Raw genomic sequence first — 71593 nt, 5'->3', positions numbered from 1 at the left:
CGCCGCGCTATCGCTGCCTTCGCCCAGAGCAGTTTTTGATACCTACCTCTCATTCATTCGCCTTCTGAAACGCTTAGGGCTCATAGTTTTCTGAGACTAGGCTCGGTTTGCGAAGACCAATCCAAGGAACTCCTGCAGAGATGCAGTTGATTGTTCTACTCTGCCTCCTACTACTGCCAAATGACAAGAGCTCAGGAATGAAATTATTCCTTTACCCAGTTCATCTCTTGTTCAGTCTTCAGGGTTGATGTGACTAGGAATAAGGAAATTAGAAACTGCTCTGATGCATTCCTAGCTTCTGTCTAGGGGTGCTTTGCACTCAGAAAAAGCTGCAGCTTTTTGACTGCTAAAAGATGGGCTGCTGCACTTACACTACAGTAGACACTAGCAGCCACACGATTGCAAAAGATTTCCCACAATTTGCCGTGTCCAAATGCCAATGCTTCTTTGGTAACTCTGTTTGATAAAGGAAAAGTTCCCTTCTGTAACTGTCATCTCTTTAAAGGACATGGTGCACCAGGGGGAACAAGATAGATGTATCTATATGACAGGACATTGAAAAGGGAGAATAAAGGTGTATTGTATTACCTATCCATTTTTTTCTAAGGTATAAATAATCACGTGTTAATTGGTTATTACCTTTTAACTTTTTTTTCTAACTACAGATGGGATTCCCATACACGTACATCTTTAACATGTTCTGCAACCTAGGCCACAGATCTAGGAAAGAATTAGCTTTCACATTGTTACTGGACTACTAAGACAAAACTAAAAAAAAAAATTAAACAACTTGCCAAACTTCAGGGCTTATAACAATGCACAGACAGTAAATGATGTGTATAGGGGAGGACTGTTTTAAAGTTGAGGTTTAGAGCACCTTCACCTGAACCCACTGTGCTGGATACAAAGGATTCCTGATGAGGGATTTTTCAGGGAGTTTGAAAGTCATCAAGTCTCTATGTAAGAGCCAGATGAATTACAAAGTACAGTAAGTTGCTGGAAGAACAAAGAAATTTGTACAAGTGAGACAAAGGTACCTAGATAATCACAGAATCACAGAATTTCTAGGTTGGAAGGGACCTTTAAGATCATCGAGTCCAACCCATGTTCTAACAGTTCAACTAGGTCATGGCACTAAGTGCCACATCCATAATACTGAGCTGTAGGGAAAGTAGAAATTTTGAGAAGCAGGCTGGCATTCTATTGCTTGCAGCAAATAAACTGATGATGCTAGCGAAAATGAAGTAAGTGGGAGAACAAATTACAGATGGTACACTGGGCAATATGAGTTGTACCAAGATTTCCCCCTAATTTATAGTGATGGCAGACTGAAATAGTACTACTGCACCTGCTGAACAAGAGAATGATAAGTAACATGATGTACCCAAAGAACATAAAGGTAGATGTAAGGCTCAGCACAGCCATTTCCAAAAGTCAGCCAAAGAATATTGACCTGAAGGGAAGGAACATACCAGCCTATATATAAATTTTATTAGGAAACTGTCTTGTTTCAAGACTTCTTTGTAATTGTACTGTAAACATAGATTCATATACTGCAGAAATGAAGATTGCAGACTGAATTAATCTACCCATAACAACATAATCATAAAATTATAGAAAGACTTGGGCAGGAAGGGACCTTAAAGACCATCTTGGTCTACCCCCCTACCATGGAAAGGGACACCTTCCACTAGACCAGGTTGCCCCAAGTCTCATCCAACGTGGCCTTGGACACTTCCAGGGATGGGGCAGCCACAGCTGCTCTGGGCAACCTGTGCCAGGGCCTTACCACCCTTTGAGTAAATAACTTCTTCATAATATCTAATCTAAATCTTGTATTTTTTATTTTAAAACTGTTCCCCCTTATCCTATCACTATCTGCCTGTATAAAAAGTTGCTATCCCTTCTTTTTTATAGGTCCCCTTTAAGTACTGAAAGGGGATCCAGTGGAGGTCTCCCTGCAGCCTTCTTCAGGCTGAATAACACCAGCTCTCTCAATCTGTCTCATAGCAGGAGGTGCTCCAGCCCTCAGAGTAACTTTGGGCCTCCTCTGGACCCATGTTAACAAGTTAGTGTCCATCCTGTGCTGAGGGCCCCGGGCCTGGAGGCAGCACGGCAGGTGGGGTCTCATGAGGGCAGAACCTATTCTCTCGATCTACAGGCCATGCTGATTTTCATGCAGCTCAGGACATATTTGCTTTTTGGGCTGCAAGTGCACATGACCAGCTCACCCCTGAGAATCCCTAAGTCCTCCTCTGGAAGGCTGCTCTCAGTTCATCTCCCAGTCTGGACTTGGGTCTGGGTTTGCCCTCACCCAGGTGCGGGCACCTGTACTTGGACTGGTTGAACTTCATGAGGTTCTTCATCTGGATTTTTGGCAGGGATTTTAGGGACTGGGCTCTATGTACTCTAACTGACTGCATATCAGCCCTTCTGTATGAAGCTACTTGCATCCATTGTTAAAGATTCATTTTATTATGCAAAGAATACACATTCTTAAGTCTTCAGGCTCATTAAAGTAGTTGTTTTTATGCCCTATAAATGGTTTTCTTGGTACATCTCTTAATGACCAGCATATACTTTAGTAATTGCAGCAGTACTGACTCACAGTACATAGTATGGTGTTACTAGGTATTTATTGCACTGTGGTTTTCAGCGCCCAGATAGAAGAGCCTCTTCAAAGCAGGCCTCAACAATCCCAAGGTTTCACAGGGATTTACTAGTCCCCAAAATACAGAGCAATCCCGGATCCCAGCCAAGTTGAACAAAATTATTATGGAGGCTTTTATTTAACCTTTTGTTCCCTCTTTCATTTATACTCATCCTTTTTTTTTCTAAATGGGGACAACTCTTGTCCCTTAACTACTCCACATGAAAGATCCCAACCAGTTTTGTTTCTTGCAAGGAGTCCTTGTTGAAGACAGAATCCCTGCACAATGACAAGATGCTTGTGTGGCATTTGTGGCATTTGACATTTGGCCATTTTGACTACGGTCCTAACAGTCCTTTCTCTACTCGATCAGGAGACCTCATGGCTCTGCCCAGCAGCGACTGTGTCATGGCAGAGCAGCTATGTCTCTCTGACTCCACCTGCAATGCCACATACAGGACCCTGGAAAGCTGTGCCCTGGCCAAGACTCGCCTCCTTTCACTGAATCATGATAGCAGGGTCAGATGTCTGAATGCAGAGCTTGACCTTGGGAACAGCTCTTTGCTGCACTGCAAGTGTCACCGGCGCATGAAGAGACAGGAGCACTGCTTACGCATTTTCTGGACCGTTCACTCCAGCATGACAGATGGTGAGATGAAGTAATATAAATTTACAAGGTACTAGTAAGGCTTACCCCCACCCGCTAGGTGAAAACAACCGTGAAAGTCCACTTTTCAGCACTGTAGGTAATTGCTCTGGAACCATATCTCCTAGTAAAGAGAATTCATTACTACTCTGTTTGATAAGCAGAGAAAACTTATCTGGTATGGTACCAGCCCTTCAAATACACCAGCAAACCTGAGAGACAAAAATAGCTACACTGAGATAGTTAGATTTAGTGCTGTGAAAAATACCTCAAAATGGTCCTGTCTGTCCATTGCTGAAAACACATGATATTATGACACGTATTGCCATAGCATCCCTAAGTATTCTGCTGCTTTCTTTTGTGGGATGCTTCTACCTGACCTCCCACTAGAGCCTGCCTGTGCTGCTCAGCTCCTCACACTTACTGAAGCTGAAAAATACAAATGACTAGATAGACCAAATTCCAGCTGGACAAAATGTAATGAGGGTTTTATACAGTACTAGCTTTGCATTTCCAGAAGAACCATTCTTGGCATTTGGCTTTGAGTGAGACAGAGCATTTCGGACATCCAGCCTGAGGAAAGAACCAGGCATAAATAAGAAAACTATCCATTTTAAGAATAAACAAACAAACAAATAAAGCTGGTCATAAAGCATTTCTCCCATCTCCCACTGCATTAAATATCTTGTATCTTGCCTAGGTTATCTCAATTTGGAGACCTCTCCCTACGAGAATTCAGCAAATGAAGAACACTGGAAGACAGATTATAATAAACTGGCAGCTCTGGTATCAGGTAAGAATTTTAATGGTTACATGATATAATGCTGCCCTCTCTTATATTTTCATGGGTTGAAGATTATTAAGAACAATTTGGGGTAAAATGGCCTCTTTAATCGGAGGAATGCCTGCTCTAGCTACTTGCCTAAATTTGTCACTCCTATCACGCGTAAATAAAGCCACAGATCCAGGCCCATGAAACCAGCAATAACCCACAATGATCCGTATTCTGAAACAAGCACCCTACTGTGAACCAATAAAAAAATACTCTTTTGTAACTATTATAGTTGAAGTGTCATACTGCAGGCACATAGAAGGACTGGTTTGCGTTGTGGTTTTTGATTTTTTAAATCTGACCATCAAGGAAGGAGTACTCCTGCTTCCATACAGAATCTCTTCTGGAGACTTGCTTCATGGTTTTTGTGTTTCTTTTGGCTTTATAGGCTCACAGTTAGCAGGAGATGCAACAAATCCATGTCTGAGAGCAACACATGTCTGTAATCTGAGCAAGAAGTGTTTTCGTCTGCGCACAGACTATGCCTCTATCTGCACCAAGGGAGCAGGAAGTGAGGATGTGTGTGACCGGCGCAAGTGCCACAGAGGGCTAAGGAATTTCTTTGAGAAAGTTCCTGAGGATTTCACCAGAAGGATCCTGTTCTGTCCATGTCAAGATGAATTCTGTGGAGAAAGACGCCGCAAAACTATTGTTCCTGATTGTTCTTTCCAGTATAACACCAAACCAAATTGCCTCTGGCTTCTGGACTCCTGCTTAGAAGACCATATCTGCAAGTAGGTCAGGCAGCAGAGGATGTTTTCCAAGAGAACAACATTGACACTGATGGTCTCATTTTCCTTCTTACAGATCCCGACTGGCTGACTTCCAACAAAATTGTCAACCTGTAGACATGTCTCCAGATGGCTGCTCTCTGCACAACCATGCTGCATGCCTGCAGGCTTACATGGGGATGATCGGTAAGTCATATCCACAGGACAATACAGGGTAGATGCTTTCAGGCCACAAACTTGCAGGAACTCTCTGATGCTGTGAAGGACCATTCTGGTCTCCTGCAGGAGGTAGCAGTCAGTATACTGGTGAATATGCCTTACTAAAGGATGCTAGTGCTCTCCCTTGCCTCGGAGGTAAATGCAGTCCAAAGAGAGCTCTTCCATGGCATTTTTTGCTGTACTTTATCCCATCCTTGCCAGAGATGTCTGTATGCCTCTTTGCATCATCCGCTGATGCAAAGCACTCCAAATGCCTCAGCAACAGCGCTCTGTGGGCTTGCGTGAGCTAAGTCATTGTCATTCCTAATGCTGGAGTTACATCCCATCACAGCAGTGATTAAACACAGCATTCCATCACTGCCTGACTTTTAGACTTCTGATGGATTGTTAGTATTGTGCGCACTATGTTCTCAGAGCCAGCCAGAACATAGGACTACCAGCTGTTAGAAGGAAGGTCATCTTTGGTATTAGTTATTTACTATCTACCAACCTACTAAAACATTTTCAGTAGCTCAAAAGAGGATGTAAAGAGCAGCAGTACCTCAGAAGCTGTAAACCTAGACTATACCTTCAATTTTTCCAGATGGCTCTGCTAATTTTGAGCTAAATGAACACTGCCTGAGTGGCACACTACAGGTGTGGGGTGTTTGTTTGTCAAAAGACACCTGGCTACATAGTGTTTCCAGTTACATAAGAAGCAAGAGTACCTTTTGCTGCCATATGTCAGCTGAGTCCACGCAAGTCCTTCACATCCTAAAACAAAAATCCTTCACAATTTAATGCTTGCATCATTAAATTGCTTTCCCCCCATCAGTTTGCACTGAGCTCTGCAGGTACAGTTCTCACCATTGCTTCTGCTGTGTACACGTCACAATTTAATGCTTGCACCAGCTTCAGTTCTCAATACATCTCAGAGTGCCTGTGTCAGGGGTAGCAATCTCAAAACTTCCTCACAGCTCAGCAGACTTCAAGTAGGTTCATTGAGCCTGGGCCACCTAGCTGGCACTCCTGACCTCACCTGGGTACCACGCTTATCACAATGGAAGACTTCTGCCTCTAGGGCAGCATTTCCTTCAGTATAACATGATTCATAATGCTTCTTTCATCTGGGGGTTTGGGACAGGCACACCCATGACACCCAACTATGTCAGTAACTCCAGTGTGGAGGTTTCCTTGTGGTGTACATGTGAGAACAGCGGCAACCAGAAGGAGAAGTGTGACCAGATACTCGGCATGTTTGAGAGCAACAAATGCCTTGGTAAGCATCAGTCACATCACAGAGAAACAGCTCAGCAGAGAGCAATTTAAATCCTGTGGTTTCAAGATTCTGTGTTGCACTGCTCTTGTGTATAGTTCTATCTTCTGCAATGTCTCCATGATCTCCTCTGCAACCTATGGGACCAGCCTGGATCTGCTCTAAGAACTGTTTCTGTATCTTTTGGCAACATTTCTGTTCATCTCGAACACCCTTGAAGCTATTTCCAAACATTGTTCAAATGAAGGGCACTGCAAAAACATCACCAAGGGGAGGTGTGACATGCTGTATCCATAGGTTGCTGAGTAACCACATCTGTGCAGGATTATGGGGTCAGGATTCCCTCCTCATCCTCTGTTTCTGTACTCACCCCCAGCCCTCATTTACTCAGTCAAGATAAGCAGAGTCCTGATGCAGCCTGTTACTAGATTCAGCATAACAGTTGCAAAAGTCCTGTTATATGCAACTGTGTAATCCTAAGTCTGTATTTCTTTTATTTCCCTAGCATTTTAGCAACATACCTTAATGAGATTTAAATATTTTATGTTTGTAAAAGCTTTAAAAGGATATAAAAGAAAATAGCATCATTACATAAATTATTAATATTTAAACCTGCCTCCTACAGTATACAAAAGCCTTACACCCAGCACTATAGACACATCTACAATTTAATCATCTCATCCGAGATACTACAAACCTGCCCCTTACAAAATACAGAGTTAGGAAAGTCACAGAGGGGCCCAAAAGTCTTCAAGTACAGTTCAAACTGTTTTTGCAGTCTGCTTAGTCTCAGAAGTAAACCCACAAACTGGCAGGCCATTCACAAAACAGAGAATACATATTTTTTTAAATCAAGGTCACACAGCCTGTGAGTGCCTTTCCTAAAATAGCTTCTTTAGACTTCTGCTCACTAGACTCCAAGATGTGCACAAGAAAAGCACAGTAAGACTCTTACTTTACTTCTGTTTGCAGAAAATACCATTTGGTCTCAAATGCACCTGAAGCAGACAGCTCTAGAAAGACAGGAAGACTTATTTTATGCATCTTCCCTAAGCTTCCAAGGAGACAGTGCCAGCACATCTCTCTCTTCGGCAATGTCCCAGGTACGCAATGCTTTGTTGCCTTCACAAAGCAGCAAGTCAAGTAGCCTAGAGACAGTAGTTGAAAAACCTTGGATCTGTGACTTTGGACATCAAACCAAGGGATGCCATGTGCATGCAGAACACTGGACTACTCTGCTTTAAGTTAGTCCTTCCACAGACAAGCAAAAATAGGAGGCTGTATGTCTGGCCACAGGAGTTTCAATAGTCTCACATTAGTGCTCAGAACCAGAGGTTCTGCAGCCAGAAATTTGAGCATAAATGTGTCTAACTGGGATTCATCCCTCCTTTTTATTTCCTAGGTGGCTGAAGGGAAGACACAACGAGACAGCTCCAAACAGAGCAGTATGCCTATGGCCTCCTCTGTATTTTCTGGAGCTGCTACTTCCTGGCCTACTCTGGCTCTGTTCCTGCCCCTGTTGCTTAACCCACATTAATGTGGCACAAATGGAATCTTTCCTTCCCATATTATTAATATTATTCCATATCCAGGCATGTCCCAATACAGATTTATCTTTGGGAAACAGAAGGCTTTCAGACAAAAGGAATGCCCTTAACCCAGAATGGCAGGCCCTGGAAACCTCCCACATACTTGCACCCCACTTTCCCCCTGTCAGTTTGCAGTGAGCTCTGCAGGTACAGTTCTCACCATTGCTTCTGCTGTGTACACATTCTGAGTAACAGGCTAATGTTCCAGCTTAATAGGTTAAATCAAAGGTCTGATTTCTTTCAGAATTTGGTTTCTGACTCTAGGGATGATCTGACAGTGTCTTCAACCACCCCACTATCTGAAGCTCCTCCTCAGGCATACAATCATTGAATGGTTTGGTTTTGAAGAGACCTTAAAAAATCATTTAGCTCCAACCCCCATGCCACAGGCAGGGACTACCTTCCACTAGACCAGGTTGCTGCAAACCCCATTCAACCTGGCCTTGAGCACTTGAAGGGATGGGGCAAGCACAGCTTCTCTGGACAATCTATGCCAGTGCATCACCACTCTCACAGGGAATATTTTTTTCCTAATAGTCAATCTAAACGTACCCTCCTTCAGTTTAAAAATGTTGTTCCATATCCCGTCCCTAGAGACCCTGGAAAAAAAGTTTCTCTCAGTGCTTGTCATCCCCCCTGATGTATTGAAAAGGCACAAAAAGGTCTCCACAGAGTGTTCTCTTCTCCAGGCCAAGCCACATCAACTGTCCCAGCCTTTCTTCATAGGAGAGGAGTTCTAGCCCTTTTATAATTTTCATGGCCTCGTCTGAACCTGCTTGAACAGGTCCACGTCTGTCATGTACTGGGTACCGCAGAGTTGGAATGCTGAACTCCGGGTGGGGAGGTGGGCTGGGGTAGGGGGGAAGAACCACCTCTCAGCCTGCTGGCCATGCTTCTTTTTATGTAGCCTAGCCTGCAGGATGGCTTTCTGGGCTGCAAGTGCATTTTACCAAGTCATGTCTAGTTTTCCATCTAGCCACGTATCCAAGTCCTTTGCTGCAGGGCTACTCTCAATCCATTTCACTCCCCCACTGTACGGATATTGAAGGTTGCCCCAAACCAGATGTGGGTCCTTGCACTCGGACTTGTTGCGCTTAATGAGTTTTGTTGGTATCCGTTTCTCAAGCCTATGAAGGCATAGAGAATATCATCCTAAAGACTAGAAGCCTGTGCTTCAGGGTGGGTTGCAAGTAAAGCTCAATAAATATACATGTGAAGTCCCCAGTAAACACCATCTCTGGATTACTTTCAGTTCCCTTTTCAAATCCATTTGTTTAAGTATATGAAAAATACCAGTCCAGATCAAGAACACTATACTAGAGTTTAGGCTCCATTCTGTTGATTCAACATACACACATAATCCATTATCACGGCTAGCAACACACTTGTGTTTTGGCGTTCAAGATAAATGGCACTCAACTCCAGTAGATTTAGGCTTATCTAGCGAAAGAAGATAGGCCTCAGGACAAACCTTCTCTGTAACCCTTAGAGAATACATTTGGCTCCTTGAAGGGGCATTGACCACAAACCCTGGCACATACAGTTGCAAGAATCTCCTTATCTCTGTCCCCATATTCAAGTTACCATTGTCACCTTCCAGCCACTTGCGCCATCTGCCTCTTCTGCCAAGCACCATCTCATAACCTGTTTATTCTGAATGTAAATGTATGCACTGTGTAACTGCTGTTAGTTTGTACTGCGTTTGTCTGTTAAAATGTGGTGTTAAGTGAATATTGATTTCTGAGCATAGGTTAACAGTCTCCAATCAATTGTGTGCAAGAGTTGCCTCACCGGCCAGCCAACATTTTCAAATAGCCAGAAACTCGGCTCAAAACAGCTCCTCCATGCACACTTGTAGAGCCCATTGCTCATACTCAGAGAGAGGCAACAGATCTGAACAGTACTAAACACATCCAAACAGGATTATAATCCTGAACAGAGGCAGAGTAGCTGAGTATTTCTTTTTATCCTGTGTTTTATCTGTTGCCAGAAAAGCACAGTCACTGTCAGACACCTTATTACAGAATCTTACATCGTCATGTGCATCAAAGTAATTATACTTCTGCAGTGGTAATATTTCCATTTCCCCTTCCAGACTTCTGTTTATTTCCTAGGCAGGTAGAGCAAAGAAAACATGCATGCAGCAGCATCATCTCCTCTGTCACACAGAGAAGCAATGTATTATTTACATGCAGTAGGAATTAATATGTTTTCTTAATAAACAGGTGTACTAATGCTGATATTTCTCATTACCTACTGAAATATGGCTATTTGAAGCAAGAGACAGCACTGTTTCCACGTTTGCCACCATTAGTTAATAAAAATAGAGTCCGTGTAACCCTAACATAATATGTACATTAGACCATCCTCCATATGGTGGGACTTAGAAATGTATCAAGAGTCTTGACTGTAATGTAATAGCACCTGTCATCTCTAGAAGTTAATGGAGAGTGACAGGGAAGAAGAAAATGTTATTCTTTTCACTATTCCACACAACAGAGAGAATATTTGTGAGAATAACGGAGTAGATTTCTGAGCGATCTGTACCACACACACTGGTACACAATGCACTGCATTGATCTCCCACTTATCTGTGCTGTGATCTTTCCTCTTTCCCAAATTTAGTGCTGTAAAACAGATTGATATGGAAAAAGGGATTAGCATTTTCTTGTTCATGTTTAGGGCACTAAATTCCTACTAAGAGGGTTATTGATTGCAATTGCAGTCTTCTGTCATATCCTGGCTTGTATGGGAAAATGCTTGACGCTTGGACAAATCATACTCTAGACTGAAATCGAAACAAAACATGTCAGTTTGTTGGGTGTTTTTTTCCCAAGTGTCCTGTGTCGTTTTTTCATGCACCTTTATATACACAGCTGCCTCTTAGCTTGCTCATCAATAACTGCAAGCAAAATTCACTCCTAACTACACCTTCATTCACAGGTACTCACACTGTTGTGAGTACAAACCCATTTTCACTTAGACTTTTCTAACACCTGATCTCCGTATATCACAGTTTTTCAACTCCACAGCATATATGCATGCACAACTTAACTGCTGCTAGAAACGTCATGCCAGTATCACTACCAATTCAGTTCTGTCAGCACTATCAATGTTCCAAGACTGGCACATTTCCTAAACCCATTCAGAACAGCTTACTAACCATACTGCAGGGCAATTAAGAACCCCCCTTCAGCTTCTGTTCCCAGAAAGTGGAAAACAACATCCTGTGAGAGCATCTATGGTCTCACAAAAGATAATCCCCAAAAGCAAAATTAATCCAATAAAAATTCTCTATCCAGACAGTCTTAAAAATGAGCATTCAGCAAGCATATAGGAGGAGGGAACTTTCCAATTACGGTAATGTAGATTATTTTTTAAAGAGTAAAATAATGTGAGGTCTGACTAATAAAATTTATCTTGCAACTCTAGAAGTCTCCTGCCTTCCTTTGCATTTCATAGAAGCTACACTCCTTATCTCCACTGCTGGAGGCATTATGGAACAGAAACAGAGTTAGAATCTCTTACAAAGCAATCTTAACTTTTACAGATATCACTCACTGTCAGGTACTTCAGATGTGGCTTCCAGAACTCTGATAGAGCCTTAGGTCTCTTAACGTGGTCTAATGTAGCATTTACAAAGGGCATTCATATCGTCCTCCAGCAGTGAGCTCAGCCAACTTTTAGACAAGTGGGAGAACCAATTCACATTTCTTGCCCGAGGTCATAAGCAAGATGATGCCAGAGATAAACCTTGATTTTGCAAGTCCAAAAATAGTGTCCTTGCCTCATTCAAATAATTCCCACTGCCTTCAAGAAATGCCTGTGTTTTTGTAAGAATCAAGTGGCTGCAGTTTTCCTTTTAGAAGGGGGAACAATATGTTATTGCAGATGACGAAAAGCTAAAGCGGTGTTAGTTTCAAGCAGTGATTCCTGACTACAGGTCTCTGGCACACCTCTCAAAATCAGCTGACAATAAAAGGTAACTTTCAATTGATAGGAAAGGGCTACAGGTTCAGCATCTGTAAAGAATGAAAGTATCTTTTTCAATACATCCTAAAAATCGTGTCACTCTATTTGCCAAACTGGTAGGCAACTTTACAACAATAAACTACACAGAATAAAAAGGAGAATTGTCAAAGTAATCTTTGAGGTGTCCACAAACCAGGCAAAGCTTTTGGGGACAACAGTGGAGAAAGAGGAAGCCAATCGGCGCTGCTGAGTTCCACAGGATAGTTCAGCACTGCTACGGAATCACAACTCCCAGCTATTCCACAGCTGCCTCCCCCACTGAAACAGATCCTGGCAAATACAATCAGAGGCTAATCACTTCTACCCCAGGGACTGAACTTTTTTGCATTTGAGGCAGGGTCGGTTGAGCCTGAGCTTGGTTAGTCTCTAATGGAAGCTCTTCTGACAGGTGATTAGCTCTCCTCCAGGAAGTGACTTGGTGTTTGGGTTTCTTGCAAACCCCAGGGTTAGCAGAGGTCAGGGGACGCTGCACTTTCTCCAAGTGCTTCCATGAAAATAGCCACACATACTTTCCATTTACAGCTGATCACCTCCATTATCTCCAAGCTAGGAGGAGATCATCAGCAATTGTTAAGTGCTTGAATCAGACTAATAGCTCGCTGCTAATTCCGCCAGTAATGGGAATCTAAATTCCTGGTAAACAAACGGACAGCTTTTCACACAGAGGGATGAATGCCAAAAGCCTAATATTAGAGCTCTGGAACTAAAGCTTTTAGAGCAATCCTGTCCACTAGAAGATGTTTAATGACATTACGTACTAAATAATTAGAAAATGAAGGCCTGCTTGGAATCAATGGGTTACTGTCTAATTAAGATGACAAAGGGGCTCTACCCTTTTTTAAACAAGTTTATACTAAAATGGTATACCTGATAAATGGCTCTGATAACTATGTCTTTACCTTTGGGCAGAACAAGCAGTCATTAAGCTAGCACAAAATATTTGTGTGATTTTTGGCTCATCTTTCTTCCCATTGGTCCCCCCTGTTTTCCTGTAAGGCATGTGATTCAGCTGTTCCTCCCCCCCATGAGACGGCAAAATTCATTAAGCAACACTCCAATCACTTACCCAGATGCAGAGAAAATAATCTTTGCTTTTACTTTACTGTATGGCCAGAATCACAGAGTTCACACCATGAGATGCTTGAAGAGCTAAGTGGTATGGACTGGACCCTCTAGAAGCACTTTGCAAGAAGAATTGCTGGTGAGCCTGAGAACACAAGAGAAGATTATTTATATACAGAGAACTGTAAAAAGACTGAGAAATGTTCTACTGATAATATGGCTGAATCAAAATTGATTAGTAAATCACATGACATCCTTATCTCCAAATCGAAGAGATAGAGGTTTGAAGGGTGAACAAATTGATGGATAAGGAATTGGCTGGCTGGATGCAACCAGAGAGTTGTGGTCAATGCCTCTATGTCCATACAGGCTGAGCAAAGTGCCACTGTACTCTCCTCCCTTCTTTTTTTCCCTCCACCAGTCGAGTACTTAAATGACTTTATCTTCAAAATAAGTTTGCCCATTAGATACTGATATTAAAGGTCACTGAGCTTCACCACAAGAAACTGGAATTTCTTTAAACATCTGCACACAGTTACTTGTTCTCCAGCTTTCCAAACCACCAGCTTCTTCCTTTTCCCCCCTCTCCCTAAAGAATCTTTTGATTAACTGAAGTCAATTTTGCTAAGTGCTAGTGGCTCTAAGAAGCTTGTTTTGTCAATGATCCCCAGGGCTCCATTATGTTTTCAGGGCTACAAAACAGGAATTGCTCAGTATTTCTGTAGAAATGTGAGATTAGCAGCTAATTCTTCCACCCACAAGCTCTTTGGATTTCACACCCATCATTCCAAATCAGAGTATGTGATATGTTATGATGGTTCTACCAGAAACCAGCTAAGAGATTTCCCATCTTTTTTCCCTCAATTTCAACCCATTATTGTGCAAAAATTTTAATGCATAAGGAATCCAGTTCCACTAATACACCACACAACCAATTGCTATGCTACTCCCAACTGGGAGCTGCAGAAGCATCACAACAGAAGCTCTGTTGTGCACTGAACACTTCATTTTTAATATGCAAATAGAAATCACAGTGTAAATGGAACTAATACGGAGCTACAAATGACAGTGAAAATTTCAGTTTTATATACATTTTGAACACAGAAAAGCCTGAGAGAAAGACCATGACTTGGCATGAAGCAATTTGCTAAAATATTTGGAGTAATATCAGAGCTGTTTATGTTCATACTATAGTCCCTCTACAAGCTTGAAATGCTAACAGTAAGAGCTCAAGGTTGGTCAGTCTTCTGAAGCATCACTGAGTTACATCTTCCACTTGGAAAATCAGACGCAATAAAATGGTAATGAAATGGACAAGATGATGAGTTGATTGATTTACTAGTCTGTTTTTCATTTGTTTTTGACTGATCTTAGTTAACAGATGTCACCAGGAGTCCTGCTATTACTCATGATAGCATAGTATTGCTCAGGTAGCTACCCGAGTCTGTATTTAATTCAGATTTTCAAGCATGAACTTTTCAATTCAGATTCCAGTTGCCTATGTTAAGGTATTTCCAAGACTGAGTCTAACGCCCTGTTTTAATTTTTCTTCCTCAGATGTCATAAGAGAGATGCTCCAGTCCCCACAACAAGAGAAAGCAAGAAAGCTGCTTCCTGCAGCACCTGTCACTAGGTTTGAAGCTTCTACAAAGGTAAACAAAGGTGAGAGAATCCTGACTTCACATAATTTTTCCAACCTTTCCAAGACTCCCAACCTTCTCCTGAAGAAAAATGGGCAAACACATAGGTGGCAACAGCACACATAATGAACCCAAACAGCTGTTCAATATGAACTTTCTGCAAACTAGTGTCTTTAACTTATTAAGTGATCTAAAAAAAATGTATTTTATTTTTTTCATATGTCGATATGAAAATTTCCCAAACTGAGAACTAGATTAATTGTGGCAACATGGTTTCATAAGCAGATTGCCTATTCCAACCTAGTAATGTTTTTAGCTTGATTTAAGTCCCTTACATCTCAGTTGTTTCATAACCTAAAACATACAAAATGGCCCATTATCCTCAGGTCTTCATAGCCCATCTTTATCTCAATTTACACCTTTCTTGGCAGCCTCAAATCAGTCAAAGGAGCTAATAGTCCATGGGGAAGGGAGGTTTAGAAAAGCACCCAGTCAGTGAACCAGCTCTGGACCCGCTTCCCAGCAACACATGCCCTGGAAAAACAGGCAGAAATGGAGACAGCAGAAAGATAAACTTGCTTTACAAGGTATTTAAAAGGAAAACCAATCCTTTAGATGGTCTATTTTGCACAGACTGACCTAATCTGGGTAAAATATAACAAGGACACATTTCATAACACAAACAAGTGGACAGCTTCAAGCAGGGGGCTCTTATTCAGCCTAATGCAGATGTCAGTTAATTAGAGTAGAAGGTTATATCATTAGCAGCCAAATCAATATAAAAGGAATTAAGAGTCTGAAAAGCAAGCTTTCCTGCTTTCCAGCACAGCACCCGGGGCTGTATTTAGCTAAAATTCAATACACATTAGCGGACAATCAGTGTAGTCTCGTATGGGGATGTCATGAAATATTTTAATTGGACTCTCTAGCTTTATCAGTGCTAAACAAGATGTCAGATTATTGTAGATGCCTTCCCAAATGGGACCAGCAGCCCACAGGCTGGAGAAGCACATTTACTTCTATTAAAACCTCACTGGTTTTCCAACATGCATTAATAGTATTATTTTCACAGCTACCTTAAGAGTGGCTGAAAAGCATCTTTACATACAGCTGCTCCGTCCTGTAAAACTCAGTGGCCCCCCATACTGGCAACATTTTTGCCATTTCAGTGCCAGGCTTCCTTACTCAAAAGCCCATCAGTCATACCAGACCAAATGTTTTGACTCTGTATTTAACACTCTGAAGAGAATACAAATCTAAATTGAATCAGCAAATGTAAATACTCAACTGAGAACTCCTGTAACTGGTATGAGATTTGACATGGCAACATTACACGTTTCAGCATACGCTTCTCATGACAAAAATTGAAACCACTTCCCATTCTGCAGCAACACTATTTTGGTCCCCTAACCAGGAAGTTATTTTTACTGGGTTGAATTTTATTTTTAAAGGCAGCATACACCAGCTACACAACAAATTTTCTGCACCATAGAGCAGATGTTGCAAATTTGAAAGTCAGATCTTTCCTCTGAGATGTTTTATGTAACAAGATCAGAAACAAGTAGATCTACAGAAGGATAGTACTCAGCTTAGCAAAAATTCTTAAGTTTATATCAGTGAAATCTGTGTAGCTTTAAAATGTCATATCACTTTCATTCTGTGTCTTGGAAAAAACATGAAGCCATTATTTCTCCCCAGTAATAAATCATCAAAGCAATCTAGTACTTTCTGTAATGGAAGAACTGTACACTGTATCTTCCATTACCTTCCAGTTTAATTAAATATTCCTTGAATAAATGTTGTGCTTACACTCTTGTGACATGCTACCAGTGCCTCTCCATTTATAAACCGTCTGGATTCAGTCCAATCTGGACACTGTCACTCACTTACTGTACCTGTCACTCACTGAAAACTCCAGACTCAGTCCTCCTTGGACCCTTCTTTGCTAGTTACTGATTTGATACGGGTGTCGAACTGAATTAATCATATAAGCTAGGTGCCAACATACCTCTTGTAGCTCACTTCTTTGGAGTGGCCAAGAGGTTGAAGGAGGACAGGATGCCAACATTTTTTGAAGTGAAACTAGTAGAAGAAATTCAATTTATAAGCAGCAACACAGGCACCTGATTTAGGTTCCATTTTCAGTTAGGCAGAAAGCATTGATTCAGTGAGCATGAAAAGTCTCCTCTTTGCCTTTGAATACTGAAACTTCTTACTCCTCTCCCTTAACAGTGCAATGGCAGTGTGAGATGATGACTTCTGACAAATATTGAGCAATTTTAAGACATGAATATCCTTCAAATGGCTATACATTTCTAGCCCACTGAAACACCGTGGTGATGTAAGCTAACCTGCTTTTCTTTAGTGATAACAGATGAGAGGAGAATTTATGTTCAGCTGCCTTCCTTCAGCAGATAAAGGGATATCTTTCAGAGAGGATGTAGTAGCAATAGTAGTATAAATCACTATTAACTTCGTGATTTCAGTCACCCGACCAAATGACACTATGCAGCCTTGAAAGAGATGGCCTCAAGTGCCATAGAAGTTACTCCAGATCATGTCAACACAGAATGAGGACAAGCAGTGAATCATGTGCCACTGGGGGCAAACCTACATAAAGTGGTATTTTTCTTTCCTGAACCAAAGCAGTTATCAGGAATTACTACAATGCTGTATTTTGATATATGCTTATGGTTACTGGGATTCATCCTAACTTTTAATGGTGATAAAAACGTAATCTACTTTTATCAAAAACATCCCTACAAATTCCTTTATATTGCATCTCCAGTATGGAGATGCAGTTTAGTGGGCTTTTTGGGGATTTTATATTTCCTGCTCTTAAAAGGGAGGGAAAAAGACATAATCCATACACATGTTTACCTGGCCATCTAGACAAAATTCACAAAACTCTCTCAAATAGTTTAAAAGCATAAATTACAGAAAATAAATGCTTCAATGGCTAGAGATAGCACTGAACATTTCAGCGTCAGAGTTAAACTGGAAATCTCTATTACCTCAATTTCTGTTGACCTGTGGAAAATTCATAGGAAACAAGCTGTCACTGAAGTGGCTATTTTTTGGACTTTCTAATCCATCATAATGAAGCTAGCACCAGACAATTTAGATATACTAAATTATGTTTCAGAACAGCATCAGCCTCAAATAAATAAAATAAAGTTAATTATAGGCAGAACATACTTTAGAAGTAATTAACGTACTTTTCTTCAGGATGTCTAGTATGATACACTGATACACCAAGGAAATAAATTTTGCACTTGTATCAGATCCAGTGACAACAGAAAATACTTTTGCAGCAACTTATCAACATGGTAGAAGCCTACACGTGCCCTACTTTATCTTCCATCCAAATCAGTACACTCTGTTAACAAGCTAGGAACTTTAATCTAATTAGCAAAGGTTAAAAAACCTGGTGATCTAGCACTGCTGTTTACTTGGATACTCACTATGTCCTCAAAAATTCTTCTTGAGCAAGGCTTGCAAATCATTATGTTCCAAAAGAACTGGTGAAATTTCAGGAGTCATCACCACTATACTGAAAAGTTTATTAAAATTCATTTTATCACCGCAACAGTAGAAAATAACCTGCTAAAAACCATTTTAAACTTCATTCTAACAACAGACCTATGAAACTGAAAGAAAATGACTTACTTAATACATGTACCAATTTGTGCTGGGGGCCACCCAGCCAGGAAGCTGTGGCAGCAGCTCTCTGCCTCTGTCCCAGGGCAGGCTGTGAGAAGATCAAAGAAAAGAATGAGAAACAATTCTTATCCTCACTTGCTGCCCCTGTTGTTGTGAACATCTGGAATGTGGCAGGGAGATTTGTTTACCAAGGGTGATCTCTTGATTGGCCACTGGTGACGGTGTTTGGGTCAAGGACCAATTGGGTCCTCCTGTGTCAGACTGTCTGTTAAGGGTGATGGGTTTCTTAATAAGTACAGTACAATAAAGTGATTGGTCAGCCTTCTGGAATCCTGGAGTCAGTGCTAATTACTAATTATTACCCCCTTGGGGATGCCTAGTTACAACAGGAAGCTGCTTTGCAGGAAAGGATCTGGATATCCTGGAGGCACCAGGCTGCACACAACCTGCAGATGGAGTGGGATGCATTAGGAAGAGCATTGTCAACAGATTGGGGAGGTGATCCTGTCCCTCTACTCAGCACTGCTGAAGCCACACCTGGAGTGCTTTGCCTAGTTTTGGTCTTCCCAGAACAGGAGAGACACAGACCTACTGCAAAGCGTCCCACAAAGGGCCACAAAGGTGATGAACCAGAAATATTTCACAAATGAAGAAAGTTTTTGTAGTAGTCCAAAAAGGCTTCTAAAACACCATGTCTTATACAAGTTTCTTCCTATCACAAACTAGTTTTTTTTTCCCATAGGAGTAAAGGACAACACACAACCCAAGAGTTCTGTTTCATAAACTTCTCAATTATCCTTCATTTGCTCACCTGCTACAATCAGGAGGAGCTGTGGGTATCAGGCATTTAGTTATTTTGCAAGGTTAAAACTGTATAAAATGGTACTGCTTTAAACCATAGCAACAGATTGCTGTTCACCATAAAATATCCTCCTCTTTTCTCAAATGGAGAGTAAGTCTAATGAAAGGGGGGGGGAGGAGGGGCGGGGGGAAGTGCCTGGACACACCAAATATAAATAAGGATTTGCAGAAAGAATTTGTAAGTTTCCTGACTTTAGGAATCTGTTCCGACTTGCTCAGTAACAAAGCTCACACATAAAGAAACTAGCAGCAGCTTTTTTTTTTTTTTTTTTTTTTTTTTTTTTTTTTTTTTTTTTTACCAGCAGCACTATTTACTGGGAGGGTAGAGAAAAAAAATCATTGCATATCAATGACTTCTATTTATTCCAGCATAAGCTTTCACCAATAACAAAAGGGGCAGTTCTGCCTTCCTAAACTCACTTGCCTCACTCTTGACTTCAGTGGCCCCAAATGGATTTGAAACCAAATTAGTTTTTCATTACTACCTAGGTACACAGTCATTAGCACTGAAGGGAGGATGACAGATGTAGGACCAACCTTCTCACGTGTGTCAGACAGCACTGCCAGTAGAGCCACAGGCTGCAGCATCTTAGCACTGCCCAGGCTGCTCAGCAATTGCAGATTCCAGCTGCACACGTTGCAAAATGATCACTACTCCTTGTGTCGTATCCAGACTCCCTTCTCCTCCATGACTTCAAGGATGCACAGCAGCACACTAAATACAACCCAATCAAACAAATTCCTAGTTCCTAATGTTCAGCCTAGCCATAATTTTGACAACTGGTTAAAACAAATTTCTTGGTCTCCTGAAAAGGGAGGAGTCCATGCTCCATTAAATAGGGAACTGCAGTTTAGCAACAACATGAAGGTTCCTGAATAACAGCATATTAAGTACCTGCATGATTCTTTAGAATCTCACTGTGATACTCAGAGGTCTTAGTGGGCAATGGGCTAAGCAAATAGTGCATGCTGGTTTTCTCAGAGCATATGGGCTAGATCTGCACACCTAACTGCTACTACTTCCAAGCTCATCAAAAGCTGCAATGAAACCAAATCTCCTAAAACTAGAAAATACATGGCATGAGTCAATGAATTTTTCAGATATGGAGAAGTGATTCAGGCACAATAAACACTTTTGCTGCACTAGTCCACAGCTCTCAGAGGCAATTTATATCACTTCATCTCAATTAACCTCCCAAGAAAACACTGAGATCTGAACAAGAGACAGAGAGGGGGAAAATGACATTACTGACTGCACAATGGCCTACTCTGATGTCACAATGCTATATTAACTGAGTCATAGGCAGATTTCCTGGAATTCAGGTCTCCTACCCTTTGAAACTATCCCCAGTTGGTGCAAATTTATTCTTTCATCTCAATTTAAATCAAGTATAAATGGTTTCCCTCATACTTTAGGGCCACATGGTTTCCAAGTTTTAACATTAATGATGTCCCAAAAGACTACAAAAAGCAAAAGTGGGAGTTGTGTTAACTGCTAAATGTAGAATACAACCAATAGTAGAAAATAAGTTCTTATAACATCAGACTTCTCAGTGTAAAATTATACAGGAAACTATAATCATGGTTGATCTTTAAACAAGTTTAAAAGCACAGTTTTACAGCATCATAATAAAGAAGTTCAATTCTCTGTCAACAGATGAAACTAACTGTATTGGCAAGACACTTCACTTGCTGAAGACCACTTACACTGGATTTCATAGAGCATTAGCCGTACATTTGAAGATCTCCACTTTGGAAAAAAAATTCCTTTTAAAGCACCTACACAACCCATTGGGATGATGGACACAATTCCCACCCTTCCATCACCGACCTTCCTTGTTTTTGTCAATACGTTTCTCCGAGGGACTAGAGACAATCTCATCCAGGTAGCTGTGGAATAACAAAGGGCACGAGTTCCCCTCTTCCTAGAGCACCCAGTCAGTACTGCTCAGTTGATCTGTATTTCCCCAAGATACTATCTGTTTTCACGCACAGAGGATTTAATTATTTTTAATAATAATAAAATATTATTATAAAATAATATTTTATATTGAGCTTCGACCCCAGCCCAGCGGAGCCGCGCCGCGCTCGGCCGAGCCCGCCCGCCCGCCCGCGAGCGCGCAGCGCCCTCTGCTGCCGCGCGGCGGAACCGCAGGGACCGGGTCCGGCCGCACCCGAACCGCTCCGGGCCCGAACCCGCCGGGCAGGGACCGAGACGCGATTTGTCACCGGGCAGCGCAGGGACCGAGACGCGATTTGTCACCGGGCAGCGCAGGGACGGAGACGCGATTTGTCCCCGGGCAGCGCAGTGCGCCACCGCTGCAGAAACGCTGCTCTTCCAGAGGAGCAGGCGTGTGAAAAGCCGGGTGGCAGCTGCCCAGGGCTCATACACAGGAACGTGACTCCAAGGGTATTTTGCCTAGATTTCAGCAAGAAGAGAAGTAGCACTTCGTACATTTTAGCAGCAGGTTCAGTATTTTGTATTGAAATCTCACTTCAAACATGTTGTCTCAGTTTCCATTGGGAAAACAGCACATTATACCCAGTGGGCCCAAAACTGAAGATAAATAGACCTTAATAAAATTACTTCATAGATCACACACACATACTTTTTTTTTTTAAATATCACTCTTTGTATTCATGTAAAAACTGAACGTCCTTATATTAAAACCAGCAGAGAATCACAAAATCATTTAGATTGGATAAGATCATTGAGTCCAACTATTGGACTCAAACAAATACCAAATACAATGTTTAGGAGCATAGAGCACTAACAGCTGATCCCTACATATGGAGATGGTAAGTACAACAAAAATGTATCATCAGAAAATAATTCTGAGGCTCTTTTCGGATGTGTTCTGAGACGGGGCAAAGAGAGAGAGAATGAGGTATGAGTTAGGCATTGTGTTGACTAGACCCATCTGTGTCGTACCAATAACAACAGTCTTTATTTGTGTTTTGGATATATGGGCTGGCAGAGTAATAGAAGTATTTTCTGTCAAAGCTACAACTGAACTTGCAAAACACGTGGCTGAAACCTAGAGAGGGAAAACCCCATGCAACGCTAAAATTATACTTCAAATAATGGTCTCATTTGCTTTGTTTATTTGAAAAACCCTTGAAGACTATAAATAACTCATCATTTCCCACTTTAACGACAAACTGGACATTTCCTATCTCTGTAAACCTTTGTACAACAACCTTAATTTCAGCAGGTGGCTCCAGGTGAAACGGTTCTAGATCAACGCAACCTTGAAATTTTCATAGTAGTCATCACTACAGTGAAGGTCAGCGGTAGCCTTAGACTCTAGACTGGAGTCAGTGTAAGAATTAGCGTCATTCACAGCTCATCAAAAACCAGACATCTTTTCTCACGATGCGACGCTCTTTTCACCGCCGGTGAACTTGCTGCCAGTTCAAACACAACCGGCCAATCAGGAGGCACGGCTCCGGCGCGCGCCCGCCACAACCGGCCAATCAGGCGGCACGGTTCCGGCGCGCGCCTGGGATTGGTCAAGAGACCTCTCGCCCAAGCAGACCACTCCGTGTAGGGGCGGGGCAGCGTAGTGCTTGAGGCTTTGATTGGCCGGGCCGGCAGGCGAGCATGCAGTGTGCGGGGCTGCGATTGGCCGAGCCGGCGGGCGGGGCTGCGATTGGCCGGGCTGGCGCGATGGCGGCGGCGGCAATGGTGGCGGCCGCGGGCGGCGGCAACTTCTCGGATCTGCGGGAGATCAAGAAGCAGCTGCTGAGCGTGGCGGAGCGGAGCCGCGAGCGCGGGCTGCAGCACAGCGGGAAGTGGTGAGCGGGGCCGGGCACAGCCGGCCGGAGCCCAGCTCGGCGGACCCCGGGCTAACATGTTCTCTGCCGGGACGGAGGATGGGACGGAGCTAGGTTTGTTTAGACTCGAGAAAAGGAGGCTCCTGGGTACCTTATAATTTTTTGCAACTGCCTGAAAGGAGTTTGCAGTGAAGTGGTAGCCAGTCTTTTTTGCTGTGCCTACGGGGACCAGAGGAAATGGCCGTGAGTTGAGATAGGGGAGATTGGATAAGATATTGGAAAATGTTTTTTAAATGTTCAGGTGGTCAGGCACTGAAATAGGTTTCCCAGGGAGGTGTTGGAGTCACTGTCCCTGGAGGTCCTTAATAGGTGTCTGCATCTGGCGCTAGCTGATGTGGTTTAGGGATTACAGTGCCAGTGCTGGGCCTTAGGGTTGGTCTTGATGATCTCACAGGTCTCCTCTAACCTTGATGGTTCAGTGATCCTAGTGCTCTCTTTCCCTCAGGGCTGCTGAACTTGCATTTGCCCTGGAGCCGCTGCCACTGAGCGAGCTGCCGCCTCCCCCTGTGCTCACCGAGGTACGGGCCCAGGCTGTCCTTGGGGGAAGTGGCTGTGAGCTCCAGAAGGTGCTGCAGCTCATGTGGGTGGGCTGTTTAATCTAACTGTGGAGGAAAATATGTGATGCAGTCTCCCAAATCCTATGGGGGGCGGGAGTCAGCGCTAGCTCCAGTCTTACCATAATGCTGCGAACGTCCTTTCCATAGTGTGTTCAACAGGGCCAGAGAGCTGAGTGTGCTTTCCCAGATGAAAGCATTACCTGTTGCTGTGTCCTAAATGAAGCACTCTGTAAGCCAACTTTGAAATCACATGCATGCCACTTTATTTTTATTCCTCTTTACTGAGGTCAAAATTTATTTTAATACAAATTATGTTTTGCCATTACACTTGTGCTCATTGGGACACAAGAGAAACAAGTTGTGTCTCCATCCCCAGTCTCCATCCCCACCTCTGTAGGAATACAGGAGAACTCATAGGTGTGTGTCCTGGCGTGTTACAGAAGTGTAACATGTCATAAATGCATTTCAAGGTATAATTACCAAGGAAGTGTTCTCTTGTATGTTAGCAGATTAATATTATTTTATATGGAATTCCCGAGCAGGTTTCTTGTTTATAGTTTTTCATACTAATTGAACAGCTAAGCCTTGCCTTCTGGCATCTTGCCACAATTTGTTTCTGAAATCTCACCATTTATTTTAAATTTTCTTAAATAGTCTGTACTCGTTATTTGAGAACTCTAGAATTGGATCATGGGAGGGAGTGGAGGAACTTTTCTGACAGTACTCAAACCATCTATAAAGATGGACAAACTACTCTTTTAGCTTTTGGAGCAATTTCACTGCTATGTTTGTAACCATGATTTTCCTAAAGTATGTCAGAGCTTCTTGGGTCTTAAAACTCTTGTGTGTCCCTGCAGGAGGATGCTCGTGATCTGGATGCCTACACGTTGGCCAAGTCTTACTTCGATCTCAAGGAATATGACAGGGCTGCCTACTTTTTACAGGGCTGCAAGAGCCAGAAAGCTTACTTCTTGTACATGTATTCTAGATACCTGGTAAGGTAGAAAAAAAGGTTGCCTCCTAGCAGTGAACTCCTCTGCTTCTGACCCCTCCCTGGCATATCTTATTTTTTTGCTTATTCTTTTGCTTGGTTCCTAATGATCACCTTGAAGTCCAAATTCTGTGTTGTGGTAAAGAAAGATAGGGCTGTTCTTTTCAGAACTGTGCTGTCTGTGAAAACTCAGTTTAAACACTGCTGCAAGTGCTGCAGCAAACATAGAAAAAATAGTATTATAATATAATCTTGGATTTTTTTTCTTTTCCGCAGTCAGGGGAAAAGAAAAAGGATGATGAGACAGTTGATAGTTTGGGTAAGTCTCTGGTGTCAAGAAATGCATGATGAGATAATGAAGCTTTTGCTGTTGACTCTTCATGTAACTCATCTTGGGTCTATGGCTTTCTCCTCAATTTTTTGGATAATAGGTGCTGTAACACGATTTCTTTCATTCTCTTTTGATTCATTGGCTTAATTACTGGTTGCATATTTTCATCTATTAGGTCTTATTTTAAACTGGGTGACCAGACTAAGCAATTTCCTTTAGAATGGGGAGCATAAACACAGGCTGGGAAGCTGTCATGTCAGAGATCATTCTGACTGTACCCTAAACTTGGCATTGCTGTGGTGAGACTCCTTACTGAAAGCTAGCTGTGTGACTTTCTCTTCATGTAGGACCTCTGGAAAAAGGACAGGTGAAAAATGAAGCTCTACGAGAATTGAGAGTTGAGCTCAGCAAGAAACACAAGGCACAGGAACTGGATGGATTTGGCCTTTATCTGTAAGTATTTGCATGTATTTCTTATATATTTGTGTGGATATGCAGAATTGCATGATTCTTGTCAATCTGATGCTTTTTTTTTGTAGGTATGGTGTTGTGCTGCGGAAACTGGACCTGGTGAAAGAAGCAATAGATGTGTTTGTTGAAGCTGCTCATGTTCTGCCTTTGCACTGGGGAGCCTGGCTGGAACTTTGCAACTTGATTACAGATAAAGAGATGGTAAAACTCTGGAGATACCAAGATGTGGTAACAAATCTCAAGAGTTTAGCCTGATTCAGTGACCAGTGTTTCTGTTTCCACAAGATTGATGTTGCCTACTACTTCATTCTGTGAGACACTGTCAGGCAAGGCAATCCACAACTGTAAATTATGTTGTAAAATCCTCTTTATCTTCCATGGCTTGTCATGTTGTAGCTTGAGAATCTTTATACAGGCATAGCTAATTGCTTATCATTCACCCACAAAGTGGTTTAAGAAATTTCCAATTCATGTATTTTGGAAGCAGTTTTCACTGGGGTTATCACAACACAAGTTATCATCTTGTCACACGGAGGAGATCCTCCTAAGAGACGTCCCTTTTTTATTTTTTCTTTATCTGGTTCTAATTCCTCAGTTATTGAGCACTTCTCATAGCTTGAAAGGATATGTAGAATCACTGCTTACAAAACTGAAAAGATAATGTACAAAGCCACATAGGAGGTGAATTGTATCTGAGAAACAAACTTCAGATATAAAACCAAAATAGATTATTTTTCTTTCTGTATGGAATTTGAGTCCACTTTTGGAATTCTGGATGATAAAGTATTTAAAACAGTATTTAAAAAAATGTTTTAAAAAGTGATGCAGAAGAGTGTTACCAATTTGTGAGACAAGGGAAGTGCATTTTTTGTTATATAATTTTGAGTCTGCTTACATAGTTCATTGAAATTAATGTTATGATATTGATGTTTAAACATAGGAAGAAAGTGCAGTTGGAATTTAATTGCTGAAGCAAGAGCCAGGTAATGTCATATTTGAAGACAATTTCTTCCCTGATTGACCAGATGGGTTTAAGAAAGTGACTGCAGGAAAGTTTCCTACCTCAGGACCATCTACTAAGTCATGGGAGGGAAGATAATGGATTCTTTGCCGCGTGTAGCTTGTGGAATACTTCTGATTGTCATCTCTTTCTCTTCTTCTTTGATTCTTGCTAGCTGAAGTTCCTGTCCTTGCCAGATACATGGATGAAAGAGTTCTTTCTTGCACACATTTATACAGAACTGCAGCTGATAGAGGAAGCTCTGCAGAAGTATCAGTCTCTCATTGATGCAGGATTTTCCAAAAGCACTTATATAATCTCTCAGATTGCAGTTGCCTACCACAATATAAGAGGTCAGTGACACTAAAGTGACACTAAATAGGAATGACTCCCTTAATGCAAACTTAGCATTTATAGTTGTTGGTGTCCCATATGCTGTTCTTTCATCAGATATTGACAAAGCTTTATCCATCTTTAATGAGCTGAGGAAACAAGATCCTTACAGGATAGAAAACATGGACACTTTCTCCAACTTGCTCTATGTAAGGGTAAGCATTCTTCCTGTGGCCTGTCCATAGTGATGGTGTTTGTTGGAGGCATGTTGAACACTGGCAAAGCAGCTGGTGCTGTCTGGCCTCTCTGAATACTGGCTTTCCTCTTCCCAACTCCATGGAAGAGAGGCACTGTATGCATTGCTGATTGCTTATTTCAGTTTCTTTCAAAGCATAATGTACTCTCTCTCTCTTTCATTACTTTATTCTTTTGTTCCACTAGAGCATGAAGCCTGAGTTGAGCTACCTGGCTCATAATCTCTGTGAGATAGACAAGTACCGTGTTGAGACCTGCTGTGTAATTGGTGAGAGCCAATTCTTTTCATGTTATTTTTACATCTTATTTTGCTGTGTGTAGGCTGTATAGGCTGTGTGAGGGAATCTTGGAAACCCTTGAGGAAGTGATAAGTTGACAAGGCAATCAAAATCACCACTTGGTGAATTTGGATTCAGGCAGCCTGAAAAGCAGACTAAATGACAGGGTACCCTTTTCTCTCATTTCTCTCTGAAAGCTGCTGTAATAGTACTAGGGTAGAAAGTAGACCAATGTACCTAAAAATCCCTTTCTAGTCTTCAAACTCCAGTAGAAATAGTTGTGTGTCAGGAGCAGGAAATTGATTTGTTAGATCATGACACTCCAAGGCGATGGAATCATAAATTGATTGGTACAGCTGGTAAAGGATTGACCAGAAGACTGGTGAACAGGGTGCAATTGGGTCTCTTGAGGTTTGAATTAGTTCTTTCTTTATTAGGACTCTTGTTAGGAGGTAGTAGATAGTACACATTGCATCATTTTTTCTGCTTCTCTATTGGTGTTGGCTTTTTTTATTGGTTGGTTGTGGGTTTTAAAAAATTATTTAAATATTCTGCCTTTTACTTTAGGAAATTATTATAGCTTGCGTTCCCAGCATGAAAAAGCAGCACTCTATTTCCAGAGGGCCTTGAAACTGAATCCTCGTTATCTAGGAGCCTGGACACTTATGGGACATGAGTATATGGAGATGAAGAACACATCTGCAGCTATCCAGGCTTATAGGTACCGCTCATGTACTGCACAAAATGGTGTTTGCTTCTGAAGTAGTATCTTCTGTTTTTTCTTAGTGTTTTGCTGGACTTGGTTTTGATCCTGACTTTCTGTCTAGTTTATTTCCTTTTCATTGACAGACATGCAATAGAGGTGAACAAAAGGGACTACAGAGCATGGTATGGCTTGGGGCAAACCTATGAAATCCTCAAAATGCCATTTTACTGTCTCTACTACTACCGACGGGCCCACCAGCTCAGGTAAGAGTTGAGAATGGAGCTGTGTTTATTGGTCTTCATTCTCACATGGTTGATAGTGGCTAAGGAATTTACATGCAATAACTAAGTTGGGGAAGGAAAAAAACATCAATGCTTTGTGATGTGTCCAAATCCTTTTAGTTGTGTTCGTTAACTGTTAACAAAAGCTTTGTCAGTTAAATGTTGAGGATGACTGGTCAGGAGTAAGAGTGATGCTTTATGCAAAAGGATGACAGACTTCCAGGTGTAGATTATTTTTTTCCCTTGACCACCCCCCATCTTCCCCTCATCCTGAGATCAGCTGGTGAATTTGAATTTGAACTACCTGAAGAATTGCTCTTTTGCAGACCAAATGACTCTCGTATGCTGGTTGCTCTAGGAGAATGCTATGAGAAACTCAATCAGTTGGTGGAAGCTAAGAAGGTGAGAACTGATGTGTAAGACTAGGGTGTCTTCCAGAACACTGGGTAAAATTGCAGCAAAATTATGTCGGTAGTGCTACCTAAACTCGTTGGCAGTTACAGTTGGGGAAGTACTGCTGCAATATAACTCAAGCAGCTGATAAATAAGGAGTTGTCTACAGATACATGCCCCTTCTGCTGACAATCCCTGTCATTTTTTGTTTCTGATTTGCATGCTGGAGTCATGAACTGGACTAATTTTTGTGGCATGCTTGACTGACTTTCCTTCCTTGACAGTGCTATTGGAGAGCCTATGCTGTGGGAGACGTGGAGAAAATGGCACTAGTGAAACTTGCCAAGTGAGTATGTACCCTCACTGAACTGTCACGGTTGTGTTAAATGCAAGTCACACTTTGATACCCAATGATAAAATACAGAATATAAGCAGGTGGAATTGCTGTTAGGTAACATTACTTTTGGAGCTGTGTAAGAATTGGTATCTTTAGGGCTGTAGTGACTGCAAATTTTGGTGTCCAGCTTTATCTTTGTTTCCATCAGGGTAACTAGAGAGAATGATAGTATTATGTGGGTTGCAGATGACTTCTGTATCCTTAGGTGTTTTGAGCATGCAGTACTAGCAATTGTATTTGTTGTTTCATAACTTAAAAGCAGACCATGGCGGTAGATGATGTATAAAATTGTAGTTTGATTTTATTTTTCCTTTCTAGTATATGGCTGTGAGATTGGAAGAGGTCTAATGTGAATACTGTGACATCAGCACTAATTTTTTTGGTGGGAATAAAGTAGTATAAAGTGGGAAAAGTGAAGAGGGGGGAAAAAGGGGCAAATGAGAAGTGCAACTGCTGTACAAATTTGGGTTGTAGCAGGGGAAGAAGGAACACTGGAGGAAATAGTGAGTAAGTAGAATGGCAAAGGTTTGTTAAAAGGTTTAAAATGCAACAGAATATACAAAGGCCCCTGCTTTGGTTGTCACTGCTTCTAGCTGTCTAGTCACTATCTGACTGCCTCTGTGTCTGTCAGCGTGAATGCAAACTGGATCATCTCTTTCCACGTCCTGCAAATTCTGAAGGAAAGGACCTGGCTTTGTACCTGCTCACCCTGACCTGGACTATTCTCATAGACCAAGAAGGTCTTCAGCAGGGCAGCTTTCGTTCCAGTGACCCACTTTTCTCCTTTTGTAGGTTGCATGAACAGCTGAATGAATCTGAACAGGCAGCTCAATGCTACATCAAATACATCCAGGATATCTATTCCTGTGGGGTAAGAAGATAGCTTGGGGATAAAAAGAGAAGTAAACATGATGTACAACTACTTTGGAAGGCACTTACAAATGATGTTTTTTACCCCACTCACTGTAGGAGGTAGTGGAGCACCTGGAGGTCAGCACTGCATTTCGTTACCTGGCCCAGTACTACTTCAAATGTAAGCTTTGGGACGAAGCCTCAGCATGTGCTCAGAAATGCTGTGCCTTCAATGATGTGAGTACCTGCGCAGTCCTTGGTGCTTCTTTCTTAAGGGATCTATGACCTTGATCTTGGCTCCCCTCAGAGTAGAAGGAATCTTCTATGAAGGAATGAGGGCTGCCTGCCATACAAGTCGCATCCTGAATGGTGGTTGTCGTCTATGCCTGATCAGTTATGCTGAGTATGGTTGATAAAAGTCATGCGATGTGGTGTAGATAGTGAAACTGAACCATACCTCATTGGAATTCACTAAGTAAAAGAATTTGAAGCTTCACATGGCAGTCTTAAGGCTGCTAAAAATCTTGGTGTTGAAGAGGTAGTGGAATGGTCACAAACCATTCCAAACTCCCACACACTGTGTAGTGGTGGTACTTTTAAAACTTCTTTTCCTCATCTTCTGCGTGTAGATGGTGCAGAGGGTATAATAATACTTGGGTTTTGTGTGCAACTTCATACTCTGTGATGTTATGTATTTGTAAGTGGGCAGTTTGGGATTTTTAATTTCAGCCTAGCGGTAGACACTAACCATGAGTGCAGGGTGTTTGGCCTATCCTTGACAAAGTTGCCTGGAGCTCTCTACAGCCTGAATTCACCTTATTCAAAGTTCTCCCAATCTACTTTTTGCTGGAATATTTAGACAGCTTCAGTGGTTGATGGTTCTGTTCTCTGAAATACCCAAAAAACACACTAATCAGGAGTAAAAGGAGGAAAGACTAAAATGAAAAAAACATGACTTACCTTAGCATTTCTAAGGAGCAGAAGAAAAAAGAATTGAGAATGGCTTTTATAGCTTGTAGCCTTACAGAATGATAAGCTACTTTAAGTTACACTGCTTACATACTGAATTTGACCCAGAAACCATCCATTCATAGTTGTATTGTTTGTTTTCTCCAAATTAATTTCAGACTAGAGAAGAAGGAAAGGCCCTGCTGCGCCAGATCTTACAGCTTCGTAACCAAGGAGAAACATCATCCACAGATGTTGCTGCTCCCTTTTTCCTTCCTGCATCCTTGTCAGCCAACAACACTCCCACACGTCGTGTCTCCCCTCTCAATCTGTCTTCTGTAACACCATGAACAATTCTGATCCTTCTGACTTGTGCATTGGATGTGACATTGCAAATGGGACATGCAACCACTTACTACTTTCTAGGGAAATTCCTCCTTTTGTTGTTGCCTTCACATAAAGGGAAGGAGTTAGCAGAGTCCACAGCTGAAGACAGACGGGCCCCAACAGGGAAAGGGGAGCCTGATGTGAAAGTGCCTGTGCTGCAATGTGAGAACCTGTTCTACTTCTCACCATGTCATTCTAGTCAGAGGGCAGACATGTCCCACTACACAGGACTATTAAGTGAGGCATTGGGAAAAGCTTGTCTGCTTGAGTTAAAATACATTTTAAGTTTGATTCTGCCAAGTTACCTCTGGTCTTTACTGCACTTCTTTGGAGGACCTCTTAGTGGTATCACTACTGTCCTCATCAGGAACTGTTGCCTACCTGTCTACGGAATGACTTTTGCTTGTCTTGAACTACATAGGAGACGTTTCACTAAAGTAGTAGAATAGGCACTTAGAGATAGGTCCCATGGGTCTGTTAAAGGATTGGCAAATGTCAGAGGAATTCCAAGTAGCTACAGGTGACAGCTGTCTGAGTTCTCACTGTAGATCTGATGGATAGTTTTGTCTTTCAGTAAGAAAGCAGTCGGGATAGCACAATTAAAAAAATAATGAAGTTAAACAGTTCTTGGGCTTTGTGATGCAGGTTCCATGTGTACTGTAGCAATGGAATGAACTCTAATGGATCAAAAAGATAATTATGCCTTTGTGTCAGAATTGGTGTCCTTGTTCACCCCTATAAATTTACAGCCACACCCCTATGTCTGTGGCATGACTTTAAATCAAGGACACAAAGCATTTTAAAAACCCTTCCTATTTAGCCATAGCTTCGTGTGTTTCATGAGACCAGTTGTACAGGTGGGCACATCAGGAAACCTGGGTCACAGCCCTGGGCCCTCTGTACAATGCATTTGCAACATCTCCATGGGGCAGTGGGAACCCATATTCTTAGTTCTGGGCCTCTAGAAATTACTGACCCATGTTCCGTAGTATCCATTCAACAACCATTTCTACTGCAGATGTTTTAAACAGTAAAACTGGATCTTGATGTATTTTCCAAGAACTCTCCTAATTCCTTGCAAACCTGAGGATATCAGTGACACTATTATAAAATTGTTGTCACTAGGGGCATAGGGGTTAATGTGCTGGTGGATAAGCGAAGAGTGACTCATATCATTTACTTGTGCTTGTGCAAAGCATTTGATACTCTTTATTCCACACGGTGTCCTTGTCTCTAAGCTGGAAAGACATGGATTGGATAGGTGATAGGTGGACCTCAGGGTGACTAAGGTCACACTCCCAAATACTGTGGCCATTGACGTGCTGTCTAAATGGAGACTAGTGATGAGGTGTCCCCCTAGGAAGTCGCAAGGCCTGGGGCGAGCTCTAGCTTGAGGCTACGGGGACTCCGGACGCCTCGAGTCCCCAGTGGTCCGACGGCTGCGGCCCTTCGACCTCAGAGGCCGGCTTGTTCCGACCCCGCCGGCAGGGAGTCCCGAGGGAGCCGCGGGCACCCCTCGGCCGGGTCGGCCCGCGCTCCCCGCGGCGCTGCCGGGGCGCAGCTGCGGCGGGGCGGGCGGGGCTGCCGCAGCCCCGGACCGGCAGCGCAGCCTCGGCCGCGGGGCGGCGGCGGCGGGGCGGGCGCGCGCCCTCAGCGCCGGCGCGCAGGAGGCGGCGGGGCCGGTGCGGGCGCTGGAGCCGCCGCGGCGGCAGGAAGATGGATGCGCCGTGCTCATCCCTCGCCGCTCGGCGTCTTTTCTTGGCGGCACGGTGAGCGGCGGCGGCCGAGAGTGTGGCCCGGTGCCTGTGGCGGTAGAACAATGACCGGGCGGCTGCGGGGGGCCGAGGCGGCGGCGCGGAGGGGGAGAGGAAGCGATGGAGGTGATGGACGGGAGGGGAGCGCGAGCGGGAGCCGACGTTGGTGATGGAGAGGAGATGGCGGGAGAGGTGTGGCAGGCGCAGCCCGCACCGCCTCAGCCTCCCGCCGGCCCTGCACCATTGTATGCCTGCCGGTCATTGTCCGCCCGAAGCGGGCGCGGCGCGCTGGGTGCGGCGGCTGTTGCAGGGAAGGGAAGGGATGCTTCGGGGCTGGGGGCGTTCGGCGGAACCCGGCTGGGCCTCGTTGCCGCGGAGGAGCCCGAGCGGAGCGTGGCCAGCGCGGCCCTGCAGGCGCTCCCTGCGCTCGTTTCCACTCGCGGTGCCTCTGTGCCCGCTCCACCGCTCCCACGGCGGTACTGGGCGAGGCTTCCTGCCCGGCAGAATGTTCATAATTGCACCTGTACGTGTCCTGGGCTGTCAGGGCTGGCGTGTCTATGTGTAAGAAAGCATTCTGTCTTGCAAACACAGACCCCGCAGAGTGCATCTCTTTGTACATGCAACGCATGCCTTTTTCACAGCCACTGATGGAGGAAGCCTGCCTCTTGGACTGGTGTGCAATTTATGCTTAAATTACTGGATTGCCATTCCTTAGTTTCATTTTGGCCACTTACGACAGATCTAGATCCTACATTTGAGTTACCTTATGACACTGAATACTCATTTGTAGCCTGTTTCTGGTTTTTGCTGAGAATGCAAATATTTAAAAGATGCTGCTCATACCTTATAGGTTGGGAACATAGAAACATATTTTAAAAATTTATTTTGACCTCTTGTAAGAAAAAAAAAGACCAGAGGGAGGTGCATTTTAAAAAAACATTTGTATTCTGATGCTGTCCTGTGCCTCACCTGTAAAGTGACATGTTGGACTTCCATTCTCAACATCCCTGATTTGCTGGGTCAGATTCTGCCGTGGTGCTGATATTATGCTTGATCTAAGCGTCAAGGTAGCCTATCGGGAGATTGTTTTATTCCTTTTCAGGCAATAATGTGAGGTTTATTGCTTCTGCTCTGACTCAGGTTTTGATTCTATTGATCTGGCCTACTGCTCTGCATAGGAATTTCAAACCCAGGGCTGCTGTGCTGTAAATGGTACTCAACCTGGCTCAGACAGAACACCTGCTGATTTTAAAAGGTTTTCTAGGAATGAGTATGATTTTGGCAAAATCTGGGAGTGGTGAGACAGTCATTATTGAAGATGGCACAAGACACAAGTACTCTATCAGTAGTTCTGTGTCAATCAAAAGATGCCACGGGCACCTCAATGCAAGGACATCAAACTATTGAGAATGGATCCAGAGCAGGTATGAGGAAAGGTCTTGAGGACAAGGATTAGGAGGAGCAGCTGATGACATTTGCTTTGTTCAGCTTGGGGAAGAGAAGGCTGATGGGTGACCTCATCACAGTCTACAGCTTCCTCAAGGGGTTCAGCAGATGGGAAGGTGCTGATCTCCTCTCTCTAGTGACCAGAGGTAGGACACAAGGAAATGGAATGAAGCTGCATCAGGGGAGGTTCAGACTGCACAGTAGGAAAATCTGCTTCATTGGGAGAGTGGCTGGGCACTGGAACAGACTTTCCAGGGAAGTGGTCGGGGCACTAAACCTGTCAGAGTTCAAAGACTATCTGAATGATGCTCTTAGTCATGTGGCTTAGTATTAAGTGGTCCTGTGAGAAGCAGGGCGTTGGTTCTTATGGGTACCTTCCAACTTGAGATACTCTGTGATTCTACTCAAGCTGTGTGATTGGAGCCAGTTCCGTCCTTGCTTCCACAGGAAGCAAAATCCTAAGGAGAAGCCTCAGGGAGGAAAGGCTGGAAAGTTTTTGCTGGGATTTCCATCGGAGTTACCCAGTGGAGGTGGCTGCCAGGAGCGGTTGATGGATTGCCCCTTTGACTTTGTCTGTTTCCCAGAACTGTGGCGATTTGGTGGTCTGCTGGGATTCCCTGTTTTGTCAGCAGAACTCCTTGCAGAAAGGAGTAGACTGTCAGTGACATACTGCAACCTCTCCGACTTCCTGCTCTCTGACTGACTGTTTTGATAGTGCCTAAGGTAGAGAAATATGGCTCTCACCTTGGAGATGATTTTGAGCCACGTATTTCTAGTGTCCTCTCCAAGCCTAAGTTCAAGCTCTGTGATACTGCTATTGCATTGACTCAGCCTCCTTTCTGAGATCCTTGCCACTGTCACCTTTCAGTGGCTTTTGATAATCCTTCTGCTTTCAGAGGCCATTCCCAGCTAAATAATCTTCTGTGTAGGAACTTTGGTATCCTGCACATGAAGAATCGAGCATAAGGTGGGGCTTATGTATGTATGGTTATGTATGGTTGTGTATGGTTGTATTTTAAGGAGGTGATTGGCTATTTTAATTTGTAAATATGTGCTGGGTTCTGGTAGACTTTTTGCTTGCAAGACTTCAATGTAGCTGGAAAGATGCTGCATAAGTTCTCTGTCACTACAAAGCATACGTGACCTCAGGGTATTCAAGTCAGGAAAAAGCTGTGAAATGTAACTGTAGAATGATGCCCAGAATAATTTTCAATTTTGATCTCTATTAATTCATATAATAGTTGATATTGTGGTTTAGAAAGTTACAAAAACAGCCCTCCAACTGTAACAAAGGTTGGGGATGGATTCCACTGCTGTAAGGCTGGCATAACTCAGATGTAGCTTGAGCAATTGAAATCCAAGTAGTTTGTTAATTCTAACCTCTGGGGTTTCCCCCTCTTCTTTTTAACCAAACTGTGTGAGCCTGAAGATGCTTTCACTACTCAGTCGTGGTAATTTTTCATAGTGGTAAATATTTTGCTTTCTATTGGCTTTGTGAAGTTGTGAGGCAGCAAAATAGCCCTTGCCAGATGTCTGAATTTTGAGTCACTTTCCAGTGATGTTGTATCTTCTACATCCATCAGGTTTCTCTTTAATCTTTGTGCATGGTAGTGCAATATTTGTACTACAAGACTGCAAACCAAATGTTTTTGTTTTAAAAACCAAATTTAAAAAAATTTATGTAAATATTATTTATTTGAATTTATAATTAAGTGTTTGCATTAAGTGTTTTGAAATCAATAGCCTCCAAGCAGGTAACATCTTCAAAGTTCCTCTATAAATCTATATCCTTTCAACGTTGGGTCTTTATCAGATTATAGCAAATTTATCTTCCCATCTTCAGAGATGGATTCTCTGCCACCTTCTCTTTATAGGTCTGTACAAAGCATCTGTACAGTTCTCTGTAATCAGCTCTCAAAATCCAGAATCCATGAAGATAGAAAAATGTAATTTTGGTAGTACTTCTAGTGCCTGTATCTTTAAAGTCTGTTTGAATTTCTCCTTTAAAATATGGGGACTAGAAATCTTTGCTTCAGGAGGTAGGGCTCTAAATAGACAATTCAACAGCATGCTAGAAGAACCGTGAGAAAGCTCTATGGTGTGGCCACACTGAACACTGTCAGGTCAAATGAGTGTAAACACAGCTTCTTTGGAAATGACACAACAGTGTGGATCATAGTCTGCAGTTTGGACTCTGAAGCATCCAATGAACTTGAAAGGAAAAATAAAACATGCAGTATTTTCAGGAACATGGCCTTTCAGTTCTTCTCGCTAGAAGTGGTGATGCTGTATGGTTTGCTTGCCATGCATTTGGATCACTGGTGGGATGCTGAGAAACTATCAGTCATCCTGTAAACTTTATGATCATATTTGGACATCGCATTTCCCTATGTTGAACAGTGTGCATCAGCCATGGTCACAAGAGAAGCTAAGTGAACTGATGTATGTGACCATCCACACAGTGGCATTTCACAAGAGGCACAGAAGTGCAGCACACACTTAAGTACACAGCTGTGCAGTGAAACCTTCTTAATTAACAGTTTAACAAATAGCAACAAATAAGGAATGTAAATGAAGATTAGATAGACTACAGTTCCTTTTCTAACTTTGGATGAAATGTACTCAAATAATAAAGCAGTGCTTGAGAAAATTGTTGGGATAGAAGAGCTAGTCTGGTATGGCAGATCTTCTTTTATGTTAAAAATGATAATGCAAAATATAACATCTCAGTTAATAAGCATCTCAGATTATCTTATAAAAATAATGAATTATTTGAATTATTGAGAGCAGCTGATGCTAAAATGCATGTTGGCTCACATTTTCATTGTATGCATTTCTTCCATCTCCATCCAGGAGGTAATATCTTCACCCCATCCTCCATTTCTCAAGCTATTAGTTTATTTTTTGAAATTGGATATTACAATACTCCTTAAAGTGCTTAAGGGAAAGACATGTTAAACCTTACATTGCATGGACTGTAAACAACAGGCCTAAATAACATGGAAATTAAAACTGAAAAGAAGAAAAAGCAGTTGTTGAAAAATTGCGTTGAGGTACCAGGTGGTTTAAGGTAACAGTAATGAGTGAGTGTATAAAGTTGTGAGAAATAGTGGAGTTGGGGCTTCTGGGGTTTTTTTTTGTCCCCTCTATGTGCACTGGTTTGCTAATATTCAGTAAGCTGGTTATTTTAATGGGTGAAGAAATACTTTTAATTTTTCATTTCTATAATGTAAGCAAAATACTAAGAACTTTAAATGTTACAAGTGATAGAAATTAATTAGAATCAGTACTGTTTGGCATGTGTTTGGGGTAGGCTTGGTGTACAAAAATTATAGAAAAGACTTATAAGAAAAGACTTATAATGATGTTAATACATAACATACACTTAGATTTTCATGAACATGAATGTGATTTTTATTTTATGTTCTGTGATTTGTAGGTAAGTCCTTGGGGTTTTTTTTCCTGTATTTATTTGTACTTAATATTTAAGGTTCTGTAAGATGCTCTATTCCATCTCTGTGCATTGGTGAGGAAGAAAATGAGATGCAGTCAATTTTTGAGAATCTGCTTTATTTGATATAGCCCTTAATAATATCCCCTTTTCGTGTCCCCTCTCTGACAGGAAATTGTGTGCAGTTACAATAAGTCTTAGGTGAACGAAGAGTATGTGGGGACTGTTGCGCTTGAAAAAGATGGAATTATTTACATCCGAAAGAATAATTGTGCTGGTTACTGTTTGGTAGTTTATAACTTAAGGAAAGACTGCGTAATTAATTTGGAAGTGCTTTCAAGAACAAACCTCTAAGTTTAGTTAGAGCTTGTCCTTGTTCTGACAATCCTGCCATTCTTAAGTAGAGCCTCCAGTCTGTATGCATTTGCATGTTATGCTGAAAATTACTGATTCTGAAAAATGTCTACTTGCTTTTGGGGTAGGGCAGAATTTTCTTTATCGCTGTTAGTGTTCTCTGTGTGCATTGTGTTATGCCAACTTCTAGGAAAATAACTGTGTGAGAGAGACTGATGGTATTTTAGCCACAAAATACTAGAATATTGTTTTAACAAATCTGCTTAGCTTTGCTGCGGGTAACAATAATGCTTCTGTACCCTTTCTACTGTTTCCATGGAGTCACCAGCTTGGATAGGGCTTTTTTGGTTCATGTTTTAGAGCAAGGGCCAATGGTAATTTTAGCATGAGCAGCCTAGCAGCACCAGATTCATCCCGTATTCCTTGTGTAGAGCCTCATATCCAAGGGATATTGTAAGCTCAGTTCATTTTAATATTCCTGAAAATTATTATGGTATTGATTAGAAATCTAACTACAATACAGTCATTTTTGTGCAGTCAAAATCAGAGGGTGGTTAGGATTTGTCCTGAAGAGCTGTTTGTCAAGTCTGAGCTGAGTTTTTGGGTTGATGTTGAATTATGATATAGTACTAAAATAATGTAACTCATGCTTTTAATCACAGTTTTCATTAATTATGTATTTTGTTGTGTGTCATAACACACAGAGAATGGTATGCAATAATTAGGGGTTGAATTTTATTCTGAAAATGCAAAACATAGATGAAACCTGGTAAATAAAATCCAAAGCAAAGACTTAATTTAGGATTCATTCAAATCCCACTAGACAAATGAGACAGATTTTGGAGGCACAGGGAGTTGTGTATGGCTGGTGTTCCCATTGTAGCTAACAGAGTTGGTGCAGTAATGGGAATTAGCTTAGGTGGAAATACTATTTCTTTAAAGTATTGCCTAAGACCGGATTAATCAACAAGCATGAATCCAGTCTGGCTTCTGGAATTTCCAGCAGGTAAGCACTCTAACTGCTCCTCTAGTTCCAACGGATTTTCACCATTTTGTGGGAATAAAAAATGCCTCTCTCAGAATTATTGCAGATTGTTGGCAGAGGTGGTGAAGCTCAGAAAGGTCATGAGGATTTGCCAAGGATGAAAAAGTTTCTCATAATACTCTCATCATGCTTGCCACATTTTGAAGTTCTGGTTCTAGAGTGAGGATTGGGATCTAGAGCCAGGGTGCTCGGATCAGCAGTTGTGATTTGGAGCATCCCCTCATGTTAGAGTTACCTAACCTGAATCACAGCTCTCTTTTTCTGATGGAGAGTTGGGTCAGTGGGTTTTCAAATAAGCATGTTAATCGTTTTCTTGGCAAGAGCTGAAATGCTGGCTCTGGGCTCAGAGAAAAACAAGTTTAGATTGGAGTTTTTGCTTGTTCACATAGGTAAATTCTCCTCACAGTGGAGCCACTCTTTGAGCAGAACCTAGTGTCTAAGAGCAAGGTGTTGGAAGGAGCACATGTATGAGTTAGGGTTTTGATCTGCTCTTGCCCTCAGAAAGCAGAAAATTATAACTGATGTGTGCAAGTTTTTGTTGAGTTAAACAGTCATATTTGGAGGTCTCTTCTGTTTTAACATGGGAGATTATAATTCTATTTATGTTTTGTACCTAAAGCAAATAAAATATAAAAAAGTAATGTGCAACCTGACAATTATGGAAGCCTGGAATCTAGCACTGGAACACTAATCATTATTGCTGGAAAGTTTCACCATTACCACTACTACACTGTGCTCTGTCCCGTTCCTTGCAGTCTTCATGTTTCAGCGCTTTGCCCATCTCCAAACTGACACACCAGACCTCCAAACATTATTTCAGCTAGCAGCCACAAATGGGAATAAGAAGTCTATAAAATTAAAATGAATACAGAGAAAATGATGATGTTTGTCCAGAATTTTATTTTTTACTGTTAATAACCAGATGTTAAAACCCCAATTGCTAGACTACAGTGTGATATTGTGATTTCTTGCCTCATTTGTAAATTAGGATCTTAATCCTCCAAAAGGCATAGGCACTCATTTCTCACTCCATGGGGACAATTTCTAGTCTAAACAGTCCCTTGCATGTTGCTTGTTTTCTGCTTCCACAGGGACCTGGAATGCTGATTGAGGACTTCACTTGCCTTTTCCTCTTGTGACAGATGGTAGCAGTGTTTTGGAGAGTCTTGAAGATCTTGAAGAGGATCAGGGGTTAGGAAGGGGAAGAGAATGATATTGTTGGTAGATCCTTGAGATTAAAGCATCTAGTTTGTGATTACCTCGGACTGCAAGGATTGGAGTAAATAACCTGTCCCTTCCAGTCTCGTACTCTCAGTAGCACTAATCTTTTTGGTAAATGAACACCTGTCTTCAATGCATGGCGCCCCTTTCTGAGAACCGAAAAGGGCAAGCATGGAATTCCCAAAAGTGTGGCAGCTGCTGTTCAGAAGCATGATTGTGCTGGGATCTGCCTTGTAGGTTTTCAGGCAAAGATTGCAGTGGTTTGGAGGTGGGAGCACTCTATTGTGTTCTGTAAGCATGTGAGCTGTCCAGATTCAGTGTCCACTGACAGATAATAGGATGTCTTATTTCTTACAGGGCTTCCAAAGCAGCTGAGTCCAGGACCTTAAGCAACGTCACGCAGTAGTTGCTGACCTAACTGACACTGAAAGGAACAGAAGAAGATGGCAGTCCATATTTGAAATAAGCACGTGGACTCTCTGATAAATAACCATGTCAAAAAAAGGACGGAGCAAGGGCGAAAAGCCTGAGGCGCTGATTGTTGCCCTACAGGCTGCCAATGAGGACCTCAGGACTAAGCTAACAGACATTCAAATTGAGCTGCATCAGGAGAAATCTAAGGTGAGTGACAATTCGGTTTTAAATAAAAGTGTCTGCTGAAGAAGACAAACATGGAAAAAATAGTAGCACAGAATTCAACAGAGGTTACACAACTCTTTGCTAAAAAAGTGGTCTGATTCTTTCCCAACTTACAACATTTACTATGGAAGTCCTATGGCTTTCCTGGAAAAGACTCCATTTTACTGAGCTACAAGTTAGAGAAACCTCTGTCCCTCAAATGGAGCAGTATGTGAAAGTTGTAGGAATTTTGCTTTTTCTGAGCCCTCCAATTTTCTGGTGAATTTGACTGCTGGATTAAAAAGCTTTTAGACAAATGCACACATATATACAGAGTCTTATTTCTGAAGGAAATATTAAAAGCACATGTAGCATTATTGTGTGAGGTAGGACACCTGGAGAAGAGAGGGTTTTTTGTTTGAGTAAAGACAATATAATCTACATGAATACCTCAGGAGCTGGCCTATATTTTGTTTTACGAATATGGAGAATTGTCTAGGGTCTCACCGGGGCTTTTTCTCAATTCGACATGGATGTGTCTGGGTGGGTTTGTTTTGATAACATTACGTTGGCAGCAGATGACTTTCATTTTATCTCAATATAGGTTGCTAAACTCGAAAGAGAAAAGACTCAAGAAACTAAACGTATCCGTGAAGTGGAGCAACGCAAGCAGACAGTGCAGATCACAGAGCTGAAAGCCAAACTCCATGAGGAGAAAATGAAGGAGCTGCAGGCTGTGAGGGAGAACCTCATCAAACAGCATGAGCAGGAGATGACGAGAATGGTGAAAGTCCGAGACAGTGAAATCCAGCGGCTGAAGTCGGCGCTGTGCGCACTGCGGGATGGGAGCAGTGACAAAGTACGGACAGCGCTGACTATTGAGGCTCGTGAAGAGGCCAGGAAACAGTTTGACTCTGAGCGCCTTAAGCTTCTGCAGGAAATTACTGAACTGAAGTCTGCCAAAAAGCAGGTAGATGAGGCCCTTAACAATATGATCCAGGCTGACAAGATCAAGGCAGGCGATCTTCGGAGTGAGCATCAGTCCCACCAAGAAGCCATTTCCAAGATCAAATGGGAGAGTGAAAGGGATATCCGACGCCTGGTCAGTAATCAAAACAGTTCATGTGTTCTCGTGGGCTGCACTGAGTTTGCCTTTTTTGTCTCTCAGCTTTTTCTGCGTAAGAGATCTCTTGCAATGCAACTCACTTTGAAAAAGTATTACAGATTTCACACTGTCATTTGTCAGGAATAAATAGATCACAGTGAGTCAGCTATAACACTGTTATGGCAGTTAACAGCTTAAATTAGGAGAGTGATTGGTCTAATCCATAAGGATCTGGCTCTCTGATTTGTTAATACATGCAAGGTGCAAAGTAGATAAAGAGCATTTGCATCTGCACTTGCAGTTTTTGTGTTTCTCCAGCCTGTGTTAGCGTATCCTAAACACAATAAACCATGGCAGGAGAGGGATATCTTTTGGGTTGGCCTTGGTATAGCCTTCGGTAATTTCTGTGGAAAATGAACAAAAAGAAGCTCACACCAGCAAAGGTGCATTGTTTCCCTGTGTTGTGGTTTAGAAACTTCCCAATTTGTGCTCCCACTTAGACTTTCCAAACCATACTGACACTTGCTCACTCCCCATTCCGTGCAGTGGGGTGGAGAGGAGAATTGGAGGCACAAAAGGTAAAGAGATGAGATAATGAATTGCAGTAAGATGATTTGACTGGAAATAGCAATGAGATATATACATGAGAGAGTGACTTGGGTGCAAAATGCTCACCATTCAGCCTGTGACCTGACCACAGCCATGCTACCCTCATCCACAAGGGAGCCCTTCTCCCATCCCCAGGAAATGACATGAGATGATATAGAATAACCTCTGGCTATTGCAAAAATTAACCTTGTTCTGGCCAGAACCAGGACACACTGTCATGTGGAGAGCTGGACCTGCTTGTAATGGTAGAAAGTTGAGCTTGAAAATTGGAATTCAAGAATTTACAATTTAAGTAAAATAAATGGGAATTTAAACTGTCAAGAATGACACCCCCCTCCAATCCACATCTGCATCCTAGAGGTGTATTCTTGTGTTGCCAAAATGCTCAATGAATGTGCTCCCATGCCAAATTATGGGTATGGCTCAGACTGTGTTTTACAGGCCTTGTGCAGTATGGTAGAGCAGATTTGAGGGGTGATCACTGCTCTTAAGTAAATCATATAATACAAATTGGAGAAATACTGTTGCCTTCACACGGTAATATTGTTCTGGTGTTTCTTTCATTCAGATGGATGAGATCAAGGCTAAAGACAGGATCATATTTTCATTGGAGAAAGAACTGGAGACGCAGACAGGCTATGTGCAGAAGCTGCAGCTGCAAAAGGAAGCTCTGGATGAACAACTCTTTTTGGTGAAGGAGGCAGAGTGTAACATGAGCAGTCCCAAGAGAGAGATCCCAGGAAGGGCTGGAGATGGTTCGGAGCACTGCAGCAGCCCTGTATGCAAGTTTTACTGGTCCCTGCAAAACAGTAGTGTGGATGTGTGTTGCTTTCCAACATACCTTCTCAGGCACTAGGAAAACATTCCCAGTCATTCACTACAGACAAGTTAATGTCCATAGAGTCTTCAGAGGGCATGCTAATTGGACAAAACTTTGTACTGCTGGTTTTCATCAGTTGTTCTAGTCACAAATATAACACATCCTAAATAATCAGTGCCCCTTTGAAAGAATCAGCTATGAACCTAACTACCTAGATAACATGCATCCTCAAAACCAGATAGAATTACAAGATTGAGCAGGGAGGGGCAAGGAAAATGCAGGGCATGGAGAATCTGTGAGACCCTTAGGAGATCCTCCTCTTTGTCTGTTTCCCACAGACAGCCCTTGGGTGTCATTCACAAAGCACGCAAGTCACCCATTGTGTGACTAAACAGAAGATGTTTACACAACCAATGCATATTTAAAAGCATAATTTCATATATACAAATGAGAAATAAGAAAGTAAATGTAATTGATACAAAAGGGTTGTCCTGGCTTTTTCACCTGAGATAGTGGCTCAGCAAATAGAAGCAATCTATAGGAAAAGGGAAGCAAAATTAGAATCTTTTAGCTTTTTTATCTCTGTCACAAAAATTTGTCATCTGTTTGGTTGTTTTCTCTTAATTTTTTTTTTATGGTTTAAAATTTTCAATTAAAGTATCCCCAAACCATATACTTCCTCCTAAATATATATATATATTTGCCAACATATTCAGTACTGTGAAAGTCCCTAAAGATAATTTGTCAATGATGACAGCTTAGGTTGACTGTTTTTTTAAGGATTCTTTTCCCAAGCATGTATTTTGAAGAAAATCAGTAACTGTGTGACATTGTTGCCCATGCCCAGGACTTGCGCAGAAACCAGAAGAGGATAGCAGAGCTGAATGCCACCATACGGAAGCTGGAAGACAGGAACACGTTGCTGGTTGATGAACGAAATGAGCTGGTATGTGAGCTTTTGCACTGGCAGACAGAGGAGGTTGAGAGCCATGGGGAAAGGCAAAGAGGATAAAGCTGGTGATGAACATGCCTTGTCCATCCATCAGGCCCATCACTCAGGAGGCTGAGGAGGTCTATTTATCCTATGAAAAACCAGTAATTTCATTGAAATTACGTGAGTACAAAATCACAGCAAAGGTCGAGGCAGCAAGGCTTGTAGGATTCTGTGTGAATGCTTCTGTTCCCTCCTTTTGAGCACACAACATGTGCTTGGTGACTTACCTTGTGCACAGTGAGACTTACCTTGTAAATGAAATAATGTCTGTTAGGTCTGCAGTCCAGTATTTGACCAGTATTTGACCAGGTTGAAAATAGTGAAGTGCTGAGTCTAGGAAGAATTGACGACTTTGAATTGATCCCTTTATCTGATTGTCTACTCTGTGGTGATACCTGTTTGTTGAATTAGGATCCTGGCTATTTAATCTGTTTATATTCCTACTTCTCTGCTTAAGGATGAGGGTGATAAATTGAACTCTTGATGAGTTTTTTTATTTCTGAGCTTGAAATCTTAATACACTCCTTTCACATCAGTTTAGCCAGCTTCAATGTTCATTATGTCAAAATTGCAAAATAGCTGTCAGGATTGGAAATTACAAGTATATTCATGTTTCTCTCATGACAATTATTAATTGCTATTATCAATCCAGTTGAAGCGTGTCCGAGAAGCTGAGAAACAATGTAAACCTCTTCTGGAAAAGAACAAGTGCCTCACGAAGAGAAATGATGAACTTATGCAGTCTTTGCAGCGCATGGAAGATAAACTCAAAGCAGTCACTAAAGAAAATATAGAAATGGTTGGTACTGAAGAGCAAAATGAGTATTACTGGAGGATATATGTGTTGGTGGCCACATCTGCATAGTGCATGATGTACATGAATAGGAAATATGCATTGTATATAATGTGTAATACTATTGCTAAGATACAGCCGTGTTTTGGTCTGTATTATTATAGACTAACATAGGATAACATTGTGTATTATGCATACATGGGCAATATATTTACATGAATGCATAATTATATTATACTTTTTATATTAATTATATTTTCAAAGTTAGAATATTAAGTCTCAATCAAAAAAAACAAAAGAGGAAAATGTTATATCATTGAGGCATGTCCTTCTGTGCTATTTTTTATCTGGAGCTCAAAAAGGAAGTGTTAAGAGCAGCACTGTTAAGAGTGATGTTTTCAGCCAGAATTAGGTTCTTGCGTACACGTTCCTTTTAGAGCTGATGACAAAGTAAATTTCTGGTATGGCAATAGGCACATAGAATCTTTCTACAAAACATATGCCTGGAAGGTGGATATGGGAAAGGGAGAATGGTGGTGTTTAAATTTGGTTAGAGCTATACATTTCCCGTGTCAGGGCCATATGAAGTGGGGTCAAAACAGTTATGTCTGTATATCCTTCAGATGGGATTATCAGTCTGCTTCCAGGCCCTATGTTCCTACACAAGCACTGATGTGGCTTTGGCATTAATGAAAAAGGAGGTGGATGTTCTGGGTCGCCAGATGTAAGCTGGCAGACTGAGATGACTTCCCTTGCTAAAGGTGTTCATGGACCTTGCCCTGACCTGAAGTAGCCACTGTCCTGAGCAGGCTAAGTCCCCTGCAATGGGAGCAGCTTTCCTGCTGTTTGGCAGAGGTGATCAGATTCACTTTCCTGTCCCACAGAAAACAGACTTTAGCATTACACGGTTAATCCACTTAAGGACTCTACAATTTACCTGTACCTAGAAGATAGATAAACTTATTGCAGGTGTCATGGGTCAGAATTATTCTTCCACGGCTGTGGCAGTGCAAATCACAGTCCCTTGGAGTCTCCCACAGCAAAGCAAAGAGAAAGAACTCTTTCTGCATCCATTAGGCATCAGTGGGCAGTACCACTGGTGCAATATCTGTGGACACAGTGTACATGTGCTCAGTTAGCTCCCTGACATCTGCACTTTGCACTATGGGTGCCCAAATCATGAAAGCTGTTGGTGGCTAGAGCAATTCTCACAGGTTTTAGCCACCTCCTTTCCCACATATGCTCAGGAGCAGGCAGGATACTGACCTGTGGTTAAAATAGATCTGTTATCACAGTTTTTGCCTTTCCTCCTGGTGTGACTGGATGCATGTCTTTAACAAGAGTAAAGCAGGTCTACAGCCTCACTGTGTAGGGTCCTACACTGAATATCCCTAAGGGCATGAGGTTGTGAGAGTAGATACTATCTGCCTACCCACTGGATAGGTTCAACTCTATTTGCCACACATGGTGGCATCTTGATGCGTGGCCAAGGAAGAGCTATGGTATGTGACCTTTAAGGGCTGTAGAGGCTGTATTGCCACATGGTAACTAAATAGCTAAAGCTTTATTGTTCTGGTTGAAGAACTCAGCCGTGCTGTACTATCTTATTGTTAAGAAGTGCTGATGAACATGAATAAAAAAATGGTGTAGCTGAGGCATTTTTAAAGGTCTGTACAGCTGAAATGAATGAAAGGTGATGTTTAGTTTTTAACTGAAAGGTGGTCTTTTAATTGCTGGATCTTACCTTCTCTCTTTTATCTTTTCTTCTTACCACAGAGAGAAAAAATAACATCACATCCTCCTCTAAAGAAATTAAGATCTCTCAATGACCTGGATCAGGCTAATGAGGAACAAGAAACTGAATTTTTAAAGCTTCAAGTCATAGAACAGCAGAACATAATTGATGAGTTAACAAGGGTATGTCCAGAGCACAAGGAAATTAGGAATGATTGCTGTGTACAGTTTACCACTGATAGTATTTCTTCTTATAACTAGAGGTCTGAGCATTAATACCTTACCTTGCTTTTAACATCTGCAGATGTTTAGCTGTAGGTGTGCATGTGTGCAGTTTACTGAATTTGTAGTGGAGCATCAGCCCCTACAACTCAAACCATAACACTGTGAATTGAGCTCCAGAAAGGAATGCAGACTAAGAGCTGTTGAGCTTGGGAAGGTACCTACATGTTCTCAAGGCAGGGCTGTGCCGAGGTGTTTCACCATTATAACTAAGTCATGCTTAAAAAGTTCCCTTAACAAGAGGCCGGCCCACAGTGCCATATCGTGCGCTGGAGAAGCTTGTGCAGCTAGACAGTGGGTTTGCAGTTCTTCTGTCATTTAATGCTGACAGTTCCTTTGTCAGTGAACTTTCCATTATGATACTGAGGAGAAGGAGAAGGATTCCAAAGCAGGCTGTTGTCGCTTCAGAGATATCATTGCTAGGAATGGTGAGATCGACACCCCCATCATTTAATGACTTTGAGACAGGGGCAGCATCTCCTCATCAGGGACGGCAGACAGCCTTATACAGTGCCCAAACCCATGCACCAGGCCTCCCTGGTGGGAGGGTAATCCATCAGCTCCTGTTGTTTGACAGCTGCTCAAAGGCTTTTTTCTGGTGGTTTTCAGGTGACACACATACAGATTTGGATATGAATCCTCCCTTCTACCTGGAATCAGATTCCTGTTTGAACATAGGGAGAGAGTCACTGGAACTTCTATTATTTATTTCCTCCATATATTTGGCCATCTGTCAGCTTTAAAGAAGACAGAGTAACTTTTTAATCTTACTTTCTAGGATAGGGAGAAACTCATTCGTCGGAGAAAGCATAAAAGGAGCTCAAAACCAATCAAGGTGAGATGAAAAATTGTTTCTTATTTACAGTGTTCAAGTAGCCTGTGTAGCAAAACACACTAGCAATCTGATTAAACAGAGTTTTGTGGATTATAACAATCTGCTTTAGTGATCAGGTTTATAAATTCCTTAGTTACTTTGGGAGAGCTTTTTAAATCCACCTTGAAATTCTGTTAAGGGTGTGCAGCTATATTATTTTCAGCAAAACGCGGCTCCTGCCCCGTCTGTCATCCTTCCCACAGCCGCCCCCCCCACCCTGTAGTAATAATGGTCCTTCCATTTGGTTTCTATAAGTATTGGTCTCAGGGTCTGTCATACTGAGAGGTATTAACATTATTAGAGACCTTCCCATTTTTTTTTCTGCAATCTATTTTTCACAGCACATATGGGCTAAAGCCAAATGCTTGTGTATCTCTATTCTTCAGGTGGAAATTTCTGCCTGAGATACTGTGTCGTTCTCTCCTGCTCAGTTCCACATGCCTTTGACTAACCTTTGTATTATCCTGAATTGGGTTAAGTCCAAAGCTGGTATAATTTACAACAATTTTAGAGCTGAGTAGACAGGAGTGGTTTGCATAGCTCCTTTATCAGCTAGATGTGAAGCATGACTTTGCAGCATTCATGTCCCACCTCCAAAAAGTGGAAATATGGGTTACTTGGTTGCACTCAGTCCTCCAAGGACATCCCTTAGTGCGTCAGCCATGTTCTGTGAAAGTCACACAGCACTGTCTACGCTCTGGGAATTTCAGACCGGTAAATCCTAGCTATGTCATCGTATTGTTTCTGTGTGGGTTGTGAAGTGGTGTACAGCAGACAGAGCAAGGACCGAATAGTATTTTCATCAGTAAATTTTATTTCTAAACCAGAGATTGTAACATTGGAGAATATGGCAATTGTTTTCACTTGACAACACAATGAGCAAAAATTATAATATATGCACAAGCTAATTGACATCTTCAGTACATGTTTTTTTGTGTGATTCAAACACCAGGTTTAGAAGGTTTTAGCCTGTCAGCAAAATGAAAGATGTTGCTATGAAGTGCATCTTAATAGCTCATTGATGCTCAGTTTGTCTTCAGAATTATCCATAAGCCGAGTATTTAAATGCTCAAATTGGTACCCTGAAACCAAGCCTGCAGGGTAAAGCATGTGTGTCTTCACAGGACACATCTCACAGTTTTAATTTGATTTAATTCAGCTACAAAATTGGCAATAGAGAGGTGTCAGACATACAGCCAAACTGTGGAGCATGAGCAATTGTTTATAATGGGTGCCAGTTACTGTAGTCCTGGAAAGATGCAATAAAAGTTCTTTCACATTAGTTTTGTATTAGCATGGCTTCCACTCATGATCCAACAGCAACATCAGCAAGAGAAGCACCTGGACATTAAAAATATCAGCAGTGTCTGTGAGAGAAGGAGGGACACCTATTCTACACGTTTCTAGCTCCTTATGGTGTAACCTTTGCACACTACACTTTGCATGTTGATAGATGTCTTCTGAAGAGCTTCATGGTTAACAAACAATTCTCCTGCCTTCCTGCAAGGGCAGAGACTTTTCCTCCGGCATGTTGCTGCTCACATTAGGCTTTCCACTTAGACTGAGAAAAATTAGACCCTCAGAAAAATTGGACCCTCAGAATTAGACCACATTAGACCCTCAGAAAAATGATTCAGCAAACTTATTCTCCATCAGCACAAGACCTGATCTTCGATGGGTTTCCTTTGAGTTTCTGTGAAGATGGTAATTGCAGGGGTAGCCCACTGTTCACTTTTCACCCCTCATCTTTTAACTAGCAACTGCCCCCTCTGTTGCTCTCTAGAACACATGCTATGAGTTTACATTAAGGTTCAGAAATCATGCTTTTTCTTCTATAGAGACATGTGGTGGATACAGTTTTTGGGTATGATGATGATTCTATGGACTCTGAAACATCCTCTGTGGCCTCATATAGAACAGACAGGACACCAGCAACCCCAGATGATGATCTGGATGAGGTAAGATCTGACAAGTTCCACAGACAAGTTACAGGTTTTCAAGAGATGACTTTGAAAACAAGTGGTCAAGCTCTCAAGAACACTTAGGTTTTTATAGTGCATACTGAGCGATAAATACTTTTAATTTTTGTCTTTAATTTTGGTTACTCATATACTAAAATGCTAAGAGTTTCTTCCACAATATAGTCCATAGAGTCTATAGGTATGACTGCCCTGCAATTTGAGGTGGTTTTTTTTCCTCTCCTCTTTCAAGGAAACCTATCACATTTCTTGTAGCTTAAAGACATATCAGCAAGTCATAGTGAATGGGATGACATCATACTGGTGATCTGTCAGTAGTGGGGTTTTGCAGGGCTCCATCTTAAGCCCTGTGCTCTCCAATTGCATCATAAAGTACTTGGACTTAAATTGCATGAGACTGGAAGGGATACTGAGCAGTTTCTGAGATGATACAAAATAGGGGGGAGCTGTTGACTCCATTGAAGGCAGGGAGGCCCTGCAGAGAGACCTCAATGAATCAAGAGGGCTGGGCCATCACAACCAGATGAATCTCAGCAAGGGAAAGTGCCAGATTCTGCTCCTGGGATGGGGCAACCCTGGATCTGCAGATGGACTGAGGAATGAGGTGCTGGAAAGCAGTGCCTGGAAAGGGACCCAGGGGTTCACAGAAAGTTGAATATGAATCAGCGGTGCCCTGGCAGCCAGGGGGGGCCACCCATGTCCTGGGGGGGCATCAGGCCCAGCATTGCCAGCCAGTCAAGGGTGGGGATTGTCCTGTTGTTCTGCTCTGCTCTGTGGTGGTCTCACCTTGAATATTATGTGCAGTTTTGGGTGCCACAATATAAAAAATATATTAAATTGCTAGAGAGTGTTCAAAGGAGAGCAACAAAGATGGTGAAGGGCTTTGGGAGGAAGCTGTATGAGGAGCAACTGAGGTAACTTGGTCTATTCAGTCTGGAGAACAGACTAAGGGGAGACCTCATTGCAGTCTACAACTTTGTCATTAGGGGAGGAGGAGGGACAGACACTGATGTCTTCTCTGTGGTGACCAATGACAGGGCCTGAGGGAATGGCCTGAAGTTGTGTCAGAGGAAGTTTAGGTTGGATATTAGAAAAAGGTCCTTCACCCAAAGCGTGGCTGGACATTGGAATGGTCTCCCCAGGGAAGTGGTCAAAGCACCAAGCCTGACAGAGTTCAAGAAGTGTTTAGACAACACTCTCAGTGACTCTTTGGGGAAGGTGCTTTTGCAGGGCCAGGGGTTGGACTCAATGATCCTTGTAGGTCCCTTCAAACTTAGCTGATACTGTGTTATAAATGCTGTATAATCTCCCCATTTTTTTTATTTCAGATCACAGCAAGCTCACTGCGATCCAAAACACTATTTGAATCAAGACCTGCAAAGCAACTACTGTGCTTAACAAATCACTTTTGCATTCTTTGCTTTGACAGTGCTTTGCTCTCCATGGCTTAGACATGTCCCTCCTTATTCTTCAGGGTTTAGCAGCAGAAGAGTCAGAGCTGCGGTTTCGACAGCTGACAAAGGAGTACCAGGCCCTGCAGAGAGCGTATGCACTGCTGCAGGAACAGACAGGAGGGGTCATAGATGCTGAAAGAGAAGCCAGGGTCAGTATTTGTTTGAGAGTAACAGTATTTCATTGCTGTCAGAAGGAGAAACCCCTCAAAGGGATATACAATGGAATGGTGCTACATACAGCATCCATAACACTGAGAAATGTCTGTTCACTCATTTACTGAGTACATTTTGAAAGAGAGTGACGATTAAGAATGGACACAATCACTCAGTTTACAGAAAGCTGTCCTCCACCTGAACCTGAAAACACTGCTGTCAGGCAGGCATTCCAAAGCAGACAACTCTGCAGCCTGACACAGAATCACAAGGGTTTTCTCATAATTTGTCTAGGTGTGATGGGGGTTGGGTTTTAAAGGCAAATGAAGGCCTGTGGGTTTTCACAAAGACACACATTGCACCAACTTTAGGAACATCTGAAGGTTTCTAATAGATAAATGCAAATTACATTTAAATTTTAATGCGACGCAGGCTACAGTAAACCTTCCAAGGCTAAAAATGTTGTCCCTCTAATAAAATCATAGAATCATTCAGGCTGGAAGGAACCTCACGCAGTCTCCAGCCCAAAGTCTTGCTCAAAGCAGTTAGCTGTGAGATCATATCAGTTTGTTTAGTATTTAGTTGAGTCAGCTCTTGAAGAACCCCCTGGCAGTTAAATTTGCCTCATCCCACTACCTGTTGTCACTCTGATCTGCTAAGCACTTTTTTGGTAATTTATGGATTGCCCCTTATGAGGGCCTTGGAGCAGAGCACCCCAAATACCTGAGCTTGTGTTCTGCTGCTCGGATGCAATCCATGGTGGAACAGGCTTGGGTGGGGGGGTGGGGAGTTGGGGCTGATCCACCGCTCTGTTCTCTTGTGTCATTTGTGTGCTAGTCTAAGGGCTGGCACAAGACCTCACCAAGTCAGAATCTTTCTAATGGTTGCTCACTCAGTGGAACTGACAGCATGAACCTAGGCTCTGCTGGTTCTTGTTTCCTTTTAATACCAGTCACATTGCTGGTTTTGTTACTCTTTAATGTGGTGCTTGACTTCAACAGGCTCAGGAGCAACTTCAAGCTGAAATCCAGAGGTATAAAGCCAAAATAGAAGATCTGGAGAAAACTTTGGCTCAGAAAGGGCAGGTAAGTAATTCTTGTGTGGTTTTCCCCCTATTTTGTATCTTACCCGCTCTGCTTACAAAATACCAAGCACAATTTCAGTATAAATTTTCATGAGGTGTAATGTCACCAGTCACTAAATAAGCAGATCTGGCAAGTTCAGAAGCCTTGCTACACCTTGGTAAACTTAAAATGTTTTTGTTGTGTAAAAGACAGCTTGTTCCTGAATATTGTGACTCCAATTTTCAATAAATGTGCACAGCCTTATGGAATTTGATTATTCGGTAATACTACTGCTTCATCCAACAGGACTCACACTGGGTGGAAGACAAGCAACTTTTTATTAAGAGGAACCAAGAGCTTTTAGACAAGGTATGTTCCAAAGGTTTGCATGTTCACTCTGAAGGGTTATCTGGATCCTGTGAGACATCTTAAAGGTTTAGATTTTGCACACCCTATGCTACCTCAACTACTACTCACCAAATACTTAATGGTTCTTGTAACAGTCACACACAGGTCATGATATTACATATTTCTGTTAGATAGAGAAAACGGAAGCAGAAAACCACCGTCTGCAACAGGAGCTGCAGGATGCGCGAGACCAGAACGAGCTGCTGGAGTTCCGCAACCTTGAGCTGGAGGTGATGGATGTGCTTCTTACAGTAGAGCTGGTAGAAAATTAAATGACTGCACTTGCCCTGGACACCAGCTTTAATCAAGGATTTACACAAGTGTTGTAGCAATAAAACAGAGTAACAAATCAGGCCTAGCATTTTTAATTGTGAGCTGAAGTATGTCAGCTCTAATATCCTGGAAATAGTAAGCACCATACCCAGCTGGTTCACTTTAGCCTGAGCCAGGTGCCCAGTGTGAACGGGTAAGCTTAACTGATTAACATGAGTGTGCCTCTTAGCTGCCACACCTGTGGACATGATTTTTCTAATACCTGGAGATGCCTGTCTGCCCATGTGTGAGTGCTGTTCATTTTGCGGGCACTGGACACATTCCCCGTTGAGCAGCTCTTCCATGACCTGCAGTGGGTGCAGTCTCTCAGGTGACACTGGACATTGATGCAGGAGCTTCAGAAGCCTCTGCAGGACCTCAGGCTCCCTCTTCCCAGACTGCCTCTAGTTACAGACTCTTCTTTGGAGTTCCAGCCAACCAAAACTTCACCTGCTCTCTTCCCCGGTACAAGATGGTTTATTTTTGACTTGTTCTTTTCAGCTGCTCTCCAAGGGCAAATACATTTGCCACACAGAGCCCTTCCTGGTTCTCATAACTTAATGCTGTGTCAGACTTGCCCCTTATTCATAGAACTGTCCTACAGTTTTACCTGACAGCTGTGTTTCCATATGGCAGGGAGCTGAACTGATCAAATGAATTACATGTTCATAAACCAGAAATGTGTGTGAAAGTGAAGTCTAATCTTTACTTCCATGCTTGCCTGAATACCTGAAAGGAATGAGAGATAGCATCTTCAATTTTTTTTTCTTGTCTTTAGTCCTTTAAAACTGGTCAAATATTTGTAAATTTTAAGCAATAAAGGTCTATAAATAGCTAAGTTGATCAGTTTTTTTGAACACATGCTTTTCCACGTGTTAGAATGTACAGCATACCAGTATGAGGAAAATGTGTAATCTGAGTCTCCCAATATCTGAAGTCAAACACCTGTTTCTAAAGGGAGTATTTACAACCATGTAGAGTTGTTCAACACTTTATGAAGCAAATCACTTGAATCTTAGCTAGATGACAGCCTTTCCACAGCCAGTTTGCAAATTGACATAATTTATCAAATAATCTCCTGTTAAACAGTTACCTTGGATTTAGGATCCTGTCCCACTTGGCTCACTTTTTCAGACTAGGTCTACATGATTCTCTCCTTGGCTTGTAGAATGAAGAGCTTGGCTTTGCAAGCCAAGCATGATATAAACAGCAGCTATTGCATTCTCTGTGTGCATCTCCTTCATTCTAATAGATTCTCTAGCTTCTTTTCAATTAATTTGCAGGAAAGAGAGAGACGGTCCCCACCATTTAATCTCCAGATCCACCCATTCTCAGATGGTGTGAGTGCTCTACAGATCTACTGCATGAAGGAAGGGGTTAAGGTAGGTCAGTTGTATAAAGCAGTGTTTCTCCCTAAGGAGAAGTGGGAGGAGTGATGGGTGCTGCCCATATAATCCATTACAAATAATTCCACTAGACTTTAGGTATTTAAACTCGGTCTAATGTAAGAGTGTGGTGTCAGACACAGTTCAGTTAGACTCAAAATTCTCTCCATAATGATAAAATCTGGTTCAAAGGCAACTGAAATCAATGTGTGATGCATTTCCATAGGATAAAACAAAATGTCTGACTTCCATGTTGTTCCTAGGATAGATGGATATTGCAGCCATGATAAAAGGTGGATGCCATGCCTTTACTGTACTCTCTCTTTGCAGGATGTCAGCATCCCAGACCTTATAAAGCAGCTGGACATTCTAGGCGATAATGGAGTAAGTTGAAATGGGAGATATTTTGTCTTTACAAGCTGCATTTTGTACAGTGCAGTAAGTGTTATGAATAGTTATGACTTTTTCAAAGACACTTGTTAAATTATACATCTGTTCCGTATGGTTTGGCAGACTGGGAAGAATGTCAAAAGACCACCAGTATTTGAGACTGGGCCCAACTGCACCCTATTCACTCAGGAAAACACATGAAGGAGTTTGGCAGTCTGAGTACACCACTCTTCATCAGGACTAGGATTCTTTCTTACAGTTTCATAAATAGGGAAGAATTATCAAATTCCCTGTGGCTTTCTAAGAGGGCATAGCTGCCCAAGTAAAAGAGATGCTGTATCTCTGGCCAACATTAGATATGTCTTAAAAAAGTTTATAAGAAATAAAAACAAAGGTTCATTATTGTCTATTCATGTACTGATGTAGATCAGCACTATTTTTACAAAAGCTTTAATGGAAATTCAGCTTTGTAAAACTAGCATGAAGACAAACAAATGGGTCTAATTTTAGTTAACATTAAAGTGTAATGGAATGAATGATAGGATTAATCCATATAATGTAGAAAGACAAAACTAATGGTCTTAATATGTGAACAGACTCTGAATTTTTTAATGGAAACCAAATACTCAGTACTACAGGTATCCTCTGAAAACTGTGGACGTGGTTTGTAGGCTGGATTGCTTTTGTTCATGAAGTAAACTGCTGCCAATTTTCCTATTTCCTGTCTTTCTCTTCACAGAATTTAAGGAATGAAGAACAAGTGGCCATAATTCAGGCTTCCACGGTATTGTCCTTGGCAGAAAAGGTAAATTGCATGCTTGCTTTTCTCACGTGTTATCTAAAGCCTCATCTAACACGTTTTCTGCCCTGTTGTTGTCATCAATATTGCTAAACTTTCTACTCTTGGAAGTATTCCCCAAATAAAATAAATTGTGCCTGCACAGTCCCAAACACCTTGCTGAAGCAGCAAAAATAAGAAACTGAGCTGGCCCAAGCTGTGCAGTAGAAAAAACTACAAATACAAAAATAATATGAAACAAAACTTGCACTTGAAAACCAAATGAAAAATCATCAGAAATTTAAGCTGTAATTAGATAAAGTTTGGGATTTACAGTCCTGAGATTTCTATAGCTTCCAAAAGCATCTGTATGCCAAGATTTCACTGAAAGTATGTGTCTACATTTCTTGTTTCAGAAATTAGGAAGAAAGTGGGGGGTGGTTAAAATTGCTTTCTAAGGCTTAAATGCAGCACACAGATTTCAACATGACAGCTTCCAAGGACTCCACTTCAAACAGAAATGCCATAAAGCCAACTAAGCTATTTTTGAGCTGCTATAGCCCCATTGTGGGCCTTTGTGCATGGGATGGAATGGGTTCCTTGTTCATCCAAGGGTGTGTGCTTTTCCATCTTCTGGTGACCCAGCAGTGATAATCCTCTTGCTTGCTTCCCTGCCAAGTGCTACCCTTAGACATCATGGCCTCTGTCACAAACAGCCTCAAGATGAGCTCAGCAGCAATAGGCTGCTAAAACCAGACTAACAAGATGCTGTACATAGCCCATTTCCACTGCTTGTGTGCTAGAAAACACAGCAGGTTACAGGTCTCATTGTCTTCTCTCCAGTGGATCCAGCAGATTGAGGGAGCTGAAGCTGCTCTGCATCAGAAGATGATGGAACTGGAAAGTGATATGGTAAGAAAACTTTCCTTATTACACATTTTAGCGACACTGATCGTATCACACTTAGATGATGTGCCAAAAAAACCCTAGGAAATTGTATTGACAAATGAACTATGCAGCTTTTGTCTGATTATTCGTGAGTCCATAAAATTGTTCCTGGTCCAGTTCACATGCAGAATAACAGTAACAGAAATAGTAAAAGTTTAAAAAATTCCTCTCCCTTTCTACAAGGATGACTGTTTATTAACAAGTACAGAGGGTTCAAAGGTTTCTCAATAATTTTCAGAGATGCATGCATTGCTTGTCTCATAAGATTCACAGCCTAAACATCAGCTCTTGTATTGCATTTTATTCAGGACCAGCATGTGAGAAATTGTTGAACTGAATCATAACACTGTTGGCTTTCATTACACACTAAGTAAAGTTAGTACCTTACCCTGTTCTTATTCTAGTCAATGGCAGTAGCCTACAAGATGAACAAACATAACTACAAGAATTAGACAGCTGTAGTGCCTTGTGTTTTGTTCCTGTGATATGTCTGTACTTAAGTCTGTTCAGCTTAAGGTGGACTGATAAGATAGAGCACAGCAGCTGCCCCCAAGGAACATGAATGTATAGTTAATTCCTGTTTAGTTTGGTTCACTTTTACACCTCTTCAAAAATAAGAGAAGGCACAAAAAGAGTAATTCCTGATGCTAGAGGAAATATCTTTAGAAAAATCACACATCACACCCTAAATTTCACTACTGAAATGCCAGGCAGTACCACTGAAGCCAACAGAGAGGATGGATTTAGTTCCATGTACATCAGACGTATTCACCTACAAGAGCAATCTACATCTATTTGCCCTTCCTTCTTTTCTAGCTGAGTCAGGTATTAATAACTCTGCTGAGTATCAGTCGAAAATCAGTCTCCTCATCCTGCTGAATTAGATATCTGTAAATGATTTGATAAAACTTCTAAAGTATTTGGAGTAACTAATTTGTTTTTCTGTCTAAATGATCCTTCATTGTAGGAGCAATTTTGCAAAATAAAAGGTTATTTGGAGGAAGAATTAGACTACAGAAAGCAAGCTCTTGACCAAGCCTACATGGTATGTACAAAGGAAATTCTGCAGCACATACTGGCCAACTCTGCAATAGCACACAGACTTTTCTTGACTTAGGAGGAGAGATTTTTGCTTTTGTCTTAGTATTGGGTTTTTTTAAAATTTGTTCTTTCCTCAGTCTTCCGATGTACTAGCATGCAATCTGCACAGCTTCAACACAATAGCTCACCTTTTCATGTCATAAAAAGGCACATCTCCTGAAGTCTGAAATTCTTTGTCAGTTTAAGGCAGATATTGCTCATTAATATCAGCTTGTCCAGCTGGAATTTTTTAGCATAACAGGTGGAAATTTTAGAACTGGTGAAATATTTTACACTTCAGGTAGGAACATTCTGTCCAAATCTAACTCCATAAAAAAGAGTAGAAGTGAAGGATTTCAGTGAAAGTTAATATTAAAATACTTTAAAGATAAAAGTTCCTATCCTTTTTTCAGAACATAGAACCATTTTCTGAATTCAGTTTTTCACATTTTTGCACACTTGAGCGCAGGGACTGCCTCTCATGCAGGGGTCTGAATCTGCCACCAATTCCCCAGTTTCCAATGTGGTTTAAACCATGTTGCATCTCTAATTGACTTTTGGTATTGCATCAACCAGAGGATCCAGGAGCTTGAAGCCACCTTGTACAATGCTTTACAGCAAGAAACAGTGATAAAGTTTGGGGAGCTACTCACTGAAAAACAGCAGGAAGAGCTGAGGACAGCAGTAGAAAAGCTAAGACGTCAGATGCTGAGGAAAAGCAGAGAATATGACTGCCAGATTCTTCAGGAGAGGATGGAGCTGCTCCAGCAGGCCCATCAGGTAAGAAGAGGAAACCACACACATGTGGTATCTACTCACCCTTTCTGTGTGAGCTCAGTCTCATACTTTGTTTTTTCTGTGCATGCAAGCACACGATACTAGCTTGTGCAAGATTGTTTTGGCATATTTTGAGTTTTAAAATTCTAGCCTAAAGTTTTAATCCAGAATACTGTCTACATAGTTCTAGCTTTGTAATAAAAATGGTCATCCTTAGTTACTGGACTGGGCACAAGAGAAACAGAGTAAATGCTGCTGGCTCATATGGCACAGGAGAGCTGTCTGTTTTTCCAGATACTACTTGTCCCTCCCAAGTGGGCATTTGTACTTTTGACTGCTGAGATAAGGTACTGCATTTTACCTTAAAAGACTGATGTTTGCTGCTCTGCAAGTTGTGAGGTCCCAGAGCAAAATGACAAACTGTCACAGCACATTGAATAACATGAAAGCTGCACCTGAAATAGATCTGACTCAGATGTTTATGGGAGTAAGAGAAGAAGCACATCCCCAGTGGTTAGGGGGGATTTGGTTCACAGGAAGGCTCAGTTCTCACAGTCTTGCCTGATCCTGAGTTGGGCACTTGAGACTGGGTCCACCCTTACCTTTTGTTGCCAGGCCTTAGCCACATAAGAAGCTTCTTGATTTTAAACATGCCAGCTGCCCTGAGGGACACTGCCACAGCAGTTTTGGCTTCTCAGAACAACTCTGAGCCAGCCTCAGTTGGAAGTGGCTGAGAGGCAAAGGAAGGAGAAGGTAGCCAAGCAATAGGACAGGAGGCTGTGGGCAGAAACTGTTGTACGAGAGGTTCCACCTGAACATGAAAAAGAATTTCTTCATTGTGCCGGTAACCAATCACTGAACAGATTACCCAGGGAGGATGTATAGTTTCCCTCCCTGGAGATATTCTAGGGCCATCTGGATGAAATCCTGTGCCATGTGCTCTAGAATGACACTGCTTGAGCAGGGAGGTGGGACCAGGTGAACTACTATGGTCCCTTCCAAACTGACTAATTCTGTGATTTTGTGGTTCCACAGAATTTGAATGCTGCCATAAGCTAGTCATCTCATCTCCAGACATTGAGGAAGACATTCACAGGTCACCTATTCCCAGGTGCTCATGCCTGCAGGTGTTTCCAGCTTTGCCTCTTTGGATTTCTGTTACTTCCTAGACAGCTGTCTTATGACCTGACTTAATTTTAAAAAAGATACTAGATTCAAGGCCTCATTTCTTGTGCTTAGAAGTTCTGTTCTGGGGGATCTCTCCTCCCAAGCAGGCAAAAGTCATGCTACATAATTTTTTAAAAGTACCTAGCTCTGCTAAAAATACACCCCTTGTCTATAAGTTACATATAAGTCACTCACCACAAAATCAATACGTTCATAGTATTGTATACATTTATCATTTTGGATCTAATAATAACACTTTAATCCTCTTTCAACACATCAGACTGTGAAAAATATTAATGAATCGTGATAGAATTCTAAAGATTATAAGCACGATCTTACACTTTTGATCTGTTTAACACAGGATTAATAAACAGATAATGCGAAAACAGATCAATCATTGATACTAATTTCTAGCATTTAAGTATCCAGTTATATATATGCAGGATCATATTTTCAGCAGTTGCACAGATGGTAAAGCTGTGGTTTGGTGGGATGAATGGATGGAGTCACAGTATAACACAAGATTGTCCCTGCCACAGAAATGGATTTGTTGATTTCTAGGATTTTGGTCTTTGGAACATTAAGCTACTTGTTCAGTGGGATAGATTTACTGAGAATTTAGTGTATATGTTTTATTTTCTGATTTCCAGAGGATCCGAGATTTAGAAGATAAAACTGACATCCAAAAGAGACAAATTAAGGATCTGGAGGAAAAGGTTGGTTCTGTTGTCCTTTGAAGCACACTTACTAACTTTGTTTTGAAAGTAGTCGTCCGGTTCTCTTGAACTCTATGACCTTTTTGTTCTGCTCAGTCAGCTGCACCTGTTGGTGGTGGTCCACTGTCCTTTCTTTTCAGTTTGTGTCAATAGATACAGACTTTAATCTTAAAATACTACATTACATTATTATACATGTAATGGTGAGTGTTTGATATGGGGGTGTGTGTAGGTACCTATAAACATACATGTGTACATATATATAAGTTTATACTTATGTATTTATATATCCAGGCTATTTCTAGCATGGATTGCAGCCACTGTCTTTTAATATGCTTAGAAATACTACGCATGCTATTTTTCTTATCCAGCTTTATGACTTGTCAACCCATGGGCTATCATGATGTGACAGTTACACCTCAGGCTTTCAATATGGTGCCAATGGTAATCCATCACCAAAATTGTTTGGATCTGTTTTCTAAGCCTGGAAGGTGGTGTGCTACTTATAGAAGTAATGAGGAAAATAACAGTGTTTTCTGAATTAATAAATATTCTAACAGTTTTACAGAGTGCAAAAATGATTCTGATGCTTACAATGCCATTACCTTTCATTTTTACAGTCTTTTTTTTCTTTTGCAGTTTCTATTTCTATTCTTGTTCTTCTCTCTTGCCTTTATTCTTTGGCCTTGATGTCAATGTGCCTCTTGGAAAGGTAAGACTGTTTTATTTATTTCCTCCAAGCTATCACTTCTTGCACAGACTGGAGGATCACATCCTTGTGTGTTCTTGTGGATGTTTGGAGTCAGCGAATGCAGCAGGTTGTTGTCAATTTGCAATAGTTCACAGTAGGGGGTTGTTGTACTGCTGAGCTGCTGGTGATATTGTGCTATTCATAATTGTAAAAATAAAAGCTAACAAGGAATTTCACAGTATCAAAAAGCCAAGGGAATTGCAGGGGAAATTTAATGTTGATATTTACAAAGGGATGTAGATGGAAAACAGTTAAAATAACCTCAACCATAAACACACTCTGAACTAACACTCAGGAAGGACATCAGGATTTTAAAACAGGTAGAGCTCTGTGTCCAGCAGCAGGAAAAATACAAAGAAGGACAAGGAAGAATGATCAACTGCTGAAAGACCGGAAGGGAGAGATAGAGAAATTGAAGGATTTTCCTGGCTCTGGAAGTGACACTGCTAAAAGGAGGTATTGGAGAGGTCTAAAAAATTTGCCATAGAATGAATGGACGGACAGACAGACAGCTTGCTATTGTTCACTGTCTAAACAAACAATTACCATGTGATAAGGTTAAATAAACAAAAATTCATAGTTAAGGATACAGGTTGTAAAGAAGTCTGTCACAGTATGCTTAGCAGCTGAAACTTCAGAATTCAAAAGGTAATGTGAAGATGGGGAAAGAAATCAGAAAACTATAATGGTCCCATTTTTATCTGAGGCTAGGCACTTCCAGAACAAGGATGCTGGGCTAGGACAATTTTTCTTTTGATCCAGGATAACAAAAGTAGAACAAAGCGTAGAAAACATGATGTTAAAGTTTTAAGAACATGTAATGACAGCATAATTTTCTGATTTGGGGACAGACCCATACCATTAAATTTCTCAGTCTGTCTTGGCTCTGGCTTCAGCTGTGTCAATGAATAATTCCTCTGCTCTCCACTTGAGACAAGCTGAGATACAGTTGTGTGAAAGATGTTCTGCCATGCCCTTCCACCATTTGTACCAGCTCATTCTTTGTTTCCAGATACAATTCAAGGTATTGATTATAATTAAGTGGCATGGGTCCTGTTTGGTGGGTTTTCCTTTTCCCTTTAAGGAAAAGCCCCTACTTTGTGGTTCATTTCAGCTAGATCAAAGCTTTCATTTGCAGTTTTGTGCTGATGCAGAGACAACTCTCAGAATTATCCACACCAACTGGAATCCACTGTGTTTGGCCAGACCTCAAATTGAATGTTTCCATGGGCTGAGGCAAAAATATACATGGAGGTTGGCTTGAACAGGGAACAACCCATAGAGAAGAATTAGGTGAAATGTGGGCAGATAGTGATCACAGCTCTTGTGAACAAGAGTCAGTATCATTATCAAGTTACTGCTGTTTAAAACATACTGCCTTGATCCAGTGATTATGAAACACATTAAGTTATGACTGCATACTTAATTGTGTCCCTACTGCAGGATTTCTGAGAACCGTGGTACAGCATGGTATGGCTGGGAGATGTTTTAGGTGTCTCTGACTGGTGAAAGTTTGACTTCACAGTTTCTTTCTTATTCATGATGGAGAAAAAAAATTAGAAACTCTTCTGAAGTGACCAAATTATGGACAGAAGAATTTTAAGAAGCCAAGATTTTCACAGTACACAGTAGTAACAAATAACTTTATATGACTGTGTCTTTTGCTGTACCACAGAATCATGAGTCTAGAACAAGCAGTCAACCTAAAGGGAGATTCCAAATTAAAAAAAATATTGGATTTAAGGTGCACGTTGAAAAATCACAGGAACTTGTAGTGACATTTGTGAGAACCTGCCTGCATTAATTTTTTCCATTTGCCTGTACTGTCATCCTTTTTCTGTTCCTATCACAACTAAAATAATGTCCTTGCGCAGCATATGAGAAAAACTTGGGCAATAAGAGGTTCACAGTCTTCTATATATGCAGTTTGCACCTACATTTTCCACCAGTGTGGGTATGGCATTGGTTCTCTAGTGAGTATTTGCCTCTTCTAGTACAGCTACAGAATTGGTGAGAAGCTTATATGTCCTAGTATTACCAATACCAATCTCCTATACCATTTGCTGATAACACTTACATTCTTTTGGCCTAATTTGAGGGCAGGTATTGGCTGGTTAGAAAAGCTAATGAGATGCTTGAGGTCAGAACTCCATATCTTTCCTCATTTCTAGGAGGTTTGCTATTTTTCACTTGGAGTCATCCTGCCTCCATGAGCTGCTGGGTCCTGTTCAGCTCTCACTCTTCTTGGAGCTCATGCACACTTTGCTGTGTTCATTGAATACAACTAATAGTCAAAACAACATAAACATTTCTGTGCCGTCTTTAAGGCTGACACGACTGTCCCATCTGCACAATTGTCTGATGTCATTGCAAGGGAATTTACATGGACGCCTTAGGGACTGTGTCAAGAATTCACTTCCCTCCCCACACCCTTTCTCTCCCCACCCTCCACCCCCCATTCTGGCCCAATCTCCTTCAATGGGTTTTCCTCTTGTTTTACATAACATCTGAAGTTTAGCAGGTGTAAATCCCTTCGAGATTACTTTGTTGAGCCCAGGAATGATGCTCTAACTACTATGCCAAGATGAGTTTCACTCATTGAAGTCACTGTTGCTCCATAATGGCTGGTCCCTGGAGCACACAGGGGTCTGGTTCCCCACAGAGAAGATGAGAAGCATCAGCAGGAGCTGAAATGTGGGTTACAGCCCCATAAAGCCTGCTAGGCAGTTGTGGCACTCCTAGGATCACCCAGGAGATGAAGGGTTTTTTTGCCTTTCCCATCCTGCTTTTACATATTTGGCTTTATGAATGTCAGGTAGATCAGCAAGACAGATTACAGTGAGCTGAGTGACGGAGGAAAAGAGCCATGACAGTGGTGGAGATACAGTGATTTAGAGAATCGACATTGACTGTGGAGGTGGAAAAATCTTACGGGTGAGGTGTGTGTGGGGGATACATAAACTCAATGCTTTTCCAGAGGATCTGCACTGCTGTGAACTCCCTTGAACTGTAAAGACAGCTGCAGCAGGCCCAGCATCACAGCACGCATGATACCTGTAGAGTGTTTTACCAAGGCCAGTCACTCCACAGGTGCAAAGCATCAAGTCTTGTAGCAGTTCCTCAAAAACAAGGTAATGGTAAGCTCCTCATCCCCTGCCTTCACCCCTGCATTTTCCTCTATGGGATCCTCTCCCCTCAGTACCTCAGGGGAAATCTCCAGACACAAGCAATTTGTGAATAGTGTTGGCAAGATGGAGAGGGATTTTAGCAAAGTCATATTTTCCAAGGCTGGAATACATGGAATTGGAGAGAATACCTAACATTGATTTGTGTTGCCCATTCACGTTAAAAAACACCTGCCTACCCAGGTGATTTAATTCAGCAAAGGTGAGCACGGCATGGGGAGTGTGCCATCGGCATTTCTTCTTACAAGTATTGAGCTGTATATTTTATCGTGTGTACAATATACTATATATATATATATATCTATATCTATATATATATATAAAAAAAAAATTCCTTTACTTGGATGCAAGTGAACTGTCTTAGCCTTATCATAGGGGACTTCATACAGATCCCTGACAAACAAAAAGCCCAGCTCATTCTAGGGAGCCACTTGATGGTGAAAAGTCTTTGGTTTTGTTCATGCCTTGGTGCAGTTTATCCTTTACTAATCTTTTAACCAGGAGAGAGAAACATACAGTGTGGTCACAGATGATACTTCTTGGTTTCCTTCTCACCCGGAGTGAACACTTAACTCACTGCTGTACTGAAATAACAAAGGACAAGAATGTGCAAATGAGGAAGCCATGTGCAGCAGACAGTATCCAGACCAGAAGCTCTCTAATTCCTGTTTATATGGGATTTTCCTACCTGCATTTTCTCTGTGCTTGTGAACATATGTATTCACTTATTTGTGATCACATAAGGAAGTGTGGTTTGTGTGGATTTTGCACCCAGTGAATTTTACTATGTCAGCTTGAATGCTGAGATAAAGACAAAATATGCCCTTTTTTCCCTGGTCTCAAACCTGAGAACCAAAGTTATTTTCTATAGGTAGGGTAGGCTTTCTCAGAACATCAGCAGTTTCTGTTTGCCTCAGTGCTGCATTAGCCAAAATTCTGGGCTTGCTCTGACACCCAAGGATATTGCATGCTGCCATGGCTCTTGTTATGGGTGAATTGTAGGGAGCTTTGGTTCAAGAATCATTGAAACTTATGCATACTACTCATGTGAACATGCCCATGGGGACTTTTATGCACCACAAGGTTGAACTTTGTGGGGTTTAAATGGACAAGCTTATCAAAATACACAATTCTCACAAGTGCTTTTCATGCAGACAAAACCAGTTTCACACTGATAGCTACAAGAACTAGCCTTTTTAGCTTCCCGATTGATAGATTGATTGTATCTTGGCAAATCTGGGGTAGGTAGGCAGAGGAACTTAGAAACTCATACCTTATCTGATAAAGATGTTCTTCTTTTTTTTTTTTTTTTTTTTACTTTTAGAGTGCCCGACCATACAGATAAGTCCTTATAAAGGCAAATGCTTCCACCCCTCGATGAAGAGAATATTGTTTACACCTATTTTCAAAAGTATAAAAATGAACAACCTGTAGCCAAGACTGCAACCACTTTGTATTTTAAAGCCATCACTCAAAATTTGTTACCTGACAATTCCTGTCTAAAGCTATTATATATGCTGCATCTAATGAAATCCTGTATGTTGAAATTACAAAAGGGGAAGAAAAATAAACTGACAACCTACATCACCTAGGAAGAACTTAAAGGGAAGGAACCACTTTCAGCTGATCAAGTCAGTGTGTCTTGGGAATGGAACCAAAGTTACAATAAAAAAATCTATTCCTGCTGTGCAGGGCAAATTTAAATGTTACCCTGTCATCTGACAAATGGATCAAAAATGAACAGATGAGAGTAGGAGAAACGCAAGAGATGCTGACAACAAAGTGCTCTATTTGAAGTATGTGGCTTTCTCGCTGCAGGGACTCCTGCTCTCTCTCTTTGGTTTTAACCTCAGGAACAAATGACAGCTGCAATGTGGAAGGAAGAAAGGTAAAAAAAAACCCAGTCTGTGTTACTGCAGGATGGGCAGGACAGGTCACCGTGTTTTGTGCTTGAGATCCTTACACAGCACCACCTGCCTTGGCCAAGGAATGGAGGAAGAGATGAATGGCATAAGGAGGGTTTCCAGTGGAGTTGAAGCCTTATCTCTCTTCACCATCCCTCCATGAAGAACAGCCTGTCTATTATCAGATACTTTTCATACTCTTTTAAGACTGCCAATGAGATAGTAATGACTGTACTTGGGTTCACTATAGAGTAACCACTGAATTGGACCTACAGAGTAGCTTCTGAGAAAGAAATGTTGGAGGATAGGGCAGGGAGGAAAGCTAATCCCCTTATCCATGTGACATTATTCACAAAGCATCAGCTTCCAACTGCTTTGTCCCAGCTTGGAAAAAATGTTTTGGTTCAGCTTGTCGACTGACTTTGTTGGCTTCCTGATACATAGACCAAAAATGGGGAAAAACATTGTGAACACAACCTTACTACAGATAAGAAATATTGCTAGTCTGTTCAGATTTTTCCACATTAAAGAGTAACTAAAAGTAGTTTTCATTTGAAAGCATTACTTACCTCTGTGATCATGAAGCCTGGAACCCAGCTGTGGTGCCTCCCTGAGATCATAGGTCCATGCACCCAGTACTTTGTCAGGACTGTAGGTCCATGCACCCCAGCAGTCTTTCACAAGAGTACTCCCTGAGGAGCATGATGCCCGCAGCAGTCACTGTGAGAGTCCCGTGCTGAGGGAAGGAGTGCAACCCACCCTCCCTTTCTCACTGATGGGCTGACAGCACACTTCTCAGTGCCTCTGGTTACATTTCCTGGGGAATGGAATCCTGCCTGTTCAGACTTTGGATTCCTGTGGCCAGGCTCTGTCTTCTGCAATGGAGCCTTAATTTTAACTGGAAGAAATGGATTTCTGTACTAGAAACTAGAAAATTAAGGGCCAGAATACAGCTTGTGCATTACTTACACCTTCAAAGCAGGGATCATATGTACCAATATCTTGCGCACATCAAGAGCTTTTGAAGAGTTTTTCAAAGATGTCCTTTGGTTGCCTGTTTACTTTTACAGACAAAACAGCTGAGGCACAAAGCAGTGAGGTCACTTGCCAGAGCAACTCAGCACATCAAAAGCAGTTCCTTAGCCATAGGAGAGAGGAAGTTCCTCTGGTATCAAGGATGCCTGCCCCTCACAGATACCTTTATTTTTTCTTTTTTTTTTTTTGGCCAGAATAGCTTTTAATCAGCAATGTCCATTTGACTAACTGCATTGAAATTCTGGGCTCAGTTTCTCCACAAAGACTGCTAACATCCTTATTACTTGAGTGCCAGGAGATGGTGTTAAAACTTCCATGGAAGATTAGTAGTAGCAAGTGATTTTTTTTTCCTTGCTCCTTAAAATTAATTTAAATTATAGAATGACCACATCTTCTCAAAACACTCTGGTTCAGCCAAAGTGTTTAATGAGTTCTGGCACCAAGCTGTATGTTTGCTGGTTCATTTTTTAAGAAATACGCTTGTAGGTACATACGTTACATGACTGCAGGCACATTGCATGCTTTTTGTTCAAATTCCTTTTCCCTAGCAGAAGACTCTGTGGATAAGGTTGACCCAAATGTATATGTGCTTTCCATGAGTAGCAGTTCAGTCCTGAAGCTCTGGAGTTGGGCCCTGGAAGAGTGGTCCCATTCTTCAGTGACAGCTGGAGATCACTGAACAGCTTAACAGCAGCTTGTTAGCTACAGAAGGAGTTTTCTCTCTGGTTGTCCCTTCTTCCCACCTCACTCTTTTCTGTTGCAGCATCAGGTAATTTCACACCTTCAGGTGGCTTTCCTCAATGTTCGGGTTGGCAGTTAAAGCACTGAGTTCTTGCAGAAGAATTAGCAGCTCTTGGTTTCAGTGATGGTGCAATAACTTCCACCGCTGGTTTGGTTTTAAAAAAAACCCTAGAAACATTTATTTCAGGCAATCCTACAGATGGTTTATGGCACAGTTAGAAATACACACTTTCACAACATACCTAACTGGTCTTGTGGCAGGCTTCATTATTTAGACTTCCTAAGTCATGCTATCTTATTTCTCTTTTTTGTCTAATTTGCCCTCACTTACTCCTGTGTGTTTATATATGCATGCAGGTATTGCATTCCCAAGGGTTCAGGGTGGCGTGGGGGCTGGTAGTCTGACTGCAGCAGACCTGGGCCTGCAAATTTTCAAGTATTGTTCTCCTTCCGGGGAGCTGAACCACTGCTGCTTTATTCTCCTTGCAGCATAACACATGCCATGCCTAAAACACACATGCTGGTGTGAGTTTATACAAACTTTCTGCTATCAGCTAGATCAAAATGAGTTTCATGTCTGTATATATATATATATACACACATGTATCTATATGTATATGTACATATATATACATATATATGCATATACTTTCCAATTCCCTATTGTATATAGAAATTATTGCTGTAGCTTACGAAAGTATACTTTAATCTAGGCTTGGGGAACTGAATCAAGATTGTTTAGCTGCCACAGCTGGTACATTCCTCCAGGCTTAGTTTCACATCTCATGGACAGCTAATTTTTTGATTCTTTTTTTTCTGGACCCTTTGCTTTGCTTGGACTGTTAATCCTGGGCTTTCTGCTGTTCCTGATGTTCATTGCAGCAAAGGATTGAGAATCCTCCCTCAGATTAGTCACTGCAGCCAACCTCCCCTCCCCAAAACCAACAACAAAAATAAAAATCAATTTACTGCAGCCTTTGAGAACAGCGAATACGGCCCTGGATCCCTCCTATGCATCCTTTCAAGGCTGTTCAGAAGTGGCAGCACTCCAGGCTATCCATGCTGTCAAAGCAGGAGGTGAGCCACAGAAGGCAGTACAGATCAGCTTGACCACATTTTGACTTGCTTTTTTTTCACTCCAATGACCAATTCATGAGACTTTGAAGACTATATTTTGAATTTAAGCACTTCAGATGAGGGCCTGGTTACGTGAGATGGATTTAGGCAATTGGGGTTGCAGTAAGGAAATGGTACTTGCAGTGTTACCACCCTGGCTCACAGGTCCATCCTCTCTTACTGATGTGCCTGGAGGACAATGGAGAATTGTTTTAGGTGTTGTTAATCTTCCAACCGCCTACCATTATCTCAGTGGGAAACATCCTCTGAAACCCAAAGCTTTCAGTTCTATGGCATCCCGTGAGGACTGTCCAAGCCGGGCTCTCCTGACATGAGCAGGGCTCAGAGAACACACAGCTGCTGGTGATTCAAAGGGTTTTCTCTTCCCCTGCCCTCTCTCACATCAGCACCTCTGTGGTTTTATATATACTTTTTCTTCCAGATTTTTTTGGTGTCTATTCCAGAACAAAATTGTAAATTACATGGCAGAATGATCCTTTGATAAACACTGGACATGTACCTGTACTATATGTATTAACGTGTAGGAGAGAATCCTTATTGTATGTAAAGTTTTATGAATGGTTATTTTTTAATTTATGTATTTAATATAGGATTCAATGACCTCTGGTGTTTTAGTTTGTATAAAAAATAAAACAGCAGCATTTTTAAAAAAAAAAAACCAACACTTCACGTTCATGGAGATACTCAGCATACCTGGAGCTGGTTCAGAGGAATCACGTTCAAGCTGAGCTACGGAGGCTCATGCTGGGTCGCGGGGGGCTGGGACACAGCAAGGGGTGGGGAGCACACCGATTATAGAGTTTAAAGAGTGAGCGAGATCCTAGCGCGATCACTAAGAAAAGGGACGGCAGGTAGCGGTCCCAGCGGGGGCCAAGGATGAATTTACTGCTGTTTGCCAGTCCTGTGCAGAAACCAAAACGTAACAGCAGGCGGCTGCCATTCTGGAGTCGGCGGCGCACGGTCTGGGAACTCTTGAAGGCTCTTGCCGCAGTTTGAAATACAAAAACGGCCGCTCGCTGCCGTCCGCCGGGCCCGCCGCTGACGAGGGGCCGGGGTCGGGCCTGAGGAGGCGGCTGGGGCCGGGGCGGGGCTGAGGCGGGGCCTGGGCGGGGCTGGGGCCGGGGCGGGGCTGAGGCGGGACCTGGGCGGGGCTGGGGCCGGGGCGGGGCTGAGGCGGGGCTGGGGCCGGGGCGGGGCTGGGGCCGGGGCGGGGCTGAGGAGGCGGCTGGGGCCGGGGCGGGGCTGAGGCGGGGCCTGGGCGGGGCTGGGGCCGGGCCGGGGCTGAGGCGGGGCCTGGGCGGGGCTGGGGCCGGGGCGGGGCTGAGGCGGGGCCTGGGCGGGGCTGGGGCTGGGGCGGGGCTGGGGCCGGGGCGGGGCTGGGGCGGGGCTGAGGCGGGGCTGGGGCCGGGGCGGGGCTGGGGCGGGGCTGAGGCGGGGCTGGGGCCGGGGCGGGGCCGGGGCGGGGCTGAGGCCGGGGCGGGGCGGGGCCGGGGGCCGCTCCCCGCGCCTGCCGCCAGAGGGCAGCGGGGGCACGGGCCGGACGGCCGTGGGCTTTGGAAGCGGCCGTAAGCCCCGGGCCGTAAGGGCCGTGACCGGCGGTAGGGCCGCAGCTGGCTCTCGCTTCTGTTTGCGGGGCTCAGCGCCGCGCCTTCGGCCCTTGACGGGCTCAGATTCTGGATTTGCCAACCTCCCCATCCGATCTTTGCTATTTCTCTGCCTAAAAGGAATTTTAAATCATAGAATCATTTCGTTTTGAGGACTGGGTCAGCAGTGCACAGCGGCACTCGTGGCAGTTGATGTCACAGAGACAACATGCTCGGCACCTCCAGTCCGAGGGCAAGGGAGCTGTGTGCGCTGCAACACAGGTTGCAGCTGTGTGGGCCATCCTTGAGGAACCACTATTTTGTCTGATATTTGATCATAAGGTACTTT

The 71593-nt window shown here is 42.2% G+C and overlaps 3 protein-coding genes across 4 annotated transcripts in view; all 3 read left to right on the top strand.

Annotated features, from left to right (window-relative positions):
- Positions 1–7870, top strand: part of GFRA3 (GDNF family receptor alpha 3) — a gene marked incomplete at both ends in the record, with an annotated part of 8359 nt that extends 489 nt beyond the window's left edge. The window contains 7 exons of the mRNA XM_084216021.1: positions 3024–3299; positions 3997–4089; positions 4517–4862; positions 4936–5045; positions 6202–6336; positions 7306–7436; positions 7736–7870. Coding sequence (XP_084072147.1) covers positions 3024–3299; positions 3997–4089; positions 4517–4862; positions 4936–5045; positions 6202–6336; positions 7306–7436; positions 7736–7870 — 1226 coding nt within the window. The remainder of the gene's footprint in view (positions 1–3023; positions 3300–3996; positions 4090–4516; positions 4863–4935; positions 5046–6201; positions 6337–7305; positions 7437–7735) is intronic.
- A 14966-nt stretch (positions 7871–22836) lies between these two features.
- CDC23 (cell division cycle 23) lies at positions 22837–31706 on the top strand. Its single transcript, XM_084215838.1, has 16 exons — positions 22837–22978; positions 23463–23535; positions 24432–24569; positions 24842–24884; positions 25244–25349; positions 25436–25568; positions 26543–26720; positions 26818–26915; positions 27142–27223; positions 27801–27954; positions 28083–28202; positions 28547–28622; positions 28898–28959; positions 29803–29881; positions 29980–30099; positions 30990–31706. The coding sequence occupies exons 1-16, from the start codon at positions 22851–22853 to the stop codon at positions 31158–31160; spliced, it is 1761 nt and encodes a 586-aa protein (XP_084071964.1). The 5' UTR covers positions 22837–22850; the 3' UTR covers positions 31161–31706.
- A 9254-nt stretch (positions 31707–40960) lies between these two features.
- Positions 40961–61598, top strand: JAKMIP2 (janus kinase and microtubule interacting protein 2; the record flags this gene model as incomplete). 2 transcript variants are annotated; one of them, XM_084215916.1, is made up of 20 exons in its annotated part: positions 40961–41089; positions 41691–42188; positions 43369–43578; positions 44468–44566; positions 45267–45413; positions 47184–47324; positions 48202–48258; positions 50136–50255; positions 51751–51879; positions 52885–52968; positions 53254–53316; positions 53487–53585; positions 54951–55049; positions 55383–55436; positions 56182–56247; positions 57064–57132; positions 58136–58213; positions 58825–59028; positions 60843–60908; positions 61548–61598. In XM_084215916.1, the coding sequence occupies 20 exons, from the start codon at positions 40961–40963 to the stop codon at positions 61596–61598; spliced, it is 2463 nt and encodes an 820-aa protein (XP_084072042.1). The 2 variants fall into 2 exon arrangements, with proteins under 2 accessions (XP_084072042.1, XP_084072043.1); XM_084215917.1 differs by lacking the exon at positions 53254–53316.
- Between the last annotated feature and the right edge of the window lie 9995 nt (positions 61599–71593).

This window comes from Fringilla coelebs (assembly GCF_963513975.1).
Source record: "Fringilla coelebs genome assembly, chromosome: 15".
NCBI lineage: Eukaryota > Metazoa > Chordata > Aves > Passeriformes > Fringillidae > Fringilla > Fringilla coelebs.
The sequence above is the reverse complement of the archived record's forward strand: the minus strand, read 5'-3'. Positions and strand labels throughout refer to the sequence as shown.

Coding starts and splice junctions, on each gene's coding strand:
- CDC23 (XM_084215838.1), top strand. CDS start 22,851: ATGGCGGCGGCGGCAATGGTGGCGGCCGCGGGCGGCGGCAACTTCTCG. Junction 22,979..23,462: donor CTGCAGCACAGCGGGAAGTG/GTGAGCGGGGCC, acceptor TCTTTCCCTCAG/GGCTGCTGAACTTGCATTTG. Junction 30,100..30,989: donor AATGCTGTGCCTTCAATGAT/GTGAGTACCTGC, acceptor AATTAATTTCAG/ACTAGAGAAGAAGGAAAGGC.